Raw genomic sequence first — 72089 nt, 5'->3', positions numbered from 1 at the left:
AACTCTTGTAATACTCATATCATCAAGAATAGATCAAGCAGGACATAGGGTTTTACCTGCATCAAGAGGGCCCGAACCTGGGTAAAACATCGTGTCCCTTGCCTCCTATTACCATCTGCCTTAGACGCACAGTTCGGGACCCCCTACCCGAGATCCGCCGGTTTTGACACCGACACCACTATTTTTGATTTCAAGGATTTTAATTATGATAATTGCTATTTGACAGATTGTATTTTCTTGTTGCAATCCATGTTGAATTCTCCTCATTCTTATTATCAAAACAAAGCTTTTACTAAACATATCGTTGATGCTATGATGCAATCTTATGAAGAAAAGCTTAATTTGGAAGTTTATATTCCTAGAAAACTTTATGATGAGTGGGAACCTACTATTAAGATTAGGATTAAAGATTATGAATGCTATGCTTTGTGTGATTTGGGTGCTAGTGTTTCCACGATTCCGAAAACTTTATGTGATGTGTTAGGTTTCTATGAATTTGATGATTGTTTCTTAAATTTGCATCTTGTGGATTCCACTATTAAGAAACCAATGGGAAGAATTAATGATATTCTTATTGTTGCAAATATAAATTATGTGCCCGTAGATTTCATTATTCTTGATATAGATTGCAATCCTACAAGTCCTATTATTCTTGGTAGACCTTTCCTTAGAACGATTGGTGTAATTATTCATATGAAAGAAGGAAACATTAGATTTCAATTTCCATTAAGGAAAGGCATGGAACACTTTCCAAGAAAGAAAATCAAATTTCATTATGAATCTATTACGTGAGCCACTTATGGATTGCATGCCAAAGATGATAATACTTAGATCTATTCATGTTTTTATGCCTAGCTAGGGGCGATAAACAATAGCGCTTGTTGGGAGGCAACCCAATTTTATTTTTGTTCTTTCTCTTTAGGTCCTGTTTTTCTTTGAATAAATCACCTAGCCTTTGGTTAGATGTATTTTTTGTGTTTTAATTAGTGTTTGTGCCAAGTAAGACCTTTGGGATAGCTTACGATAATAGTTGATTTGATCCTGCAGAAAAACAGAAACTTTCGCGCCCAGGAATACTGATTCTTTTTGAAGAGGATTAATAACAAAATTATCTAGGACTCCCTTATTTCTCATAATTTTTGGAGTTATTAAAGTATTCGAAATCTTTAAATTGCTACAGATTGTTCTGTTTTTGATAGATTCTGTTTTTCGCATGTTGTTTGCTTATTTTGATGCATCTGTGGCTAGTATCGGGGGCTATGGTCCATGGAAAAGTTGGAATACAGTAGATATTACACCAATATAAATAAATAATGAGTTCACAACAGTACCAAAAGTGGTGATTTATTTTGTTATACTAACGGAGCTTACGAGATTTTCTGTTGGAGTTTTGTGTTGTGAAGTTTTCAAGTTTTGGGTAAAGATTTGATGGACTATGGAATAAGGAGTGGCAAGAGCCTAATCTTGGGGATTCCCTAGGCACCCAAGGAAATATTCAAGGATGTCAAAAGGCCTAAGCTTGGGGATGCCCCAGGAAAGCAACCACTCTTTCATCTTCGTCTACCGGTAACTTTACTTGAGGCTATATTTGTATTCACCACATGATATGTGTTTTGCTTTGAGAGTTTTGTATGATTTGAGTCTTTGCTTTTTATTTTTCCACAATCATCCTTGCTATACATATCTTTTGAGAGAGACACACATGAATCGTGATTTATTAGAATGCTCTATGTGCTTCACTTATATTTTTTGAGCTAGGCAAATCTGCTCTAGTGCTTCACTTATATCATTCTAGAGCACGGTGGTGGTTTTTTATAGAAATTGATGAACTCTAGTACTTCACTTATATTATTTTGAGAGTCTCTAAACTGCATGGTAATTTGCTTTGGTTATAAAATTAGTCCTAATATGATAGGCATCCAAGAGGGATATAATAAAAACTTTGATATAAAGTGCATTGAATACTATGAGAAGTTTGATTTCTTATGATTGTTTTGAGAAATACTTGTGTTAAAGATTATGAGTCCCAAAGCATGCATGTATGGTGAACCGTTATGTGATGAAGTTGGAGCATGATTTGTTTTTTGATTGTCTTCCTTATGAGTGGCGGTCGGGGACGAGCGATGGTCTTTTCCTACCAGTCTATCCCCCTAGGAGCATGCGCGTAGTACTTTGTTTCGATGACTAATAGATTTTTACAATAAGTATGTGAGTTCTTTATGACTAATGTTGAGTCCATGGATTATATGCACTCTCACCTTTCCGCCATTGCTAGCCTCTCTAGTACCACGCAAATTTCGCCGGTACCATAAACCCACCACATATCCTTCCTCAAAACAGCCACCATACCTACCTATTATGGCATTTACATAGCCATTCCGAGATATATTGCCATCCAACTTTCCACCATTCCGTTTATTATGACACGCTTCATCATTGTCATATTGCTTTGCATGATCACGTAGTTGACATGGTATTTGTGGCAAAGCCACCGTTCATCATTTTTTATACTTGTCGCTCTTGATTCATTGCACATCTTGGTACACCGTCGGAGGCATTCACATAGAGTCATATTTCGTTCTAAGTATCGAGTTGTAATTGTTGAGTTGTAAGTAAATAAAAGTGTGATGATCTTCATTATTAGAGCATTGTCCCATGTGAGGAAAGGATGATTGAGATTATGATTCCCCCACAAGTCAGGATGAGACTCCGGATGAAAAATAAAATAAAATAAAGAGATGGCCCAAAAAAGAGAGAAAAAGAGAGAAGGGACAATGTTACTATCCTTTTTGCCACACTTGTGCTTCAAAGAAGCACCATGATCTTTGTCGGTGTCAAAACTGGCGGGTCTCGGATAGGGGGTCCCGAACTGTGTGTCTAAGGCGGATGGTAACAGGAGGCAGGGGACACGATGTTTTACCCAGGTTCGGGCCCTCTTGATGAAGGTAAAACCTTACGTCCTGCTTGATTTATTCTTGATGATATGGGTATTACAAGAGTTGATCTACCACGATATTGTAGAGGCTAAAACCCTAGAAGCTAGCCTATGGTATAATTGTATGTTGTGATTGTTGTCCTACGGATTAAAATCCTTCGGTTTATATAAACACCAGAGAGGGTTAGGGTTACACAAGGTCGGTTACAAAGGAGGAGATATCCATATCCGTATTGCCTAGCTTGCCTTCCACGCCAAGTAGAGTCCCATCCGGACACGAGACGAAGTGTTCAATCTTGTATCTTCATAGTCTAACAATCCGGCCAATGGAGATAGTCCGGCTGTCTGGAAACCCCCTAATCCAGCACTGCCTCAGTAGCCCCTGAACCAGGCATCAATGATGATGAGTCCGGCGTGCAGTATTGTCTTGGGCATTGCAAGGCGGGTTCCTTCTCCGAATACATCACAGAAGAATTTGAATAAGAGGATAGTGTCCGGCCCTGCAAAATAAGTTCCACATTCCACCGTACAGAGAATAATATTTTCACAGATCTAATTTGCTGGCTTGTTTTGGCAGCATGACGTCATGCCATGGCCCGGTGCTTATTTGAACCGTTTTTCCTCAACCAGCTCCGCGCATAACGCGAGGCGGTTTCTTGAAACGTCTTGTCAAAGCAGAGATCGTGTTCCCACAATTACAGGATTCTCATTAATACGGTCATGGGTAACCCAACCGTGTCTAGGACTCCTAGATTATAGGCAATCCAAACGGCTACAGAGAGGACGCTTGATATTCACCCTCTTTATAAAGGGACAAGGCTTTTACTTTTTCCCTCCCGTGCTCAATCGAATCATTCCCCCGCCTCGAGTTCTAACACCCGAAGCCCAGGTCAGGTGCTCCGAACCTTCAATCATGTCCGGTTCTAGCCTTCAAGGCCGATGGATGCTGTAACGCCCCGGACACACCCGCCGGTGGTCGTTACTCCTGGCGGGATCTAGACTGGCCCCACAGATCAATACTAGTCTTTTCTGCGCACTTTGTCCTCACTCGTGCGCACCCGGGAGCAACTTACCGGTCGGTCACCCATCCTGACACTACTCCAAGCTAAGCACGCTTAACTTTGGAGTTCTGTCCGAATGGGATCCCAAAAAAGAAGGAATTCCTTATTGATATGAGTAGTCTATCGTCCCTAATAAGCCAGGCCATCACATACACCCCCACTCAGAGGAACCGACGCCCTCGTCGGGCCACAGGAACGTTCCCTCTTGGCACATACGTTTGTGCATCCAGTCCGGTACATGTACCATGCCGTGTGCCACGACAGGTCACAAATGTCATGAACAACATGACCGCGCACCTTTCCACAAACATCCGTGTAACCACGAGGGTCGGCTCTGTTACCAACTTGTAACGCCCCGGACACACCCGCCGGTGGTCGTTACTCCAGGCGGTATCTAGACTGGCCCCACAGATCAATACTAGTCTTTTCTGTGCACTTTGTCCTCACTCGTGCGCACCCGGGAGCAACTTCCCGATCGGTCACCCATCCTGACACTACTCCAAGCTGAGCATGCTTAACTTTGGAGTTCTGTCCGAATGGGCTCCCGAAAAAGAAGGAATTCCTTATTGATATGAGTAGTCTATCATCCCTAATAATCCAGGCCATCACAGATGCCCTCCTCCGTGACGGAAGAGGACATCAAGAAGTTGAGGGAGGCCAGATACCTGACCGCCGAGGTTTCGCATCGGCTTCCTGCTCGAGGGCAGGTCGTCCCTACTCCCGAACCTAATGAGAACGTCATGTTTGTCTCCCACTTCCTCTGAGGCCTAGGCCTCACTCTGGATCCCTTCGTCAGGGGTTTGATGTTCTATTACGGGCTAGATTTCCATGATTTAGCTTCGGACTCCTTTCTCCACATCACGACATTTATTGTCGTGTGTGAGGCCTTCCTCCGCATTACCCCTCACTTCGGCTTGTGGCTCAAGACCTTTGAAGTGAGGCCGAAGATGATCGAGGGGCAACATGTAGCATGCGGAGGTGAATCAATAGGCAAGATGGCAGGAGCTCCATGGCCGAAAGGTTCCTTTCTGGAGGTGTCCGAATTATGGCAACGGGAGTGGTTTTACGTCTCAACTCCCAGAAGTGCCAAGTGGGCGGCTTTTCCCCCGTTTTCCGCTCGGGCCCCCCACCATGACTAATGTCATGGATTAGCAGAGGTCTGAGCTAGGGTCCAGCCAAGGAAGTGCCTATACTGCAAAGCCGCATTCGAGATCTCTTCGAGGGAGATTTTAATTTGGTCGTGGTAATACAAATTATGCTGGTTCGTCAAGTCCAGCCTTGCAAACGTCGGCCCCTTCGCTTGTGGGAGTTCAACCCAGAAGGAACGCATGCCATTCAAAGTTTCCTTAGCCTGACGCATGAGGAGATGTACAAGTCATTCTTCGGACCTCAAATAGAGTGTCCGGATGCTACTGAGGACGTGGGCCTGAGCAGTAACCGCATGGCCAAACAAGTAAGAAATCCTCTAGCCGAACACACCGCCTTTTATTCATCATGAAGTTATTTCTTAGAGATCGCTCTTTGACCAGGACTGGCTAACAAAGGCGAAGCTGATTCGGTGTTCGGCCCCCCTCCCTGAGGGTTTGGAAAAACTGGTATTGGAAAAGATGCTCGAGCTCGCACCTTGCCCGGAGCCCTCGAAGGAAGATACAGGGGGAATAATATGGGCGGAAGTGGGCCCCCATCGTTGCCATTTCCAACCGAGGGAATGAGCGCCTCCTTAAAGGAGGATAACCGGGGGAGGAAGAGGACTGCTTCTGAGGATCCGGAAGCTGAGGCCTCCAAACGAGAGAAGAAGTCTCCAATAGAGGGTCCTGCCTCGGGGGGTGCTCTTGCCGCACAAAATCCACGGGGGGATCAGCACTCCAACGAGTCGTAAGTGATCCAAAAATACTTTAATAGTGAAGGTATACTATCTTTCTTCTGAGAAAATAACCGCCGCATATATCTTGCAGTTCGGGTATTAGCCCTTCTCAGCTGAGCTTGTCTTCAGGAGATCTTCTTCTGGAGATGATGGAGAGCGAAACGCCTCCCCCAGACTCCTCCGCTCAAGAAGCGGGCGACCCCGAAGTGTCATCATGGAGGGCCTCTCCGGATCCGGTGAGGCAAGAAGATAATCCCATAGATTCCCGAAGTCCCCAGCGTCCGGCTCCCGAAGAGAGCAAACGAAAGAGTCCAGCACTGTCTGGTATGCGGTCGGACGTTCTGAGGGAGCTGTTAGGGCGAGCGTCCATCTCAGAAGAACACCGTACGCTGATGGGTACGGGGATGGAGAGAATTTTGTCCACCGAAAGCGGATTACATGAAGCCTTTATGAGTCTACTGACAGGCTTTGAGGTACGTGAAATAATATGTGATAGTACCACACATGTTAGGTGTGCCCTATGTAGATAGTAGCCCCTGATACTCTGGTTGTCATCGAGAACGGCGGTGAACAGAGGATCATAGTCCCAGGCAATAACCAGACTGCCTTTATGTGCAGGTGGTGGAAGCTCCGGTGGCTAGCCGGACTAGTGAGTTTGCCGAATTAAAACAACAACTGGATGCGGCAGACACCGACATCGATCTTGTTAATAAGCAGCTTGATGAATCACAGGGTAAGTAATGTTTTCTGGTGAATGTGACACAATAAGAGTAGCATGATGCCAGTATCTTTAATATGTTGTGACTGCAGACGGAGCTGCCACCGTGGAGACCCTTTGGGCGGAACTCGCCCGAGCCAAGGAACAAGCGAGGGTTCGTAATGCGGCTGCTTTGAAGGTGGCCGAAGAGTTAAGAGCCGAGAAGGCTGCCCATTGTGAAAGCAAAGAAAAGATGGCCAAGATGGCCATAGAATTAAAAGGCATTGCCGACCGTTGCCAGTTCCTTGAAGAAGAAAACTGAGTGAAGGCAGCGGACCTTGAGAAGGCCACTATGGCGACCAAAGACAGTTGCTCTGCTATGAGGGTGAAGAACGAGGAGCTGCGTGAAGTCGGGGATATTGCGGCTGGGAAGCCCTTTCTGCTGCAGAGGAAGTTTAGAGATCCGCGATATGCCCCTCTGGATCGGCTATGGAGTTCGGCAGACGCATATATGGACTTGGCAGCGAGCGCTGTCGATGCGGTCGAATACTTCCAAGATCAATCAGATCGTGAGGTGGACAAGCTATTCTGGTCGCAATTCAACGTTCCAAAGCGTCCGCTTCCCTTGACTGATCAGCTAACCGAATGGGCCGAACTTAATAGGTTGTCCGGACTCGCCATGAGGTCTGTTGTAGATCATTTGTGGCCGGAGAAGCCGAAGCCGAACAGCTATTTCAGCTTAGTGCAGCAGTTCCTTGGTGCGGTGCCGCGCATCAACGCGATGAAGAGGTCGGCGTGCATAGAAGGCTCGCGGATGGCCTTTGCCCGTGTCAAGGCATACTGGGCGGAGATGGATGCTACCACTGTTGTGGCGCAAGGTTCGGCCATAGGCCGAGTAGCTGTCGAGCACTATTTTGAAGAAGTTCTTGAGGGTGCTCGTTTGATAGAGTCCCAGTGCTCGAAGAATATTTTGTTCGAATGACATGTATTCCCATTGTAAACACAATGTTTTAATGAAATATAGTAAGGCTGTATTTATACTTTTGCCAGAAAGTAGTGTGATGCCTCCTGTGCGGCCGTTTGTGTATATATGTATATAACCTGAAAGATTGCAGTCGTCGGCTTCAACCCCCACGCATATATTGCGGAGGTGCTCGCAAAAAACATGTGTTCACACTTAACCCAACGTCTTGGTCCTATTAAGGAGGTGATAGCGCAGCGAACGAGGCAACCGGACTATAATGCTTTAACACTTTCACTTAGCCATAGGAGTTTGACAGTGGGGCTACTATATAGCCCCTGGTGGCTCCGCACTCTCCCGATCTCGGGGTGCGTACATGCCTGGCCGGAAAATGGCCCTTCGTTAAGGCGGAGGAATTCTAACATTCCGATAGGTCATCGAGTGGTTGACCAGTCTCACGCTATATCATGATAGTCAGTTTTCGGCTTTCTCTACTAAGGTGCTCGTCCGGGTGAACCAGGGCACAATCGCAGTAGTTCTCCTGGTGCTGCCTTAGCCAATAAAGCGGAACGTAAGGCACCAAAACACAGGATCCGGGCAAACCCAACATTTGAGCAAAGACAATGATTCGGAGCTGATGCATATAAGGCCAAACTCGTGATGCCGAACACTCCCTAAGGTATTCGGTCTTTATGGTATAAACTGGGCCTAAATAGTGCCCTTTGTAAGAAGCCCCTTGTGTCCAGGTACGTGCATTATTCTAACGTGGCCACATGCCAAGACGTCAGCATCCTTCTCAATTGTATTGAGAATTCAAGGGATGTGTATCAACAAGAAATAGTAAAAAAGGTTTACGCAGGGTCTTAATCAAAAGAGAATCCTTGGAACGGGCCCCTGCTGCACGTCTGCGCCTGTGTCTCCATTGTGCCGTATCCTGGACGGGTGTAGCACGATGATCATCTGTAAAAGAGAGGAACTTAGGTGAAAAAGTTGTCGTGCAAAAAGATAGTTTTTAAAGAAACCATGTAGAACTAAAATTGAGTAGAAAGTGCCACTTGTGTGCGCGCGTTGAGCCACTTGTATTTGTAATAGGGGTGTGGCCATCAATCCGGTACAAATTACATATAGCAGCGCCGGACTCGTCTAACCGCGTCCGTGGTCTTGACGACCTATCAAATGCTTTAGTTGGTGAGGCCGTTTTTAGTGTGCGGCTGCCAAGGCAGTCGCATTCTCTTCGGTGCGCAAAGATCGCTTAATACTTCCATTCACTGTAATGATGCTGCGTGGACCGGGCATCTTGAGCGTCAGGGAAGCGTAATGTGGTATTTCATTAAAGCGAGCAAAAGCTTTGCATCCAAGTAGTGCTTGATAGCCACTTTGGAACGGAGCGATGTGGAAGGTTAAATGTTCGCTGCGGAAGTTATCGGGGAAGCCGAATATAACCTTTAGTAGCAGGGAGCCCGTGCAATGAGCCCCTGGGCCTGGCGTTACTCCTTTAAAGGTGGTATTGCTATGGAAAATCTTCGTTGGGTCTATCCCCATTTCGCGGATTGTATCCTGGTATATCAGGTTGAGACTGCTGCCACCATCCATCAGAACTCGTGTGAAGTGGTATCCGTCGATTATTGGGTCTAATACCAGGGCAACCCATCCTGCATGCTGGATACTTGCTGAGTAATCACGATGGTCGAAAGTGATCGGTTGAGACGACAAGTGGCAGGACTCTGTGGTGGTATGCCTTTGGGCATATTTTTCTGGGAGTGCCGTTTTGTTTCTCCCCTTGATCATGTGTAACACATTTACCGTTTTGACTTCTGGTGGAAATTTCTTTTGTTCCCCAGTGTCTTGCTTGAGAGGCTCATCCTCGTCTTCGCTTGGTGTATTCTCCCCCTTGTGTACGGCGTTGAGCTTGCCGGACTGCTTGAAGACCCAACATTCTCTGTGAGTATGATTAGCTGGTTTACCACGGGTGCTATGGATCTGACATATTTGGTCCAGAATTTTGTTTAGGCTGGACAGTTCGTCTCTGGTGCCTTTAGAGGGCGGCTTTTGCTGACCTGGCCGAGAGCTTTTGAATCCAGCGTTTACTGTCGTGCTCTTCGTGTTGTCTTCTTTATTCCGACGTTTGTTATTGTTGTTGCGCCATGATTTCCCGTTTCATCTCTAACTTCAGATGTACTGGGGTCACTGGTGCTGCATCTGGCTAGCCAGCTGTCCTCACCCGCGCAAAAGCGGGTCATGAGGCTTGTTAATGCTGCCATTGTTCTCGGCTTTTCTTCGCCGAGGTGTCTGGCAAGCCATTCGTCACGGACGCTATGCTTAAAAGCTTCCAACACTTCATCGTCCAGATAGTCGACAATTTGGTTCTTTTTAGTAAGAAACCTGTTCCAAAGCTTTCGGGCTGACTCTCCGGCCTGTTGAGTTATATGACTCAAATCATCCGCGTCCAGAGGTCGGACATAAGTCCCTTGAAAATTTGCCCGAAAAGCATCTTCGAACTCTTCCTAGCTTCCAATGGAGTTTTCGGGGAGGATTTTAAACCACTGATGAGCTGGCCCTTTGAGCTTGAGGGGTAAGTACTTGATGGCGTGGAGATCATCTCCTCGAGCCATATGGATATGGAGGATATAGTCCTCAATCCAGACCCCAGGGTCTGTTGTTCCGTCGTATGCCTCTATGTTTACGGGTTTGAATCCCTCTGGAAATTCATGGTCCAGCACCTCATCGGTGAAACATAGGGGGTGTGCGGCACCCCTGTATCTGGGTGTACCGTGTTGTTGGGATGTTTGTTGTGTTACATCGTATGCTGGGGCGCGCTTGCATGGTCCATAGATGGATCTGGTTGCGTCGTCCTTTCGGTGCGAGCCATCGCGTGGATCGCGTATTGGCTTGTGAGTGGCGTTGTTTGCCGCTCTATGTTGGCCGTGAGGTCGTCTATCCGGCCAGGTGGCTGTTTTGATTTTCGATTGTGGGGGGTCTGAGGCCTCCTCATCGAGTTCAGGTAGCAACTTCCGCTTTGGGTAGCTCTTGGTGGGGCGATTGTCGCTGTACTTCGCTGCTGTGTTGAGTACTTTACTCCATCTGATTTGGAAGTGTCTTGCACAGCCTTGAGCCTTTGCTTCTGCTTTTTCAGACTCCTTGCGGTGGCAACAAGCCTTTGACGGGCATTCTGCTGCTTCGGGTGCCTGTCCGGTGTTATGTCGTCCGGACTATTATCTTTGATAGAATTGGTTTGTTCGGTTTGATTCTCTGTATTGCCGTGGTCCGGCAGTGGTTCGCCCTACTCCAACGCTGGGTTTGTATGATCGTTATTTCTGCCGAGGCAGGATTTGGGGCGGCGCTTGCGCCGCCGCTTTGACTACTTCTCGAGGGAACAAGCCTTCGGTGCATCCTTCTATTCCTCGTCGTCATCTTCTTTTGGTGTGTCTATGTCATATGATGAGGTGGACGTCCAGCGCCCTGTGGGCGGTGGTTCCTCTTCGCCTCCCGCATCGTCGTCCATACCGTCGATGCCTTCGGAGTCGAAGTCAAGCATGTCGGTTGAGTCATCGACAGTGGCTATTAAGTGGGTGGTGGGTGGGCTCGAATTTCTTCGTCATCCGCGTCCCAATCCTGTTGGCCATAATCCGGCCAGGGCTCTCCTGACAAAGAGAGAGACCTTAGTGAATTTAGACTGTCACCGAAGGGCGAGTGCTGAAAGATATCCGCGGTGGTGAATTCCATGATCGGTGCGCAATCGGATTCGATTGGTAGGGGCACAGATGGTTCGGAGTCCGGAAAAGAGTCCGACACCTTGGAGTCACGGGTTGCGCAGAGGGTTAGGCAGGTGTTTGGCTCGATCTCCATTGAGACTGCAGCCCCTGAGGCGGTGTCTCCGAGCTAAGGGTCGGAGCTGATGCGGGCGCGGCCTCTGGGGTACTATTCGGCGGTAGAGCTAGGTCATACCCATCGAGACAGTGCGGCGCGCCCAGCTATGGCTCGAATCGGTCGAAGATCAAGTCTCCGCAGATGTCGACCGTGTAGTTCAAACTTCCAAATCTGACCTGACGGCCAGGGGCGTAGCTTTGAATCTGCTCCAGATGGCCAAGCGAATTAGCTCGTAGTGCAAAGCTGCCGAATACGAAGATCTGCCCGGGGAGAAAAGTCTCACCCTGCACCGCATCGCTATCGATGAAAGTAGGAGCCATCAAGCCTAACGGCGACGACATAGAGGAACTCTCAATGAAAGCACCAATGTCGGTGTCAAAACCAGCGGATCTCGGGTAGGGGGTCCCGAACTGTGCGTCTAAGGCGGATGGTAATAGGAGGCAGGGGACATGATGTTTTACCCAGGTTCGGGCCCTCTTGATGGAGGTAAAACCCTACGTCCTGCTTGATTTATTCTTGATGATATGGGTATTACAAGAGTTGATCTACCACGAGATCATAGAGGCTAAAACCCTAGAAGCTAGCCTATGGTATGATTGTATGTTGTGATTGTTGTCCTACGGACTAAAACCCTTCGGTTTATATAGACACCGGAGAGGGTTAAGGTAACACAAGGTCGGTTAGAAAGGAGGAGATATCCATATACGTATTGCCTAGCTTGCCTTCCACGCCAAGTAGAGTCCCATCCGGACATGAGACGAAGTCTTCAATCTTGTATCTTCATAGTCTAACAGTCCGGCCAATGGAGATAGTCCGGCTGTCCGGAGACCCCCTAATCCAGGACTCGCTCAATCTTCATGATAGAGAGTCTCCTATGATATCACTTTCATATAGTAGTGGGGATTTTTCATTATAGAACTTGGCTTGTATATTCCAATGATGGGCTTCCTCAAATTGCCCTAGTTCTTCGTGAGCAAGCGAGTTGGATGCACACCCTCTTAGTTTCTTTTTGAGCTTTCATAAACTTATAGCTCTAGTGCATCCATTGAATTGCAATCCTTACTCACTCACATTGAAATCTATTAATGGGCATCTCCATAGCCCGTTGATAGGCCTAATTGATGTGAGACTATCTCCTTCTTTCTTGTCTTCTCCACAACCACCGTCTATTCCAGCTATAGTGCTATGTCCATGGCTCACGCTCATGTATTGCATGAAAGCTGAAAAGGTGACAGAACATCAAAAGTATGAAACAATTGCTTGGCTTGTCATCGGGGTTGTGCATGATTTAAATATTTTCGGTGATTAAGATGGAGCGTAGCCAGACTATATGATTTTGTAGGGATAAGCTTTCCTTGGCCATGTTAGGGATGGCAATTTTATCCATGGATCTGGATACCCATGGATACCCAACCCAGTTGGGCAAGGGTATGGAGCGCATTTCTGCCCATGGGTCTGTGGATATGGATACCCACGAACAGCCGGGTTGGGCACGGTTATAGTTTGTGCTCCATGGATATCCAATGGATACCCGTATGACATGTGAGGCCATATGCCAGTGATAGTAGAAAGAGTGAATCAATGGGAAATGGCAGGCAATATGCAACTGGTGCCATAAGCTATATGCTGCAGAATCAACCTCTGGTATGTCATACTTAAGGACTCATCGTATTACTTGTTGCCTACTTATCCATGTAGCTTATGCTGTCATTTTGTGAGTGAATGACAATGAACTAATTTGATCTTTGGGAAGGCTTCATGCTGACTTTTCTATGCCCATGGAGCTCCATGGGTATGTGGGTATCCAGCGGGTTTGGGCGTGGGCACAAGTTGTGCCCATGGATAATTTGGTGGATGGGCATAGGGTAGGAAGATGGGTCATGGGTTGGATTTGGACCAGCTCCACCCGCCCCAAACCCGACCCATTGCCATCCCTGGGCCATGTTATTTTGAGAAGACATAATTATTTTGTTAGTATGCTTGAAGTATTATTGTTTTTATGTCAATATTAAACTTTTGATTTGAATCTTACGGATTTGAACATTCATGCCACAATAAAGAGAATTACATGGATAAATATGTTAGGTAGCATTCCACATCAAAAATTCTGCTTTTATCATTTACATACTCGACGACGAGCAGGAATTAAGCTTGGGGATGCTTGATTCGTCTCCAAGGTATCTATAATTTTTTATTGTTCCATGCTATTATATTATCTGTTTTGGAAGTTTTATATGCATTAATATGCTAATTTATATGATTTTGGGGACTAACCTATTAACCTAGAGCCTGGTGCCAGTTTTTGTTTTTTTCCTTATTTTAGAGTTTCGCAAGAAAGGAATACCAAACGGAGTCCAAATGGAATAAAACTTTCGCCATGATTTTTCTTGGACCAGAAGACACCCAGGAGACTTGGAGTACAAATCAGAGGAGCCTTGAGGCGGCCACAAGGGTGGAGGGCGCGCCCCCTGACCTTGTGGGCCCCTTGTAGCTCCCCTGACCTAATTCTTTCGCCTATATATATACTCTTATACCCCAAAAACATCCAAGGGAGCCATGAAACCACTTTTCCACCGCCCCAACCTTCTGTACGTGTGAGATCCCATCTTGGGGCCTTTTTTGACATCTGCCGGAGGGGGAATCGACCACGTAGGGCTTCTACATCAACACCATTGCCTATTCAATGAAGCGTGAGTAGTTTACTTCAGACCTACCGGTACATAGCTAGTAGCTAGATGGCTTCTTCTATCTCTTTGATTCTCAATACAAATTTCTCCTCGATGTTCTTGGTGATCTATTCAATGTAATACTCTTTTGCGGTGTGTTTGCCGAGATCCGATGAATTGTGGATTTATGATCAGCTAATCTATGAATATTATTTGAATCTCCTCTGAATTCTTATATGCATGATTTTATATCTTTGCAAGTCTCTTCAAACTATCGATTTGGTTTGGCCAACTAGATTGGTTTTTCTTGCAATGGGAGAAGTGCTTAGCTTTGGGTTCAATCTTGAGGTGTCCTTTCCTAGTGACAATAGGGGAAGCAAGGAACGTATTGTATTGTTGCCATCGAGGATAACAAGATGGGTTTTTCATCATATTGCTTGAGTTAATCCCGCTACATCATGTCATCTTGCTTAATGCGTTACTCTGTTCTTATGAACTTAATAGTCTAGATGCAGGCAGGAGTCGGTCGATGTGTGGAGTAATAGTAGTAGATGCAGAATTGTTTTGATCTACTTGACACGGACATGTTGCCTATATTCATGATCCTTCCCTTAGATATCGTCATAACTTTGCACTTTTCTATCAATTGCTCGACAGTAATTTGTTCACCCACCATAATAATTTCTATCTTGAGAGAAGCCACTACTGAAACATATTGCCCCTCGGTCTATTTTCCATCATATAAGTTTCTGATCTACAATTCTAGTTTACTATTTACTTTCCTTTGCAATCTTTACTTTCCGTTCCATAAACCTAAAATACCACAAATATTACTTTACTATTTATCCATCTCTATCGGATCTCACTTTGCGAATAACCGTGAAGGGATTGACAACCCATTTGTCGTTGGTTGCAAGTTGGTGTTTGTTTGTGCAGGTATTCGGTGGCTTGTTGTGTAGTCTCCTACTGGATTGATACCTTGGTTCTCAAAACTGAGGGAGATACTTACGCTCCTTTGCTGCATCACCATTTCCTCTTCAACGGAAAAACCAACGCAAGCTCAAGAGGTAGCATGCAGCAAGGTGTCCCAATCCTTTTCGTAGCAAAGGATAAGCCTGGAGAAACTGTTATATAAAGCAAAGCGCTCCCGAGGAAACATGGGAATTGTTGTCAAGTTAGTTTTCATCATGCTCATATGATTCGTGTTTGTTACTTTGATAATTTGATATGTGGGTGGACCGGTGCTTGGGTGCTGCCCTTCCTTGGAAAATCCTCCCACTTATGATTAACCCCTCTCGCAAGCATCCACGACTACGAAAGAAGAATTAAGATAAATCCAACCATAGCATGAAGCATATGGACCCAAATCAGCCCCTTACGAAGCAACACATAAACTAGGGTTTAAGCTTCTGTCACTCTAGCAACCCATCATCTACTTATTACTTTCCAATTGAAAGGATAGATATAGTTGACTAGAGGGGGGTGAATAGGCAACTAACAATTTTTCAGCTTTTCTTTACCAATCTAAACTTTGCATCAAAGTAGGTTGTCTAGATATGCAACTAGGTGAGCAACCTATAAGATGCAACAACAATAAGCACACAATCAAGCAAGGGATAAACCACAATAAGTTTGCACAAGTAAAGGTAAGAGACAACGAAGAGTGGAACCGGTGGAGATGAGGATGTGTTACCGAAGTTCCTTCCCTTTGAGAGGAAGTATGTCTTCGTTGGAGCGGTGTGGAGGCACAATGCTCCCCAAGAAGCCACTAGGGCCACCATATTCTCCACACGCCCTCACACGATGCGAGAAGCCGTGATTCCACTATTGGTGCCCTTGAAGGCGGCGACCAAACCTTTACAAACAAGCATGAGGCTCTCTCCACAACCGAATTGGAGGCTCCCAACGAAACCAAGGAGCTTCACCACAATGGAATGTGGCTCCGAGGTGACCTCACCCATCTAGGGTGCTCAAACACCCAAGAGTAACAAAATCCACACAAGAAAGTATGGGGGAATCAAATATCCTTTGGTGGAAATGTAGATCTAGATATCCTCCTTCTTTCCCTAGCAAATCAACAAGTTTGAGTGGCTAGAGAGAGAGACCAGGCAAGAGATCTTGAATGACATTAATGGTGGAGAGAGAGAGGCAAGAGGTGAATGTGGTAGGTGGAAGAACCACCCTTATATAGCAAACCCTAAAATCCAACCGTTATTGTGAATACAGCACTGCAGCAGTACAACTGGAACTCACAGAAATACTACAGAAACCCTACCAAGTGGTACAAATGGACAGACAAGCGGTAGTACCGGTTGTGAAGAACAACCGGAACAACCGCTCAGCCACCGCTCAACCACCGCTATGAAACAGAAGCGAGACACCCCTGTGAGCAGTGATTGAGCGGTAGTGCACCGGTGCAACCGCCTGGCCCTAGAACCTTGGGTGGCTAAGTCCTAAGCGGTACGACCGCTTAGGGCACCGGTGGTACCGGTGTGCGGAGAACACTAGGAACAACTGGGCCACCACCGCCCGAATACCGCATCAAAGCAGAACCGAGGCCGGTTGTTGAGCGGTACCTGGCCCATACAACCGCCAATGACACCGCAGTCATGTTTTAAGCACGGTGGCGGTACTACCGCCCAGGGGCAGCGGTACAACTGCTTGGTCATGACTGGGCAGTTCAACCCCGGGGTATCACCCCTGGGGTGGTGGTTGGGTAAGTGCCAAGAGACAGCGGTACTACTTGTACTGCTCGAACAAGCGGTACAACCGCTGGGAGTACACAACAACAGTTGAAAAAGAAAGGGAGCTCTCCCTCACACAAAACAAGGAAGGCAAAGGTGGGTGAGGAAGAAGTGTAGGTGCAATGATTCACCCAATTCCTTCCGATGTGGATTCCCTCTTAATAGCATGGTTTCCTATGACCAAAGAGATAAACACGTAAACAAACACCGTCTTCGATCTTTTCCTTCTAGAGGGAATAGCTAATCGATGCAAGCCTAATCACCGAGAGCCTGAAGCACTTAGCACAAGGTTATTCCAACAAAGGGTTGTCATCATCATCCAAAACACAAAGTAGGGAAATGACCTTACAATCTCCTCCTTTTTGGTGGATAATGACAATAACACAATTTGCAAGAAAGAGTTCTAGAAAATATAGACGGGACTCCCCCTAGATGTGTGCACTAATTTGAAATTGTTTTTTGAATGCGAAGGCACACATTAGGAGCAAGTATCCCCCCTAGATTTTATAGACCCACCACTCCTACTAGACATGCGAAGATAAGCAATAAGCGCATAATAAGAGAGAAACAACTTTAACGGATAAACGACAATAATGATAAATAGAGTAGCACATGTCTCACACCCTGCAAGTCGAGATAAGTAGCAAGGTCCACACACTAAAGTCCAACACGAAGCAAGAAAAACACAAACCCAAGCAAAGACAATCCCATGCAAAACCCGAGACTTAATAGAACTCTCTCCCCCTTTGGCATCAAGACACCAAAAAGGAAAAGAGTGAAGCTAGCGCCCCAGAGCTCAGTAGTCCTCCTCTGACTCCTCGGTCGCATCTAGATCCTCATCATCGTCCCTAGCAGCGTCGTCCATGATATCATCATCAGCAGCAAAGTAGGTAGAAGGCTGGCAAGGAGCCTCATCATTAGACCATGTGTTGTGCACAGAGATCCACCGTTCCTCAGGGGTGATGCTCTTCTCAGAACCACTCTGGAGAGGCATGTTGAGGTGCTTCACCATAGCAATCTGACGATGCCTGGCATGCTTCTCATTGACATGAGCCTCATACATCTTCTTCTAAATGTCATTCTAGAGGCAGAAAGTCTTCTTCACTTTAGCCGTGAGCTTGGTCACCCATGAAGGCTTGGCCCCTGGCCCCATCTCAAAGTCCTCATCCTCTGAAGTGGCATAGACATCCTCGGGGTCATTAGCCGGAAAGCGAGGCTCGGCATGCTTCTTCTTGAGTTGCTTGACCTCATGCACGGTGAGGTTATCTGGGGAAGTGAGAAGCCCTCCAGGGCAGCGAACATCCCAAACTGCATTCAGAAAGCGCATGACAAAAGGAGCATAAATGGGGACATTTCTGTAGATGACCATGCTATACATCTCGTGCCACAACCAGCTGGACACATCAAAGGTAGCACTAGACCCCACATTAGTCATCATAGCAACAAGCAAGTCAACTAGGTACCCATAGACCTCATCCTGATTGCAAACCTTGGGCAAAAGCACATTGCAAAACACCCGATGTATGATGTCATAGACCTTCTCAAGATCCTTGGATTCTCCAATAATGCCTCGCCCACAAATGTACAAAGGAGCAAGTTTCTCCTTAGGCATAGAATGGGGATGGTCGTGATGATGAATACCACCATCCCCTTGAGACCGGTGTCCTCATACCCAATGGCGTTGTAGAAAACCCTCCAAGGTACTTGAAAGAGCTCATCACGGCACATGAACGAGAGAGTGCATGCATCATCTTCTCCAAAGTGAACGGTGGCATAAAACTGATGAATGAGCTGAACATCAAAGTCACAGTTGAAAGACATGAGCTTGACCAAATCAAACTCTTCACAAAGAGCCAAGGCCTCCCCAAAATAGTCCAAGTTGCTCCTCAAGTGATCAAGATCAATAGTCCATTACTTGGCATACCTATTCTTGTTATGCTCAAAGAATTCATGAACAATCTACACTTGCATCTCATTCCAGAACTGAACGGTGGTCCAACGAGGCGCAATGGGAACCTCGTATGGATTTTTGGTCCAGAAGGCTTCCCAAACCTTGGCTTTCCATCGGTGCAGGGGCATGACCACATGTTGCTTGGCAGCGGCAGACTTCTCACGGCGAGTAGTCTTGGTGGGAACCACAACTTCTTCTTCTCCATCAGAATCAACCGGGCGCTTGCATCTCCTCTCCCTCTTCTTTGTTTTGCTACGGGGAGAAGAACGAGAACCAGAGCCTCCTACACACACACGAGAAGAGCACAAGAAACCCAGCAAAGATGAGAGGATTGCACACACAAGAAGAGGAATATACTTGAATGCAAAACAGAGAAGACAGAACCGTGTTACGTGGTTCAGACCTCGCGGTTATACCGGTTCTACAACTGGTAGTACCGCTCCAGCATTTGTGCCGCCCCTTGAGGCAGTAGAACCGCTGGGAGAGCAACACTACCAGTTGTGGAAAGATGAGCCACGAGATATGAATCAAATAAACAAAATTCTATCGTCTAAGAAAGGCAAACAAGGCAGGAGGCATATATAGATCTCTTCCACCCAATAGTTTGAACAATAAACACAGAATGACAAGTAATGCCCAAGAAAAAGGGAAGGAAACCCTAGAAAGAAGAACACGGGGCATTACCGGCATACATGGGAAGAGATCGGGAAGGAGGGGGCCTCCACGGAGCAGATCCACGGAAAGCCCACGGAACCGGAGCACGACGAGCACCCCGGGGCAATGGTAATGGTGACTGGCGGCTAGGGCAGGAGATAGGAGGGAAGGGGAAGGGAAAAAGAAAACCCCTTCGGCCCCGACACTATATATAAGCCCGCAGACGCAAACGGCTGTACCACATCAAGGGGCGGTTGTACCACTTCCTGGTACGAGCCAGTGGTTGCGGGCAGTACTTCCGTTGCCTGGAAGGCAGCGGTAGTACCGCCTGGGACCAACCGGTAGTACCGGCCAGAAGCACAGCCTGGGGTCGAGCTGTGGAACTGCTCAGACACCCCTGGGAGTCCTCCTAGGATAGTACAAACTGAGTGCACCAGCGGTTGAACCGCTCGGGTCACCAGTTGTACCACCCAGTCAACATTAAGAAAACCAAGAACAATATGTGTGCAATTGGACTAGAGGTTTAAGATATGGAGAAGGGCTTGGGATGGAGAATGACATTGGAATATGGTGTGATGATCTCCAAGAGAGCAAGAAGCAACCAACAAGAAAAACCCCAACTTGGAGATCACAACACCTAGGGCCTAACACACGACTACACAAGAGCGAAAGAGACCCAAGGAAACCAACTCCAACTCCCCTTCAAAAGGAAGGGCGGTGGCCGAGGCCACCTATGTTTGAGTGTGAAGGTATGGCACCGCGAAGATTTTAACCTTGGGACCATGACCAAAACTCATCTTTAAAGCATAAGTGCCATAAAAATGGCTAATGTGAAAGATTTGATCAATTTATGCATAATGGGGGGGGGGGAAGAGTTCATTGGGATAACAATGCATCATGATGAGTATGGTGAGGTGTGCAAAGGTTCATGCCTACACCTAGAACAAGACATCATGATGAGTATGGTGCGGTGTGCAAAGGTTCAAGCCACATTGCTTGAGTCAATGATATTTAGCTCATGCCTTAACTCGCGAAATCTTGCTTCATCCAATGGCTTCGTGAAGATATCTGCAAGGTTATCATGAGTGTTGACATAGTTGAGCTCGATCTCCCCTCGCCTAATATGATCCCGGATGAAATGGTTCCGAATCTCAATATGCTTCGTCTTGAAGTGTTGCACCGGGTTGAGAGAAATCTTGATGGCACTTTCATTGTCACACCAAGGAGGCACATTGTCACAAATGACACCGTAATCCTTTAAAGTTTTCCTCATCCATAGAAGTTGTGCACAACAACTACTGGTGGCCACATACTCTGCTTCAGTGGACGACAGAGACACACAACTTTGCTTTCTAGAAGACCAACTTACCAAAGAGCAACCAAGAAATTGGCACCCTCCAGACATTGACTTCCTATCCACTTTGTCTCCCCCACAATCTGAGTCCGAAAATCCCACAAGGTTGAAGTTTGCTCCTCTTGGGTACCATAAGCCAAAGTTTGGGGATGAGACAAATAACGAAAGATTCGCTTGACCGCCACATAGTGGTTTTCCTTAGGTGTGGCTTGAAACCATGCACAAATTCCCACACTCAACATGATATCCGGTCTAGATGCACAAAGGTAAAGCAAGGAGCCAATCATGAAGTGATATACCTTTTGATCCACCGCTTTACCATTGGGATCTATGTCAAGTTGGCATTTGACGGGCATTGGAGTGGAAGCCGGCTTGACATCACTTAGCTTGAATCTCTTGAGCATGTCTTGAGTATATTTGGCTTGGTTGATGAAGGTTCCTTCTTTTCTTTGCTTGATTTCGAACCCGAGAAAGAACTTCAACTCTCCCATCATGGAAATCTTGAACTTTGAGGTCATGAGAGAGGCAAATTCCTCATTGAAAGTTTTGCTAGGGGAACCAAAGATAGTATCATCAACATATAGTTGGCATACAAGAAGCTCCCCTTTGACCTTCTTAGTAAAAAAGAGTGGGGTCAATTTTCCCAGTTTCAAACCCACGATCTTGCATCAATTTGGTAAGGTGCTCATACCACGCACGTGGGGTTTGTTTAAGGCCATATAGTGCCTTATCGAGTTGGTACACATGATCGGGGAAATAGGGATCCTCGAACCCTGAGGGTTGTTTAACATACACCAACTCATTAATAGGGCCATTGAGAAAAGCACTCTTCACATCCATTTGTTGCAACTTGAAGTTATGATGAGAAGCATAAGCAATCAACAAATGAATAGATTAAAGGCGAGCAACGGGAGCAAAGGTTTCACCGTAGTCGATACCCTCGACTTGGGAGTAGCCTTGTGCTACCAAGCGAGCCTTGTTGCAAACGATAATTCCATGATCATCTTTCTTGTTCTTGAATATCCACTTGGTTCCAATGACATTATGGTTCCCGGTTGGCCTTGGCACCAATCTCCACACCTTGTTGTGCTCGAAGTTGTTGAGTTCTTCATGCATGGCATTGAGCCAATCCGGATCCTAGAGCACCTCATAAACCTTTTGAGGTTCACACAAGAAACAAACACGTGATGTTCAAAATAGTTTGCTAATTTTCTACGAGTGCTTACCCCCTTTCTTAAGCTTCCAAGCATGCTTTTCATGAGATGATCTTTGGTAGTGAGCTTTTATGCAATCTTGGCGGCACGACGCTCCAATTCCTCCTCAGGAGTAAGTTGAGGGGCGGTAGCTTGATTGCCTTGAGCGTCGTCTTGAGATTGTCCTTGATCTTGAGCTTGCTCTTGACCTTGAACTTGCTCGGGGGTGAGAACTTGACTTTGGGTATCACTTGGTGGTTCACCGCCATCTTCAGGTTGATCTTCCCCTTGATCTTGTTCATTTGGTTGAGGGCCTTCACTTTGTTCTTCGGAAGTGTGTGGGTCGTGAGTTCGTGATGGTTCCACTTGAGTGGAACATTGTCCTTTTCCTTCGGCCACAAGGGGTTCCTCAATGGGTAGGATATAACCAACACCCATTCTTATTATAGCTTGGGGAGGAATTTCATCACCTACATCACAAGTACCACTTTGCTCCACTTGGGAGCCGTTATTCTCATCAAACTCTACATTAAATGTCTCCTCAATAAGTCATGTGGACTTATTGAGGACACGTTAAGCATGAGAGTTTGTAGCATAACCAACAAATATGCCCTCATGAGCTCTAGCCTCAAATTTAGACAACCGAACACCTTTCTTGAGAATGAAACACTTACACCCGAACACCCGGAAGTACTTGAGGTTGGGCTTGTTACCGGTGAGTATCTCATATGGAGTCTTGTTCAAGCCTTTGTGGAGGGAGAGCCGATTGGATGCATGACACGCGGTGTTAATGGCTTCGGCCCAAAAGTTGTATGGAGATTTGAACTCCGCCATAATGGTCCTTGCCGCATCCATCAACGCCCGGTTCTTCCTCTCCGCTACACCATTTTGTTGATGGGTATAGGGTGCGGAATATTGGTGCTTGATCCCCTCATCACTAAGAAACTCATCCAAGGTGTAGTTCTTGAACTCGGTGCCATTGTCAGTTCTTATCGTCAAGATATTTGCATTGTGTTGGCGTTGACCTTCATCCACAATCACCAAGCAATACTTTCTACCCCCAAGACTATCAAAGGATCGAGGTCCAAAGAGATCCAAGTGAAGGAGCTCCAAGGGCCTCTTCGATTAAATGATAGTCGTGGGAGGGTGAGCCTTCTCATGTAGCTTTCCTTCTATAAAAGCACTGCAAGCACGATCTTTGGCAAAGCTAACATTCGTTAGTCCACGGACATGGTCCCCCTTGAGAACACTTTGCAAAGATATCATATTGACATGGGCTAAACGGCGATGCCAAAGCCATCCCATGTCAACTTTAGCCATTAGGCATGTCGCGGTCTTAGTGGGTCGCTCCGAGAAGTTAATCACATAGAGACCGTTCTCGACATGCCCCACAAAGGCTACTTTAAGAGTCTTGCTCCACAAGAGGGCCATGGTATCAATATCAAAGAAGGTGGCAAATCCCATGAGTGCAAGTTGGTGAATGGAAAGTAAATTGTATACAAGGGACTCAACAATCATGACTTTCTCGATCGTGAGATCATGAGAAATGACAACCTTGCCGAGGGAGTCCTGGATTAGGGGTGTCCGGGTAGCCGGACTATACCTTCAGCCGGACTCCAGGACTATGAAGATACAAGATTGAAGACTTAGTCCCGTGTCCGGATGGGACTTTCCTTGGCGTGGAAGTCAAGCTTGGCGATGCGGATATTCAAGATATCCTACCATTGTAACCGAATTTGTGTAACCCTAACCCTCTCCGGTGTCTATATAAACCGGAGGGTTTTAGTCCGTAGGACAACTTCATCATACAACAATCATACCATAGGCTAGCTTCTAGGGTTTAGCCTCCTTGATCTCGTGGTAGATCTACTCTTGTACTACCCATATCATCAATATTAATCAAGCAGGACATAGGGTTTTACCTCCATCAAGAGGGCCTGAACCTGGGTAAAACATCGTGTTCCTTGCCTCCTGTTACCATCCGGCCTAGACGCACAGTTCGGGACCCCCTACCCGAGATCCGCCGGTTTTGACACCGACACATGCCAAGACCAAATACCTTAGAGGATGAGGCATCACCCCACTCGACATTGGTGGGCATAGATGAAATCTTGTGCACGTCCACCACCAAGTCATTGCTTCCGGTCATATGATTTGTGGCTCCACTATCGAGCAACCATGACCCCCCTCCAGAAGCAAACACCTACAAGAGATCAATGCTTGGTTTTAGGTACCCATTTTGTAATGGGTCCCTTGATGTTAGCAACAAGGGTCTTAGGAACCCAAATAGACCATTCAATGTACTCATAAGGAGAACCAACAAGTTTAGCATAAGCATGTCCATCACTAGCACGGCATAACACATAAGATGGGTTAAAGTCGTCGGCTTTTTGGAAGGAGTGGCATTGCCCTTCTTGACCCCACTACCCTTCTCATTGTTATTCTTCTCCTTAGAAGCCCCCTCTCCCTCCTTCACAAAAGTTTGCTTGAGAGGAGGAGGTCGTTTGGCCTTATCATTCTTCTTCTTGTTCTTGGACTTGGCAGCGAACCCAATTCCATCCTTGCCCACAACTTCCTTTTGATTGCTCAAAAGGTCGTTGAGGTTCTTCTCACCTTGTATGCAAGACACAAGGCCTTTCCCAAGTTGCTCCTTAAACTTTTCATTCTCCTCCACAAGATGCACATGCTCACAACACGGGTTAGTAGCATTTGTATTATCAATTAAAACCATATGAGGAAAAGTGGTTTTTTCCTTATTTAGCTTCACTTGGAGTTGATCGTGCGACTCTTTGAGACTAGCATGAGTACCCTTCAACGCTTTGTGAGCCTTGTCAAGTATATCAAACTCCTCCTTGAGTCTAGCAAGACCAACCCCAAGTTTGGCCTTCTCGGAATTGAGCACACGAGACACAACAAGAGCATGATCAAGATCTTTCTTTAGTTTAGCATGATCATCATTGTGCGACTCCTCAAGAGCAAAACGATGACCACGCTCTTCCTCAAGAGCATTAGAGAGATCCTATATCTCATCGGCATAGTCACTATGATATGTCTCCAATGTATCTACAATTTTTGATTGTTCCATGCAATTATATTATCCATCTAGGATGTTTTATATGCATTTATATGCTATTTTATATGATTTTTGGGACTAACGTATTAACCTAGAGCCTAGTGCCAGTTTCTATTTTTTCCTTGTTTTTGAGTTTTACAGAAAAGGAATACCAAACGGAGTCCAATTGACGTGCCAATTTTTGATGATTTTTATGGACCAAAAGAAGCCCCTGGAGTAAAAGAGTTGGGCCAAAAGAGTCCCAGGCCGTCCATGAGGGTGGGGGCACGTCCTACCCCCTCGGGCGCGCCGCCCTATCTCGTGGACAACTCGGGGAACCCCTGACTTGTTCCCGATGAAAAAAATTCCTATGAATACAGAAACCTCTAGAAAATAACCTAGATCGGGAGTTCCGCCGCCGCAAGCCTCTGTAGCCACCAAAAATCAATCGGGACCCTGTTCCGGCACCCTGCCAGAGGGGGAATCCCTCTCCGGTGGCCATCTTCATCATCCCGGTGCTCTCCATGATGAGGAGCGAGTAGTTCACCCTCGGGGCTGAGGGTATGTACCAGTAGCTATGTGTTTGATCTCTCTCTCTCTCTCTCTCGTGTTCTTTATTCGGCACGATCTTGATGTATCGCGAGCTTTTCTATTATAGTTGGATCTTATGATGTTTCTCCCCCTCTACTCTCTTGTAATGGATTGACTTTTCCCTTTGAAGTTATCTTATTGGATTGAGTCTTTAAGGATTTGAGGACACTTGATGTATGTCTTGCATGTGCTTATCTGTGGTGACAACGGGATATTCACATGATCCACTTGATGTATGTTTTGGTGATCAACTTGCGAGTTCCATGACCTCGTGAACTTATGCATAGGGGTTGGCACACATTTTCATCTTGACTGTCCGGTAGAAACTTTGGGGCACTCTTTGAAGTTCTTTGTGTTGGTTGAATAGATGAATCTGAGATTGTGTGATGCATATCGTATAATCATACCCACGGATACTTGAGGTGACATTGGAGTATCTAGTTGACAGTAGGGTTTTGGTTGATTTGTGTCTTAAGGTGTTATTCTAGTATGAACTCTAGGATAGATTGAACGGAAAGAATAGCTTCATGTTATTTTACTACAGACTCTTGAATAGATCGATCAGAGGATAACTTTGAGGTGGTTTCGTACCCTACAATAATCTCTTCATTTGTTCTCCACTATTAGTGACTTTGGAGTGTCTCTTTTTTGCATGTTGAGGGATAGTTATATGATCCAATTATGTTATTATTGTTGAGAGAACTTGCACTAGTGAAAGTATGAACCTTAGGCCTTGTTTAAACGCATTGCAATACCGTTTTCGCTCACTTTTATCATGAGTTACCTTGCTGTTTTTATATTTTCAGATTACAAAAACCTATATCTACCATCCATATTGCCCTTGTATTACCATCTCTTCGCCGAACTAGTGCACCTATACAATTTACCATTGTACTGGGTGTGTTGGGGACACAAGAGATTCTTTGTTATTTGGTTGTAGGGTTGCTTGAGCTAGGCCATCTTCATCCTACGCCTCCCACTGATTGATAAACCTTAGGTCATACACTTGAGGGAAATTTGCTACTGTCCTACAAACCTCTGCACTTGGAATCCCAACAACGTGTACGAGAAGAAAGTTGCACAGTAGACATCCAGCTCTTTTCTGGCGCCATTGCTGGGGAGGTTAGCGCTTGAAGGTATATCTTTAGATCTTGCAATCGAATCTTTTTGTTTCTTGTTTTATCACTAGTTTAGTCTATAAACAAAAATTACAAGAAAATGGAATGGAGTGTTCCTCATATGCTTCGTCTTTTTAATATCTTTCATGAAAATAAGGATTTCGATAATTGTGGCAAAATGCTAGAAGAAGAGTGCATTAAAATGTTTGTAACTAAATCTTTGAATGATGAGCATGATTGCAATGTTGTTAGTACGAACTCTTTGAATATCCATAGTACTAATGATGATTGCACTAGTCATGATGAAAATGTCTCTTATAAGCATGTCAATTTTTGTGGAGTGCATAGGGTTTGCAAGTACACACTAAATAAGGAAGATAGATTTTGCAAGAGGCATAAGTATTTAGAAACTAAATGGTTGCAAGAAAGGCTAGATGTTTGTGCTGAAAATTTAAATTTTCTTAGCCATCCTTGTGAACTTTGCAATGAACGTGGTCATTTAAATATCTAATGCAAATTGTTTCATGATGGAATCGTGTCCAAAAATTGTGATGACTTGATTTCCCTTGCGCATCATAATGAACTTAGTTTGCTTCTGGGTTATGAAGAAATGAAACGTATAACTAAGGATATTCCAGAATTTGCCCTTGATAAAGTTCTTGATTTTGATCTAGAGGAAATTTATATGTATTGTGCGGTGAATTGCCTTGAAAATACTTACATTTCCAATTACATAAAGACAAGAAAACAAATAGAAGATGAAGAGAATACTAATGAAAGGGAAGAGACTTCCCAATATCCTCCTATTATTTCTTATGATGAATCAGGTAACGAGGAGGAGCCTTCTATTCAACCAATCTCATTAATAAGGAGCTCTGAAAAGAGGATTAAACCCACACATGATGTGAAGAAGAGAAAGCAAAGATGGAGAAGCAAAGGTAAAAGGGTATCCCTCCCAAATGATGTTGCTTCTATTACTCATTGTGATGATGATAATTGTTATACTATTGGTGTTATCCATACTATTAATGATGAGAGTGATTATGCTTATGATATGAAAAGGCCCAAGCTTGGGGATGCTATGTTTGATGAGAATGACATGTTTGAGAATGTATTTGCTGCAATTAATGTTTGTCCCAAGCTTGGGGATGCTATGTTTAATGAAGATGACATTTTTAGTCTCCCAAGTTTTGATGAGCAAATTCATTATGATGATAGCACGCCTCCTATTTATGATGATTATTGTGATGATACTTATGCTATAAAAAGTAGTTATGATTATATTTATAAAACTTGTCATGATTATGATTACCCTTTTTCTGAACATTACTCTTTTAATGTGGAAACAATTTATAGTATCCGAGTTTCTTATGATACTCCCACTATTCTGAATGAGAAGAATTTTGCTTATGTGGAGAGTAGTAAAATTTCTATGCTTGTAGATCGTGAAAAGTATGCTTTATGTGATGGTTATATTGTTGAATTCATTCATGATGCTATTGAAAATTATTATGAGGGAGGAATATATGCTTGTAGGAATTGCAATAATATCAAGTTTCCTCTCTATGTGCTTAAAGTTTAAAAGTTATGCATAGGAAGTGGATTAGACTTAAATGTGCTATTCATATTCTTCATGATGCTCTCTTTATGTTTCAATTCTTATGTGAGTATCATTGAAATCATCATGCCTAGCTAGGGGCATTAAACGATAGCGCTTGTTGGGAGGCAACCCAATTTTATTTTTGCTCTTTGCTTTTTGTTTCTATTTAGTAATAAATAATTCATCTAGCTTCTGTTATGATTGTGTTTTTTATGTTTTAATTAGTGTTTGTGCCAAGTAAAGCCTTTAGGATCTTCTTGGATGATTGTTATTTGATCTTGCTGTAAAAAAACAGAAAGTATGCGCTCATGAGAATAATTTTTGTTTTTTAACAGGGAGCGATAAAATACCAATTCTACTTGCAGTAGATTAATAAAAAAATCCTAGGACTTCCTAATTTCTCAGGATTTTTGGAGTTACAGAAGTATTCAAAACCTACAGATTACTATAGACTGTTCTGTTTTTGACAGATTATGTTTTCTATGTGTTGTTTGCTTACTTTGATGAATCTATGAGTAGTGTCGGAGGGTATGAACCATATAGAAGTTGGAATACAATATATATTACATCAATATGAATTTAGAATGAGTTCACAATAGTACCAAAAGTGGTGATTTATTTTCTTATACTAACGGAGCTTACAAGTTTTCTGTTGAGTTTTGTGTTGTGAAATTTTCAATTTTTGGGTAAAGATTCGATGGACTACGGAATAAGGAGTGGCAAGAGCCTAAGCTTGGGGATGACCAAGGCACCCCAAGGTAATATTCAAGGACAACCAAGAGCCTAAGCTTGGGGATGCCCCGGAAGGCATCCCCTCTTTCGTCTTCGTTCATCGGTAACTTTACTTGAGTCTATATTTTTACTCAATACATGATATGTGTTTTGCTTGGAGCGTCATTTTATTTTATTTTGCTTTTCTTGCTGTTTGAATATTATCCCAAGATCTGAAATTCTTAAATGTTAGAGAGTCTTCACATAGTTGCATAATTATTCGACTACTCATTGATCTTCACGTATATCTTTCAGAGTAGTTTGTCATTTGCTCTAGTGCTTCACTTATATCCTTTTAGAGCATGGCGGTGGTTTTATTTTCAAGAAGTAGATGAACTATCATGCTTCACATATATTATTTTGATAGTCTTTAGAACAGCATGGTAGTTTGCTTTAGTTATGAATCTAGTCCTAATATGATGGGCATCCAAGTTGGATATAATAAAAACTTTCATATAGAGTGCATTGAATACTATGAGAAGTTTGATACTTGATAATTGTTTTGAGATATAAAGATGGTGATATTAGAGTCATGCTAGTTGAATAATTGTGAATTTGAGTAATACTTGTGTTAAGGTTTGTGAATCCCGTAGCATGCACGTATGGTGAACCGTTATGTAACGAAGTTGGAGCATGACATATTTTTTGATTGTCTTATGACTGGCGGTCAGGGATGAGCGATGGTCTTTTCCTACCTATCTATCCACCTAGGAGCATGTGTGTAGTACTTTGTTTCGATAGCTAATAAACTTTTGCAATAAGTATGTGAGTTCTTTATGACTAATGTTCTGTCCATGGATTATACGCACTCTCATCCTTCCACCATTGCTAGCCTCTCTAGTACCGCACAACATTCGCTGGTACCATAAACCCACCATATACCTTCCTCAAAAGAGCCACCATACATACCTATTATGGCATTTCCATAGCCATTCCGAGATATATTACCATGCAACTTTCCACCATTTTGTTTATTATGACACGCTTCATCATTGTCATATTGCTTTGCATGATCATGTAGTTGACATTGTATTTGTGGCAAAGCCACCGATCATAATTCTTTCATACATGTCACTCTTGATTCATTGCACATTCTGGTACACCACCGGAGGCATTCATATAGAGTCATATTTTGTTCTAAGTATCGAGTTGTAATCCTTGAGTTGTAAGTAATAAAAGTGTGATGATCTTCATTATTAGAGCATTGTCCCATGTGAGGAAATAAAAAAAAGGATAAAGGCCAAAAAAAGGAGAAGGCCCAAAAAAAACAAAAAATGATGAGAGAAAAAGAGAGAAGGGGCAATGCTACTATCCTTTTACCACACTTGTGCTTCAAAGTAGCACCATGATCTTCATTTTAGAGAGTCTTATTTTGGCACTTTCATATACTAGTGGGAATTTTTCATTATAGAACTTGGCTTGTATATTCCAATGATGGGCTTCCTCAAAATGCCCTAGGTCGTCGTGACCAAGCAAGTTGGATGCACACCCACTTAGTTTCTTTAGTTGAGCTTTCATATATTTATAGCTCTAGTGCATCTGTTGCATGACAATCCCTACTCCTTTCATTGACATCAATTGATGGGCATCTCCATAGCTCGTTGATTAGCCGCGTCAATGTGAGACTTTCTCATTTTTTGTCTTCTCACACAACCTCCATCATCATATTCTATTCCACCCATAGTGCTATGTCCATGGCTTGCGCTCATATATTGCGTTAAAGTTGAAAGAGTTTGAAAAGGCTAAGTATGAAACAATTGCTTGGCTTGTCATCGGGGTTGTGCATGATGGGAGCATTTTGTGTGACGAAAATGAAGCATGGCCAAACTATATGATTTTGTAGGGATGAGCTTTCTTTGGCTATGTTATTTTGGGAAGACATAATTGCTTGGTTAGTGTGCTTGAAGTATTACTGTTTTTATGTCAATATTAAACTTTTATCTTGAATCTTATGGATCTAAATATTCTTGCCACAATAGAGAAGATTACATTGATGAATATGTTAGGTAGCATTCCACATCAAAAATTCTGTTTTTATCATTTACCTACTTGAGGACGAGCAGGAATTAAGCTTGTGGATGCTTGATACGTCTCCAACGTATCTATAATTTTTGATTGTTCCATGCTATTATATTTTCCATCTAGGATGTTTTATATGCATTTATATGCTATTTTATATGATTCTTTGGACTAACGTATTAACCTAGAGCCGAGTGCCAGTTTCTGTTTTTCCTTGTTTTGAGTTTTACAGAAAAGGAATACCAACGGAGTCCAATTGACGTGCCAATTTCTGATGATTTTTTATGGACCACAAGAAGCCCCTGGAGTAAAAGAGTTGGGCCAGAAGAGTTTCGGGCCGTCCACGAGGGTGGGGAGGCGCCCTATCTCGTGGATGACTCGGGGACCCCCTGACTTGTTCCCGATGCCAAAAATTCCTATAAATACAGAAACCTCCAGAAAATAACCTAGATCGGGAGTTTCGCCGCCACAAGCTGTTCCGGCACCCTGTCGGAGGGGGAATCCCTCTCCGGTGGCCATCTTCGTCATCCCAGCGCTCTCCATGACGAGGAGGGAGTAGTTCACCCTCAGGGCTGAGGGTATGTACCAGTAGCTATGTGTTTGATCTCTCTCTCTCTCTCATGTTCTTGATTCGGCACGATCTTGATGTATCGTGAGCTTTGCTATTATAGTTGGATCTTATGATGTTTCTCCCCCTCTACTCTCTTGTAATGGATTGTGTTTTCCTTTGAAGTTATCTTATTGGATTGAGTCTTTAAGGGTTTGAGGACACTTGATGTATGTCTTGCATGTGCTTATCTGTGGTGACAATGGGATATTCACATGATCCACTTGATGTATGTTTTGGTGATCAACTTGCGAGTTTCGTGACCTCGTGAACTTATGCATAGGGGTTGGCACACGTTTTCGTCTTCAATCTCCGGGAGAAACTTTGGGGCACTCTTTGAAGTTCTTTGTGTTGGTTGAATAGATGAATCTGAGATTGTGTGATACATATCGTATAATCATACCCACAGATACTTGAGGTGACATTGTATTATCTAGGTGACATTAGGGTTTTGGTTGATTTGTGTCTTAAGGTGTTATTCTAGTACGAAGTCTAGGATATATTGAATGGAAAGAATAGCTTCGTGTTATTTTACTACGGACTCTTGAATAGATCGATCAGAAAGGATAACTTTGAGGTGGTTTCGTACCCTACAATAATCTCTTCGTTTGTTCTCCTCTATTAGTGACTTTGGAGTGACTCTTTGTTGCATGTTGAGGGATAGTTATATGATCCAATTATGTTATTATTGTTGAGAGAACTTGCACTAGTGATAGTATGAACCTTAGGCCTTATTTCAACGCATTGCAATACCATTTTCGCTCACTTTTATCATTAGTTACCTTGCTGCTTTTATATTTTCAGATTACAAAAACCCTATATCGACCATCCATATTGCCCTTGTATCACCATCTCTTCGTCGAACTAGTGCACCTATGCAATTTACCATTGTACTGGGTGTGTTGGGGACACAAGAGACTCTTTGTTATTTGGTTGCAGGGTTGCTTGAGAGAGACCATCTTCATCCTATGCCCCCAACGGATTGATAAACCTTAGGTCATCGACTTGAGGGAAATTTGCTACTGTCCTACAAACCTCTGCACTTGGAGGCCTAACAACGTCTACAAGAAAAAGGTTGCGTAGTAGACATCACATGACTATGCCCCTCCATCTTAGAGATGGTGTCTTCGTGAGCCTCGATCATGTCATTGGCTTCACCAAGTTGTTCCAAGAGAGCAGCAAAGTGCTTCTTGGATTTACCTTTAAGCTTACTCATAAAAGACTCGAATTCATTTTCTTCCTCATTGGACCCCTCACTTTCATTAATGCAATCCGTCAAAGAGGGATTAGTGGTGATGGTGAATTTGATGTTGGGGGTTTCCTTGTTGGTGGCTTTGGCCATGAGGCACTTGGCGGTGATGTTCTCATTGGGTGAGTTGAAGAGGGACACTTGAGGAGTTGTTGCAATGGCAACGGAGGCCATGGCAACCGTCTCACAGTTTTCATCATCATCATCATCATCATCATCATTGTATTCTTCTTGTGCCACTAACCCCTTGGGAGGAGTTTTCATGGTGAAGTTGTTCTTGTTGGGGAAGGACTTGGCCTTGTCTTTTTGAATAAGCTTGCCACCATTGTCCTCCCTCTTCTCATATGGGAACTCCGCAACAAAGTGGCTCACATTGCCATAATTATAGCATTTCCTCACACATTGCTTGCCCTTGGTGCCATTTGAGTTGTTCTTGTTGAAGTTTGGCCTTGAGTTCTTCTTGCTCCGAAATTGCCTTGAAGCTAGAGCCATGTGCTCATGATAAGCATATTTCGTATCTTCGGGGTTACTCTCCTCTTCTTCCTCTTCTTCCACGCTTGCCATGGCCTTCAAGGCATGTTTGGGCTTCTTCGTGCGTTGAGAACACAACACCGCATTGTCGGCAGTCTTGTCCAAGATCCTCAATGCCACAAACTCATCCAACAGTTCACTTGAGGACAAGGTGTGGAAGTCTGGCCTTTGACAGATGACGGAGGACATGGCCTTATGGTAAGGCATCATGGCCTTGAGAACTTACACTTGATCTAATTGTCATCTGTATCCTTGCTCCCATGATCTTGGAGTAAGACCGCGAGAGTGGTTAATCTCTAGTGAAGCTCGCGAGGCTCTTCATCTTCATTCATTGCAAACTCGTCGGATTCATCTTGCACCACTTCATAGTTGGAGCATTGAATGCTTGCACTTCCCTTGTAAAGGGAAACAATGTGTTGTCATGCTTCCTTGGCCACGGTGAATGGGCAGATATATGCAATATCTTCAGGAGGGATGGCCTCTTGGAGAATGCAAAGAGCGGACTCGTTGAATTGATGATCTGCGGCTTCTCTAGGCGTGAAGTTGCTCGGGTCATGTGGATAGAAACCTTGCTCAATAATTCTCTAAAGGTTAGGAGAACTATGATTTAAATGACGTTTAAAGCGATAGACCCAAGAGGCAAAATCCTCATTTTTCACAAGCTTAGGAGGAGAGCCAACATGATTCAAATGAGTCGATGGAACCGGTCCTCCATAAGTAAGAGGTGGTTCAACATGTGCAAAGATGTCGTTTCAACTTTTACCACTAGACAAAGGCACTTTATCACTAGTAGCTCCCCCCTTGTCGGAGTTAGCATTAGTCACCTTGTTGGTGGGATTGACCACTTCCAATGGTGAAGTGGATAATTTAATACCATCAAGAAAATTCTTAAGCATGCCTTTCACCTCGGCCATCATGGAGGTTTTCAATGTGTCCAAGTCCACATTGAACTCCTCACGTGAGACCGAGGTTCCCCCATCGGCCGTAGACGAGGACGGAATCACACCGGGGTTCTCCTCCTCACTGTCTATGGTGTCAACCATGCTCTTCGAACGGCAAAGTCCTTAATAAAGAGACGAGGCTCTGATACCAATTGAAAGGATCGATATAGTTGACTAGAGGGGGTGAATAGGCAACTAACAATTTTTCAGCTTTTCTTTACCAATCTAAACTTTGCATCAAAGTAGGTTGTCTAGATATGCAACTAGGTGAGCAACCTATAAGATGCAACAACAATAAGCACACAATCAAGCAGGAGATACACCACAATAAGTTTGCACAAGTAAAGGTAAGAGATAACCAAGAGTGGAACCGGTGGAGACGAGGATGTGTTACCGAAGTTCCTTCCCTTTGAGAGGAAGTACGTCTCCGTTGGAGCAGTGTGGAGCCACAATGCTCCCCAAGAAGCCACTAGGGCCACTATATTATCCTCACGCCCTCACACAATGCGAGAAGTCGTGATTCCACTATTGGTGCCCTTAAAGGCGGCAACCGAACCTTTACAAACAAGGATGGGGCTCTCTCCACAACCGGATTGGAGGCTCCCAACGAAACCACGGAGCTTCACCACAATGGAATGTGGATCCGAGGTGACCTTAACTCTCTAGGGTGCTCAAGCACCCAAGAGTAATAAAATACACACAAGAAAGTATGGGGGAATCAAATATCCTTTGTTGGAAGTGTAGATCTAGATCTCCTCCTTCTTTCCCTAGCAAATCAACAAGTTTGAGTTGCTAGAGAGAGAGATCGGGCAAGAGAGCTTGAATGGCATTATTGGTGGAGAGAGAGACAAGAGGTGAATGTGGTAGGTGGAAGAACCACCCTTATATAGCAAACCCTAAAATCCAACCGTTACTGTGAAAAGAGCACTACAGCGATACAACCGCTCCTAGTCCCGGTACAATCGGAACTCACAAAAATACTGTAGAAACCCTATCAAGCGGTACAATCGGACAGGCAAGCGGTAGTATGGTTGTGAGGAACAACTGGAACAACCGCTCAACCACCGCTATAAAATAGAAGCGAGACACCCCTGTGAGCAGTGATTGAGCGGTAGTGCACCGGTGCAACCGCCTGGCCCAGGAACCTTGGGTGGCTAAGTCCTAAACGGTACAACCGCTTAGGGCACCGGTGGTACCAGTGTGCGGAGCGCAGCTGGAACAGCTGGGCCACCACCGCCCAATTACCGCATCAAAACATAATCGAGGCCGGTTGTTGACGATACCTGGCCGGTACAACCGCCAATGACACCGCAGTCATGTTTTAAGCATGGTGGCGGTACTATCGCCTGGGGGCAGCGGTACAACCACTTGGTCATGACTGGGCAGTTCAACCCCAGGGTATCACCCCTAGGGTGGTGGTTGGGTAAGTGCCAAGAGCCAGGGGTACAACTGCTCGAACGAGCGGTACAACCACTGGGAGTACACTAGAACAGTTGAAAAAGAAAGGGAGCTCTCTTTCTCACACAAAACAAGGAAGGCAAAGGTGGGTGAGAAAGAAGTGTACGTGCAATGATTCACCCAATTCCTTCCGATGTGAATTCCCTCTTAATAGTATGGGTTTCCTACGACCAAAGAGATAAACACGTAGAAAAACACCGTCTTCGATCTTTTCCTTCCGGAGAGAATCGCTAATCGATGCAAGCCTAATCACCAATAGCCTGAAGCACTTAGCACAAAGTTAGACCAACAAAGGGTTGTCATCATCATCCAAAACACAAAGTAGGGAAATGACCTTACACCAATGCCTTCCCCTAGGACCAAATAATGGTGAAGTGTCATGTAGTCGACATTCACATAACACCACTAGAGGATAGACAACATAAATCTCATCAAAATATCGAACGAATACCAAATTCACATGATTACTTATAACTAGACTTCTCACATGTCCTCAGGAACAATCGTAACTACTCACAAAGCATATTCATGTTCATAATCATAGGAGTATTAATTATCATTAAGGATCTGAACATATGATCTTCCACCGAATAAACCAACTAGCATCAACTACAAGGAGTAATCAATACTACTAGCAACCCATAGATACGAATCTGAGGTTTTGAGACAAAGATCGGATACAAGAGATGAACTAGTGTTTGAGAGGAGATGGTGCTGGTGAAGATGTTGATGGAGATTGACCCCCTCTCGATGAGAGGATCGTTGGTGATAATGATGGCTTCGATTTCCCCCTCCGGAAGGGAAGTTTACCTGGCAGAGCAGCTCCACCGAAGCCCTAGATTGGCTCTACCCAGGTTCTTCCTTGAGACGTTGTCACTTCGTCCCGAAAGCTTCCTTATGATTTTTTTCCATGTCATAACACACCATATAGCAGAAGATGGGTGTCGGGGGCCTGCCAGGTGGCCCACAAGACTGGAGGGCACCCCCAGGGGGGTAGGGTGTGCCGTCCACCCTTGTGGATGGCAGGTGGCCCCCTCTGGTACTTTCTTCACCCAATATTTTTTATATATTCCAAAAATATTCTCCGTGAAGTTTCATGACTTTTGGAGCTGTGCAGAATAGGTCTCTAATATTTGCTCCTTCTCCAGCCCAGAATTCCAGCTGCCGACATTCTCCCTCTTCATATAAACCTTATAAAATAAGAGAGAAAAGGCATAAGTATTGTGATATAATGTGTAATAACAGCCCATAAAGCAATAAATATTGATATAAAAGCATGATGCAAAATGGACGTATCAACATGAAACAATCAAAAATTATAGATACATCGGAGACGTATAACAGCTCCAAATATTTCTCATTCAGCCACTGTCATGGTTCTAAGTCTGACAGTAGAATATGGGGGTAGGGATGGAGAGGCAAGATCTTAGCTATGGAGGAGTTGTACACACAAGGTTTACGAGTTCAGGCCCTTCTTGGAGGAAGTAACATCCCTACGTCTCGGAGCCTGGAGGCGGTCGACTGGATTATACGTGTGTGAGTTACAGGGGGTGCGAACCCTTGTCCCAGAGGAGGGGGGTGGCTTATATAGAGTGCGCCAGGACCCCAGCTCCCCTCCGTTACGTAGGGTTCAATATACATTAAGAGGAGGCATTACAGATAACGCATGTATTAAAGTGCTACAAATGAGCATTAAGTATGCGAATGAATGCTTGATCGTTGCTGCGCGGAGTGGCTTTAGGTCTTCTGATATGTCGAGTGGTTTGGTGGTTGAGTGACCTGAGTAAGAGAGGTCTCTGAGTGACTGATCGGGCCCACGCGTCAGCCACTCTGAAGTAGGCCTTTAAAAGCGGCGAAGCTGAGGCATTCGCACCGTGCGTGCTCATTCCCCTTCTTCTTCCTCTCGCGTCTCCACCTCTCCTAGCACGACCACTCTCGACACCGTTGTCCTGCCGCCATGGGGAAGGACAAAACAGCGGCTTTAGAGCGTGCGAAGAAGGCGACGGGGCCGGCGAAGAACAAGAAGTTGAATCGGGGATCTTCATCGCGCTCGGGACTGCCGTCAGGTTGGATCCCGGGAGACTGGATCTAATCTTCGCTCCGGCAAGAGGACTTGGATAATTTGGCCGAGTTAGGGCTGATCGCCCATGAGTCCGCGCGCCTGTCGGAGGGGGGAGTCGGAGCCGCAACCGCAACCGGGTGAGTGTGTCTTGCTCGCCACCCATGTCGACCGTGGTTTCTCGCTTCCACCACATCCTTTCTTTCGGGGCTTCTTAAACTTTTTCGGTGCCCAACTCCATCACTTTACTCCCAATACCATCACGTACCTTCCTGCGTTCGTCTCTATGTGTGAGAATTTTTTGGGGTGCCGACTGCACTGGAGCCTCTTCAAACACATCTTACCATCCGATCCCAAACCGGGAAGAAAGCGAACTTGAAAGACGAGAAAACCCATGTTATCCAGATGTGCGGGGGCCTGGGCATTCAGAAGAGGAAGAGGAGCTCTTTTCCTCCAATGTCTCTTCCTGAATCGGTCAGGGGCTGGCAGTCGACCTGGTTCTACTGCCAGGATATCGCGACCCCAGGCCAGTCGACCAGACTTCCCCCTTTTTATTTTGATCGTGTCCAAACTCCATCTTCCTTGCAAGTGACCGCTGCTCGAGGTGTTCCTCAGTCGGCGGATCCAACCCCTCCAAGCTCGCGATCATTCTATGTGGATGTACTCCGGGGCTGGTGACACCGCTCCGGTTCATCCGAAGGAAGTGGAGGCCAAAACCGTGGCCGACTAGCTGATGGGCATTACTGGGAACAAAGACAACCCCAGGGGTGCCAGGAGAGTCGACACTTTCAGCGACAGCAACCTGCCAGACAAGGTCTGGTCGTCATAACTGAATTTTTGAACATATTTTCCGACTGATTGAGGTTCCGACTGACTTATGATCGGTTCCTTGTTTTGCAGATCTACATGGAGATGTATTCGATGCCCAATGGTGAACAAGCCCTGGAGCAAGACCAAGAGGGCGGGGACAGCGCCGAGGAGAGCGGCGAGTGGGAGTCCCCAGCTGATGGTGAAGATGATGAGAGTGACGAGTCTGACGATGAGGAGGTGGCCGACCCGCCGCCTCGCTCCGAACGTTGATCCAAGCAGCGGCACGACCTCGTGAGCAGACGTGGAAAAGTTGTGGCGTTGAGTGCTCCATCTCACAAGCGCGCTCGGTCTCCGACTCCAGAGTTGACTGAGACGGTCCCCAAGCAGCCCAAAGCTAATCCTTCGAAGGCTCAAAAGACCTTGCCCAGGATCAAGATGGACGTCCCTGTTGCCTCTGGGTAAATGTTCTTCTCATATTTTCTCGTTCTGATCGGTTTTCTTGTTCTGACCGAGCGGATGATGAACTAGTATAGCCCGACCTCGGCTGCGACTGATATGGATGTTGACAAGACCCCTGCCGATGAGGAAGCTGATGACGTTGTCACCTCCAAAGCCAGTAAGTTTGCCCGACTCGAAGTTTGTTTGGTCGACTGGATTATTGGTCAGTTGTCTTTATGGCTCTCTCTGTTTATTGCAGTTCCACGAGACATTATTGTGCTCCCAGATGATGAAGAGGAAGTACCGCTGAGAGGAAGGAGGAGGAAGGACAAGGAGCCGGGCAGGAAGGTGAGCGAAGCCCAAGTTCTTCCGTCGACTGGGACGCCTGCGGCGACGGTCGAGCGGTCGACAGGCCCGGCTCGAACCAACGTCACCTTCGCTGTTCCTCTGTGGACTGATTGTCCCTCGGGATCAGCTGCTCAGGCTCCTACTGCGCCGATGTCACTCCATGCTTCAGATCCGGCGGCTGCTTTGATTGCTCTACCTCCATCACTTTTTGCTGCATATCAAACTCCGGACGATCCACCGGCTGCTGCCAAAGAAGCTCTTCTTCAACTGAACCTTGTGATGGGGCAGCTGAAGGTGGTGCATGAGGCCAGTCAGGTGGCCTTCAACGCCGGAGCTGCCATGCAAACCAATGTCCAGGTTAGATGATTTTTTGATCGACCGTTTTTTTGTCTGACCACCCACTGGAGTGTGGCTGTTCGGAAATAGTATATCTCTTTGTGTCAGTTCGAACTGATTCTTTGCACTAGTGGGGGCATGCTAAGTGCACCCACTGGGTGTAGTCCCCGAGACCGTAGTTGACTGTGGGCAGTCGACTGTGGTCTGAGAATTTGGATCTGTCTTTTTTTTGAAAGCTAGTCGACCATTGACTGTGGTCTGAAAATCAGTGGGGGCACGCTAAGTGCACCCACTGGGTGTAGTCCCCAAGACTGCCGTTGAATGTTTGATTCGGCGGTAGTCTTAGAATAATCATCTCTTTTTATCTCTGTTGACTGATATGGCTGTGACTGCAGAAATCTTGTGATCTTGGGGCTCAACTTTCTGACATGAACAAACAACAAATCAGCCTCAACCTTGATCTGGAACTGGCCAAGAAGAACCTCAAGACCGCTCGTGATGAAGTAGCTGCCATGGGAGGTAACCAATTAACCGCTTCATATCCCAACACTGGCACTTTTCCTTTCCATCTTTGAACCGAGTGGCTTCACTCGAGCAGATGTATGTAGTGAAAACCGCCAACTCCAAGCTCGCCTGAAGAATGTTATTTCTTTAGAGAAAATGAAGGAAGCTTTGGAGAAGAAGGATCTGGATCTTGCCGCAACACAGAAGGAGGCGCGCGAGAAGACAGCGCTTGCTGACAAGAAGCTTGCTTCAGTCGGCAAGTTAGAAGAAGAAAACTCCAAGCTGAAGACTGTTGTATCTGACGCCAATCAGGAGGTCGAACGACTGAAGAGGAACAAAGAGAAGTTGACCGATGAACTTGGAAGCCTCAAGGCCAAGAATGGCGAGCTAGAGTCTTATCTGGGCCAACTTGCTGTGAAGCTAGTCTTGAAACTTGAAGTATTGACTAATCCGTCTTATTTCTGTCGACTGACAAGTCTAATAGCGCCGTCAAATCATAATTCTCTCGATCATGCAAAACTTTGCCAAGACTTTGAAGCGGAAACCGGGAGGGTCGAGACGGGTCTCGATCCCATCAACTGTCCAGTCAAAGATGATGTCGCGATGAACATGCTGCGGTTGGAGTCTCGCATGGACAGCGTGGTTGCTTATCTGGCACGTTTGAAAGCTGCAATGACTCGGGTTGATGCTGGTCTTTGGCCTCAGGCCGAGCTGTCTCGAGACCTCGAGTCTTTGATGGATCGACTGAATCAAATCCCTGAACGCGTGCGAGAGTGGAAGAAGTCATCTGCTCGTTGTGGTGCTGACGTTGCTCTGTCTCTGGTTCGAGTGCACTGCAAGGATGTCAAAGAAGACAAGCTGGCGGAGCTCAAGGTTGCTAACACAAGGAAGCATATGTTTCAATCTTTCATGGACACCTTCCTTCACGGGGCCACTCGCATTGCAGACAGCATTGACCTCGACAGTTTCAGCGACCCAGCCAGTCCTTCTCTTGATGCATGACCAAAAAACATTATGCTCCACTTTTATTTGCCTCGGAATGCCGAGTGATTGTGTAACCGTTAAACTTCTTCGGGCTTGATGCTCGAATATTTTTGATCTGCCGTCTGGGACCTTGGGGTTTATCCGAACTTGGTTTATTTCTGAATATGCCGGTGTTTGCTTTCAACTGGAATTTGTTTTTTGCTCGGAATATTATTTGTGCTTGGAACGCAGCTCTGAGGTGGAGAATACTTAGGCGAGTACTTGGACTGCAGCTAAGCCTCCGAGTGGGAGGATCGCTCACCACTCGGTAGGATTTTTAAAACTTAGGCGAGTACTTGGACTGCAGCTAAGCCTCCGAGTGGGAGGATCACTCACCACTCGGTAGGATTTTTAAAACTTAGGCGAGTACTTGGACTGCAGCTAAGCCTCCGAGTGGGAGGATCGCTCACCACTCGGTAGGATTTTTAAAACTTAGGCGAGTACTTGGACTGCAGCTAAGCCTCCGAGTGGGAGGATCGCTCACCACTCGGTAGGATAGCGTGATAAGCGCTCTGGAAATCTACAACTTCAAACGTCAACTTTTCTTTGCGGTAATTTTTGGAATCACCTAAAACCACATCAAGAGCAATTTGGCCGAGTGACTCAGCCTTCTTTCCAGGAATGACTCCATGGAAGCTCATGTTGCTGGTACTGAGTCTGGACATCGGAATGCCCATCCCTTTCAACATCTCTACATACAGTATATTCAGGCCACTACCTCCATCCATCAAAACCTTGGTCAGTCGAGTGCCTTCAACAATTGGGTCGACCACCAAAGCTTGCCTCCCAGGGGTGGCTATGTGCGTTGGGTGATCGGACTGGTCGAATGTGATGGCAGTTTGAGACCATTTCAAATAACTGGGTGTTGCCAGAGCAACCATATTCACTTCTCGGTTGATAACTTTCAATCGACTTTTGCTTTCAACATCAGCAAAAATCATCAGGGTAGAATTGACCTGGGGATACCCATCATCACTATCTTCCTTGTCCTCAACTTTGTCCGACTCCTTTTCCTTATCTTTGGGCTGTTTCCCTTGGAACTGCTGGATCAAGAGCCGACACTGTCGAGTGGTATGCTTCGGATAAATGAGTTTACCCTCTTCATCTTTCTTCGTGTGGATGTGACATGGCAGATCCAACACATCATTTCCGTCTTGGTCTTTCACCTTCTTGGGGTTCCAAGGCCCTTTGGGCTTCCCCTTGAACTTTCCTTGAGTCATGGCCAAGGCTTCTCCATGAGCAGCTGGCTCGGCTTTCCGCTTCTGCTTCCGACTGGAGTTCCCTCCTCCGGTTTCGTGGGCGACTGACTTGTGCTTGCCACTCCGGAGCCAATCCTCTTCTTCACCATTGGCATACTTGGTGGCAATCTCCATCATTCGACCCAGAGACATGTCTTCGGTTCAACTGAATTTCAGGTTCAGTTCTCTGTACTTAACGCCTTCATTGAAGGCACAGACTTCTTGGTGATCAGATATGTTCTCTACTGTGTGATGCAATGTAATCCATCTCTGGATGTAGGCCCTCAAAGTTTCATTCGGCTTCTGCACGCAAGATTGCAGCTTTGTCAACCCTGCTGGTTGCTTGCAAGTTCCTTCAAATGTTCTGACAAACACTCGGGCAAGATCTTCCCAAGTGTAAATGCTGCTGGGCGCTAACTGATTTAGCCATGCTCTGGCCGAGCCTTCCAACATAAGAGGCAGGTGTTTCATTGCCACTTCATCGTTACCGCCGCCAATCTGAACAGCCACTCGGTAATCCTCAAGCCAAGTATCAGGCTTGAACTCACCAGTGAACTTACTGACTCCAGTCGCCAACCTGAAGTTGGGAGGGATCACCACGGCTCTGATGGCTCTACTAAAGCACTCCGGTCCTGAGACGTGTACTCTGCTACTGGTGGGTACATCTCTGTCTCGACCTTCTCAGTGGGCTCTGTTCCTGTCGACCAAACCCTAAACAAGAACAGATCTCGCATCAAAGCCTGGCTCCCTAGGGTCGACTGGAATCCTTCGCCCAACACTGTGAGGGCGTCTGTCATCCTGCTGTCGAGGCATGTATGATCCACTCCTTGGGGGAGGGGTGGGTACTCGACGTCGATCATCCCGATCGAGTCGGTGATCATACTGCTCACGGTTCCTATTCTGATCGCGCCGGTCTCCACGTCCCTCACGCCTCGGGGGTGATCTTGGGCTGTGGGCCGACTGGACTGTATCAGTAGCGACGGATCTGTTGTGGATCCTATTTCGCGACTGTGACACAGCTGAATTCTGATCTCCTGCCGCCCGGAGCAACGCTCTGGTCTGCAACAAGCCTCTGCCAGCCTCTGACTGAGAAGGCTGAATCGACTCTGCTATACGGGCTGCAGCTGCTAAATTCTGAATCGGAGTTCGATATACCTGAGTCGGTGGCGGAAAGAGCTGACGTCGACTGGATGTTGGAATCCGTTGTCGCGCACGCTCGTCGAGTGCTCGCTGGAGGTTCTCCAGTCGAGTGCACTCAGCCAAGTTGGCCAAGCGCGCGTCCTCTAAGACACGGGCCTCGGGGGTTTCTCCAACGATAGGAGTGTGCAGTGCATCCATGTTCCGGCGGCGAAGTTCTTCTCTCTGCAGAGAAGTAAGGGGCTCGGGGAGATACTCTTCATGAGTATGCAACGGACCGCCTCCACCATCGCCTCCATCGGTGCAGGGAAAGCCGCGAGGACTGCGTGGTTCATCGACCATCAGAACCTCTGCCGCTGGATCACTGCTGTCGCACTCTGATGCAGTCTCTATGGAGCCAGTCGATAGGTCGAACAGGCCGTAGAGAGATTCGTCGGGCTCGATCGCCGCGACTTGGGGGTGGCTGACTGGCGAGCCACCGCGTGTCTCGCCCACCGCTGAAGTCTCGACCGACCGGAGCACTTGCGCCGGCGGGAAACAGGGAGGGAGGACGACACAGGGGCCAACCGATACTGGGTCGACGGCTGCCGCAAGAGGACGCCACGGACGCACACGCGAAAGTGCGTTGCCCCGCGGACAGGGAGGGCGTCGACGTCGAGCGGAGCCTCCTGAAGCCAAGCGGAGTCGTCGGCGATGAACGTGAGCGTGCCGAGACGGATCTCACGGCCCTCCACCAAAACTCCGCCTGAAACCATGATGAAGGGGATCGGAAAAATCGCAACTTCTCCAACAAGACGCTAGGACACCGGCCCCAAGGTGGGCGCCAACTGTCGTGGTTCTAAGTCTGACAGTAGAATATGGGGGTAGGGATGGAGAGGCAAGATCTTAGCTATTGAGGAGTTGTACACACAAGGTTTACGAGTTCAGGCCCTTCTCGGAGGAAGTAACAGCACTACGTCTCAGAGCCCGGAGGCGGTCGACTGGATTATACGTGTGTGAGTTACAGGGGGTGCGAACCCTTGTCCCAGATGAGGGGGTGGCTTATATAGAGTGCGCCAGGACCCCAGCTCCCCTCCGTTACGTAGGGTTCAATATACATTAAGAGGAGGTGTTACAGATAACGCATGTATTGAAGTGCTACAAATGAGCATTAAGTATGCGAATGAATGCTTGACCGTTGCTGCGCGGAGTGGCTTTAGGTCTTCTGATATGTCGAGTGGTTTGGTGGTCGAGTGACCTGAGTAAGATAGGTCTCCGAGTGATTGATAGGTCGAGTGGACTTCGCTTCGACACCTTTGTTGGTCCTCTGCTTCTGATTCTTGAACTCCTTAGTTCTTAGGACAAGACTTTAGGTGGGCGTATAGGTCAGGCCTATTACCCTACCCTAGGTCTGTGTCTACATCAGCCACAACCCAAACAAATAGGGCCTGCTTTGGTTGATCTCAGTAGGAAGGTTGAATTTAGTATTGTTCAAGAAGGGTGAATGAAGTGGCTCATTAGCCAACTAACATTTTTTCGTGAAATGTTGACCTCTTTTGTATCGCTCAAACCCGTTCTTACCCAAACTTGTGGATGATGTAATTGTTGCTTGATGATTAATAGAACTAGCTATGGTGGTCTTTCCTCAAAATATTATAACAACTAATAATAATACAATATATCTACTATATCACTGTCGGTGTCAAAACCGGCGGATCGGGTAGCGGGTCCCGAACTGTGCGTCTAAGGTCGATGGTAACATGAGACAGGGGAAACAATGTTTTACCCAGGTTCGGGCCCTCTCTATGGAGGTAATACCCTACGTCTTGCTTGATTGATCTTAATGAATATGAGTATTACAAGAGTTGATCTACCACGAGATCGTAATGGCTAAACCCTAGAGGTCTAGCATGTATGCCGATGATGATGTCTCAACTCCGGACTAAGTCCTCCGATTTATATAGACACCGGGAGGATCTAAGGTTACACAAGGTCGGTTACAAAGAAAGGAATCTACACGTTTAGTCGCCAAGCATGCCTTCCATGCCAAGGAGAGTCCCATCCGGACACGGGTATAGTCTTCGGTCTTCGTATCTTCACAGCCCATTAGTTCGGCCTATGGCTAATAGGCCGCATGCCCGTGGACCCCTTAGTCCAGGACTCCCTCAGTAGCCCCTGAACCTGGCTTCAATGACAAGATATCCGATGCGTAGGCCTGTATTCTGTATTGCAAGGCGGGTTCCTCCTCCCGAACTCCAAAAATAGTCTTCAGACATATCGACGTGTCCGGACCTGTAACACACACCACACACAATTGCAGAGAGAATATAATTTTACACAAGTCCAATCTGCTGACCACTTTTCGTAACATGACATGACATCTATCCGGTCATAATTTTGAGCCGTTTTTGTCTGCCGCTCCACGTTTCAAGACGCGGTTTCCATTGGCACGTCTTGTCAAAGCAGAGATTGTGTCCCCTTATTACAAGATTGTCATCAATACGGGCGTGGGTAACCCAACCGTTTCGTTTACACAGCCCTTGGGAATAGGCGAGTTTTAAGGCGAGTAGGAAGGCGTTTGACATTCACAGCCTTTATAAGGGGATAAGGATTCGCCCTCACTCACCCTTGCCTTCTCCTTCCTCTGCCCATCCATTCTTGAGCTCCAGCACCTAAGCTCTAGCTTCCCCCGCCGGAGAAAGCACTCCAACCATGTCCGAATCCGGAGCTGGTGGAAAGTGGATGGCCTCCTCTGTTAAGAAGAAAGACATCAAGGATCTCCGAGAGGCCGGATACCTGGCCAAGGAGATCGTTCACCATCTCCCGGCCGAGGGACAAATCGTCCCTACCCCAGAGCCCCATGAGAGGGTTGTGTTTCTCACACATTTCGTCTGCGGGCTGGGATTCCCTCTCCACCCGTTTGTCCGCGGACTGATGTTTTACTACGGGTTGGAATTTCATGAGCTATCCCCCAATTTCATCTTCAACATCTCGACATTTATAGCCATTTGCGAGGCCTTTCTCCATATCCCACCTCACTTTGGCCTATCGCCGAAGACCTTCAATGTAAAGCCGAAGGTGGTGAGAGGCCAACAAGCAGAGTGCGGAGGTGCCATGGTGGGCAAGATGCCCAACATCACATGGCCCGAATGCTCCTTTGTGGAGACAGTGAAGGGGTGGCAGTCGGGGTGGTTCTACATCACCGAGCCACGCGACACCAACTGGGCGGCGGCCCCTGAATTTCAATCCGGAGCTCCGCTGCGGCTCATCTCCTGGCAAGAGAAGGGCATAACCTGGGGTTCTTCAAACGAGCTAACTGGGCTCCAGACGTGCGTTCAAAACATGATAACCAAGAGAATAAAACTTTTCAATGTGATCCAGGTTATGCTCATTCACCGGATCCTTCCGTGCCAACGCCGGACTTGCTATCTGTGGGAGTTCGATCCGGCCAAGCACCAGACGCTGCTAGAGCTCTTCGGCACGACGCACGAAGACAGCTGGAAAGTGCTCTTCAAGGCCAGTGAGACACCACAGCCTACGACCGAGGATCGTGGGCTCAGCTTAAAGTGCCAGGCTAATTCGGTAAGTTCTTTCGTGTTTTCAAGGTATAGTGTCGGTGTCAAAACCGGAGGATCTCGGGTAGGGCGTCCCGAACTGTGCGTCTAGGCGGATGGTAACAGGAGACAAGGGACACAATGTTTTACCCAGGTTCGGGACCTCTTGATGGAGGTAAAACCCTACGTCCTGCTCGATTAATATTGATGATATGGATAGTACAAGAGTAGATCTACCACGAGATCAAGGAGGCTAAACCCTAGAAGCTAGCCTACGGTATGATTGTTGTATATATTGTATATCTATCGACTAGCCTGGCCTCGGTTTATATAATGCACCAGAGGCCTAGGATAACAAGAGTCCTAGCCGAATACGCCGGTGGGGAGAAGTCCTTGTCTTGATCACCAAGTCTTGTGGAATCTTCCTTGTATGCGGTAGCCGTCCGAACTGGCCCATGAGTATACGGCCACAGGGGTCCTCGACCCAATCTAATAGATTGGGAGATGACGTGGTGAGTACCCCCTAGTCCAGGACACCGTCAATAGCCCCCTGAACCGGTCTTCAAGTTAGGGACGCTCCTCGATTCTTCTGAACTGTTCTTCATCTTCGGTTGCCGGTCTTGAAAACTAGTTCAACAAATCTTCTTTATCTTCGATCTTGAGGATCGCCGAAATGCATTCGACGAGTTTACACGTCGGGTATCCGAGGAGCCCCTTTAGGTTTCCGGCCTTTATCAATGCCTTGTTTATTTTTATGCCACACCTCAGGTTTGAAGTTGTTCCCGGGAGGCAGGGTCCTCTTGGGTCCGAGCTCCAACGTCGGACTGCATTCTAGGTATCTTTTGCAGCCGAGCACCAACGCCGGACCGCTTCCCAGCTCTAGCGCCGGAATGTATCCGAGCTCCAACACCGGACTATGTATCCGAGCTCCAACGCCGGACTGTATATCCAAGCTCCAACGCCGAAATATATCTGAGCTCCAACGCCGGACTATGTCCAGGCTCCAATGCCGGACTATATCCAAGGTGTCATATCACCTTGGTTCAAAAAAGTTGAAGGAGTTTAGCCGAGCTTAATGCCGGAAATGCCCTCTATGGAGCTAGCCACTAGCGCCCGAGCTTTATGCCGGACTACTTCCGAGGTGGTGCACCACCTCAACTATGGGCCGATTTTTTGTCAATATTTTTTATTGGTGCAATTTATTCTCTGCCGAGATATATAGCCAGTAGCCCTCAAGGTGTGTATCGGTCTAAAACCCGAGATGCACATGAAGGATGACATAAGACCGCTGATCCCAGTAGCCGCTGAGACTCAGGTTGATTTGCAAAATCGGCCTGAGGATCAAGTCCTAGCTCGGCAGAATACTTCGGGACACAAAAGCGGCGTGCTCAGTCCTCAAGACTCAGGTTGGGTGCGGCCGACCCACCTGAGGATCAAAATCTCCTCGGAAACTATATTGCACATAAAATTTTCTGCATTGGACAAGCAATGCAGTAGCCCCCGAGACACTGGTCGGGTGGCAACACCAGATCAGGGGATCGATGTGCCCCTTTAATATTTGTAAATAATAAGCCTAAAGCCCAGTAGCCCCCGAGCCTTAATGCGGGCACGGGTGGCCGAATTAAGGATCAATATCCATAGTAAAATCACAAATTATGTGTAATGACTCTATGTATCCAAGTACTTTACGTCATTAATGCTTGGATCCGCATTGTACAAAACTTTGTTGACCGACCATCGGCTTCCAGCTCCTTGGCCAGTAGCCGAGGAGTGTTTGTCCTACTTATAAAGCCTTTATGAGGGCAAATATTTACGACAAACAAGGCAATCTGGCCACACAGTTTTATAAACAAAGGTACGCAGAGAGATATGTTATATTACTGTTTAACAGAAGAAATGTATTCCAAAGAAAATAGTCCCGCTATCGGTTCCTTTCTTTGGGTTGTCATGCTAAGCATGATCATGAAACCTCAGCTCGAATGTAAGAGGCAAAATATCGAGGATTTAGTTTGGGAGGCCAGTTAATAGCCCCCGGTAGTGTTCAGCGGCAGTCGAGGTCAAGCCGTAAACACTTCGGCCAATGTTATGAACGGCCTGTCATTTAACATAGTCATCGGATCGCTGACCAGTTTATGCTTATTGTGACAGTCAGTTTTCGGCTTTCTCCACTGAGGTGCTTAACCATGTGAGCTGGAAGCACAATCGCAGTGGTTCTCCCTTTGCACGCCTAGCCGAACAAAACAGAACGTAGGAAGCAAGTGCAGGAGCCGGGCAACCCAACTATTGACCGAAGACACAATTCGAAACCGATGCATATATAGCAATATATGAGAATGTTTTTGCCGAATCCCTAAAGGTGTCCGGCGTTGCACTGCGAGACTAATGCTGGAAAAGCACAAATAGTTTAAAAGTGACAAAAAGCTTGGAAAACCAAGAAATGTCAGTAAAAACATGACGTCCGAACAAGATCAAGTGTTCGGTGCCAATCCGAAAATTGGTCTTAGAAAAAAGAAGTGCTTCTGTCGTGCTTTAACATGATACATCCTATCTCAAGACTTCGAGCGGGTCAGCCTACGGCTTCAACCTCCCATCCCGAGGGCGGAGTACTTCTCATCAGGACAGTTTAGCAAACTAAACGCTAGCGGCTTTGAGAGAGAAATTAGGCTCCCCGTCTAGTGACCGCACACTCGTGTCAAAAAAAGGAGTGATAAATAATAATAATAGAACTTTGCAACGACTAAGAAGAAGAACACTTATTATAAAATGGCTCAAATAAACTTAAGAGCCCCCAAGTGACTTGGGTAGAAGAATGATTGCATGTACCAAAGTACTTATATCATATCTATGTTCAACCGAACTTTAAACGCGTCTTAACCGACCGTCGGCTTCTCCCTCTTTGGTTAAGGACCGAAAAGTGTTATGTACTCCATCGGTCGAGAATATCGATGGTGTTTCCAATAACCAGGCAATCAGGCCATAAGGCTGTAACAGACAAAGCGCGCTCAGGGAACTTATGCTATATTACTGCGAAGAGTAAGAAGCATCTTCGAAGAAAATAGTACCCCCACCGATACCTTTCTTCGGTGCTCATTGTTATTATGAGACTTGTGCAATAGATTTTTTGTACTCATGAGTTCCGTTGTGTGCCGACCATCATTGAATAACTATAAGGGCGCTAGCTTTCGGCTTCACCCAGTCTGAGGTCCAGCTCGGGTGACCCGATCGTGACAATCGCAGAGGTGCTCCCTTTACTCCCTAGCCGAACAATCAGGAACGTAGGGGTAAACATAGGAGCGAGGCAACCCAGCTTGCAAATCGCTTAAGTCAATGTGGTGCATATTGTGGCGTAATACACGAACAAGGAACGAAGCCGTACAAGTATAATCATATGCAACAGGAAAAGCTTCATAAAGGAAGCCTCCAAGTAAACGGGGTATTTGAATTTATTCGTCACAAACAAAGTTTGGACAAGGAAATTTTTTAGAAGCAAATTTTTTCCAAAAAAGTATAATGCTTGGTCGAACCGAACGCAAGTTAGAATTTAAAGCTTTGAGCATGAAAGCGACTCAGCTGGTTAATGTGTTTGGTATTGATGACGCGGTCCGAGCTTGATGCGGGGCAAGGTTCCATCCCTCAAGCCGGTCCCGAGGTGGCGGAGCGGAGAGCTTGACACACCGAAGTGGTGACATAGCACGATCAATGCAGACCGGCAGAGTGACGCCGAAGTCCCCGGATCATTTTCCTGTGCACAAAAAATAGTGCAAATCGGAGATAATAGTAATAATGATAATTAAAAAAAACCATTGCATAATAAATAATTTATGCAAAGTGAGTAATAAAAGAAATATGGCCTGGCGCCGAAGTCAAGTCGATGCAGGGCGTCGGCGTGATGTGGTAAAGGCGTGGCAAAGCCTGAATTCGCAGGTCGGTCCGAGCTCCGAGTGCGGCGTTCGCCGGACTATGTACGGAAACTGGCCGAACCACCATGCGACTGTCGTTAATGCAGCCACCATTTGATAGACCTGTGTACATATGACGGACAAACCAGAGTAATAATTCCTTGGGCAAAATGAACCCAAACAAGCAAAAAATACTGGGATTAATAGCACCTGGTTTATTTGTTGTAGCAATCGAAGGAAGTTGATTCCTAAAATTGGGACCCGCTCTGCACTCCCATTGCCTGATGGGCGATAAAACGACGGCATGGCAATACTGGTAAAGGTTGACTCGCCGAGGCAAAGCCCTCGGCCCAGCTAACCTGACAGAGCTGGTCGGATAGTGACGCCGAAGTGTCCGGAGTAGGTTGATGAAGAGATGGCGAAGCCCCCGGTCCAGCCAAGATGTCGAAGCCTCGATGTCAGCCGATGAGTCGAAGTAGGTCGGCATGATGGACACCTGCTTGAAGAAGCAATAGTGCGGCCCTGTCGATGCAGGTCGTGACGTGGTCGATGCCGGCTTGATGAAGCGACCGTGCGGCGATGCCGGTATGCCCGCTCCGTGTAATCCGTGGGGCGGCGATGTTGGTGATGATTTATCCTTCACGATGCTGGGTTCTCGTTCGGCTTGCCGAGATGATGATCCGAAGAAGTTGAGCTCGGCTCAACAAAGTGACGCCATGTCTAGCGCAGGTCGGCAGCCGTGGAGTAATATTGCCGGACTGGTTTGACACCAGCATTATGTTGAAGATCATGTTCAAAAGATCTTATAGTTAGTGGGATGTGTTCGGGAACAAAACACAATACCCCATACAAAACTTCCTTCAAAAGGGATGTCCGAAATCCTGTTCATAAAAAAGATGAACTCGGGTCGGATTCGTTTTCGCGCAGAAAACAGATCCGAAAAGTGATGCACTAATCGGCAGGTTCCCGGAGTTTGGATGGTCGGATAGAGCCGGAATTTTGAGAGGTGGTAGATATAGGAATTCTGCAGCCGATCAATGGTTGGATCTTCCAAAGGACGTCTGAGCTGGAAGTTGGACACCACGCCCTAAACCCATCCAAATTCCCGTCTAGATTTGACAGGGCTCCGGTATATCGTGGATTGCCAGAGATTCCTCCATCAGAACTCGACGAAATTTTCCAGGGTTGTTGTAGACTCAATTCCACACAATTCCACCAAAGCGATCGTCAAAGCGATACTCGAGGAGGTGGTGGTGGCAGATACGAGTTCGCTGTCCAAAAAAACAGCACGGTCGCTTGAGGGCAATGTTGACGTTGAGCCCCCGAGCTCCATAGATGATTCCTCCGTGATCTTGATAGAGATCGGAGTTGATGTTTGATGAAGACCCTCGTCCGGACATGGTGATCCGAACACGGGGCGCAATTCTTGGTCGAACCAAGGTGACCAGTCGAGCTGGTGATGAAGATGCCGAAGTCGCAGTTGATCTGCAGGCGAGCCATCGATCCTTTTGTCGATCACACAGCGGAACTCTCAATGAAAGCACCAATGTCGGTGTCAAAACCGGTGGATCTTGGGTAGGGGGTCCCGAACTGTGTGTCTAGGCGGATGGTAACAGGAGACAAGGGACACAATGTTTTTCCCAGGTTCGGGCCCTCTTGATGGAGGTAAAACCCTACGTCCTGCTCGATTAATATTGATGATATGGGTAGTACAAGAGTAGATCTACCACGAGATCAAGGAGGCTAAACCCTAGAAGCTATCCTACGGTATGATTGTTGTATATATTGTATATCTATCGACTAGCCTGGCCTCGGTTTATATAATGCACCGGAGGCCTAGGATAACAAGAGTCCTAGCCGAATACGCCGGTGGGGAGAAGTCCTTGTCTTGATCGCCAAGTCTTGTGGAATCTTTCTTATATGCAGTAGCCGTTCGAACTGGCCCATGAGTATACGGCCATGGGGTCCTCGGCCCAATCTAATAGATCGGGAGACACCGTGGTGAGTACCCCTTGTCCAGGACACCGTCATATAGCCTTTACTGACATATTCTGAGAAGGAGTCTAAGCCTTCATATCAACTTTTTTTAGGCCTGGATCGACATAGCGGGGAAGATTAACTGTCCGGCTCCGCTGCCCGAAGACCAAGAGACCCTGCTTCTAACGAAGATGCGGTTTCTGGTGCCTTATGTTGTGCCGGAGAAGAAGGCCAAGAAAACGACCAAGGGGCCTGGAGTGGCCTTCGCCGAAAAGGTGCTTCGGACGTGACGTCCAAAGACGGGACTCACTATTCGGCCGCCGAAGACGACGAGGAGGAGGAAGAAAGCGACTCCCCCCTAGGGGGGAAGGTAGAAAAGGGGGGCCTCCCCAAATTTGGAGGTGAAGGCTCCCAAGAGAGGGAAGGGCTCCCTTGCGGATGACTCCGCGTGGGATGTCGATAGCAGTCCGGAGCGGATGCCCCGGACAAAGCCTCGGGCCGCCTCATAAGTACCAAAAACCTTATGGACGTCTAAATGTCTGGCCTTTCCATTTTGTAATATTAATATGTTTAAATTACGCCATCACAGTCCGCCCTGCGACAGCTCCCTGCGATCCTTGACAGAGGGTTCGCTAGATTCAAAGGAGATGGCCAGCGCGTCACTGCCGCCCGCTGACTCCCCCAAGGCCAAGGACGACATGGAGGTGTTGTCCCAAAGGACTTTCCTGGGCCAGGGAGAGGCTCAAGAGGTGCCAGAAGGCGACGCTTCCGTCGCCAGACACCAGCAGGAGCCGATCCCCAGGGAGACTGGTGGTGAGGAGGGCCGTGTTCAGTCCGGCCCTCAGCCGAACTCGATTCCGGAGACCGATGCGGCTCTCAAATCCGGCACGCAACCTCCTTCAAAAGAAGGGGGTATGCGTATTCCGCCGGTGACCCATGTCCAACCCGGGGCACCAGATAATCTGCTGGAAGTGCTGCGAGGCGCTTCAATTGTGGATGAGCACCGTGTCCTTATGGGCACGGTAATCGAGAAGGTTCAGTCCGCCAAAAGCAGACTTACCGAAGCATGCGCTAACCTTTTAACAGGCTTTGAGGTAAGTAATGTAATTGTAGAAAGGATATCACAGTGTAGAGAGTAGCCCCTGATGCTCTGTTCGGTGTTCAGATAGAAAAAGGCGAATAGAGGATCAAAATAATTTTCGCAGGAGTCTAACATAAGATGTCTATGTGAATAAGCAGGCATCGCTGCTGGCTGCTGCCACTCATACTGCGGAGGTCTCCGGCCTGAAGCAGAGCCTGGAGCAGGCCGAAGAAGAGCTTGGCCTCATGAAGAAGCAGCTGGAGGACAACCAAGGTATGCAGTGACCTGCGCGTGAATTGAGGAAGGATGAGTGTTTCGTGCTGACTAAAGTGTCATGCGTTTTATTAGGGGCCACGACTGAGGTGGCGGCCCACAAGAAGGCGTTTGCCGAGGCTGAGGACAAAGCGGCCAAGGAGCGCGCCGCATGCGAGAAACACGAGGCCCGGGTCAGCGAGGTCCAGCAAGAGCTCTAGGACGCCGTCAAGAAGTATGAGTCCTTGGAGCATGATTCTAAGACACAAGCGTCCGAACTTGCGAAGGCCCTCCAGAGCACACAAGAGGCTCGAGCCAAGGCCCAGAGCGCCCTTCAAGAAATCTAGGCGGTCAAGAAGATCGCGGTGGGTAAGGCTTTCGTTATGCAAAGCAAGTCTGTGAAGGAAACGTTCCTTTTACTTACTCGGATTTGGAGCTCTCCAGGGGCGTTTACGGATTTGCCACGCAGCGTATCAGATGCTGCTGAGTTCTGTCGGGCCAAAGAAGGGAGTTCTATGGAGAAGTTGTTCTGGTCTCAATATCTTGGACCAGAACATCTGGTGCCCTTTAGCGACCAGCTGAAACAGCTGGTCGAGCTGCACAAAGCGGCCGAGCTAGCCATGAAGGACCTGATAGTCCGACTATGGCCTACCACGCCAATACCCAGCACTACTTCGGACTTGTGAAGCGGCTTGTTAGTGCATGCCCATAGCTTGAGGTCATAAAGCGATAGGTCTGTATTGAAGGTGCCCGGACGGCCTTTGCCCGTGTCAAGATGCACTGGATGAAGATGGATGCCAAGAAGCTGATGACCAAGGGGCCGCCTGAGGGCAAGGAGCACCGCCGTCCCGAGTTATATTTTGATGGTGTCTTGGAGGGATCCCACCTTGTGGCGGAGCAATGTGTGAAGGATGTTATATTCCCATGAAAATATTCGTATTATCCTATCCTGTAACATGAATCAACGATGTTGTGTAATATAATGCTTGTTTATGTTTTAATTTTTCCTCCTATGCGGCCGTGTTGTATGAAATCTGAGGGTTGGCCAGTCGTCGGCTTCTGCCCCCATGTAGGTAGTACGGGGGTGTTCGGGATGGAATCTAAACAATCTTGATCCAATTATATGGTCCTTGAAGGAGTTGTTTAGCGCAACGAACCAGGCAACCAGACTATGCGGCTTGAACGCCCTCACTTAGCCATAGGAGTTTTATAATAAAAACATGGTTGCAGCCCCTAGTATCTGAACTAGAGTGCTATAAGCATCTGATCGGGAAGTACCGATCCTTCGCGTAATGCGGAAGAAACCTCCAGCGATTTGTAACCTCTGAACAGCTGACCGGCTCTCGCCACATCATGACAGTCAGTTTTTGGTTTTCCCTACTGAGGTGCTCCTTTGGATAAACCAAGGCACAATCGTAGTAGTTCTCTCTTTACTACCTTAGACGATATAGCGGAACGTAAGGTAGCAAGCACAGGAGCCGGGCAACCCAACTATTGACCAAAGACATGATTCGGAGCCAATGCATATAATGCTAAATTCGGGGTGCCAAACTATACTTATAAAAAGTGTTCGGACTTTTGTTGCCATAATGTGGGGTGCTATGAAGCCCCTGGCAAACATTAAACGTACCAAAGTGTACGGGTGCTACCTGATAGGGTTATCCACAGGGGAGCTGAAAAAGAAAATAGAAAAGGTACAAAGGTAAAAAGCTGGGGTCCTAAAGCTCCAGCCACAAACTATTCTCATTGTAATTTAATTAGTACGTCAAGGCGCATTGATATAGGTAGTGTGATAAGCAAAAGGCTATTTGTAACGCCCTCGATGCGGCTATATCTCCTACGTGTCGAAGCACGACTTAGAGGCATAACCGCATTGAAAGCAATGTCGCAAGTAAGGTAATCTTCACAACAACCCATGTAAATAGATAATAAGGGGAAATGTACATAGTTGGCTTACACTCGCCACGTCACACAAAGTACATGAATAACATTACAATCATCCAATACACTCATGGTCCGACTACGGTACCAAAATAAAAGATCAACCCCAACATGCGACACGGTCCCGATCGCCCCAACTGGGCACCACTACTGATCATCAGGGAAAGACACATAGTAACGGCGTGAGTCTTCGTTGAACTCCCAGTTGAGCTCAAGCGCATCATCTGGTACGGAGTCATCGGGCCCTGCATCTGGTTTGGAAGTAATCTGTGAGCCACGGGGACTCAGCAATCTCGCACCCTCGCGATCAAGACTATTCAAGCTTATAGGTAAGACAAGGTAATATGTGGAGCTGCAGCAAGCGACTAGCATGTAAGGTGGCTAACCTGTTCGCAAAAGAGAGCGAGAAGAGAAGGCAAAGCACGAACAAAGAACTAAAGAACAACCTACTGTCGGTGTACTAGATTAGGGGTACCCTAGTACCCCGAACTTGTGCACGGGCAGTTGCAGCACCCCGAGGCTAAGACTTGCCGGGTGATCGCCAAGATCCCCCAAGGTTCCCTTGTAGCCATCCAAGAACAAAGTATTTAAGCTAAGGAGACAAGACCCCGGCAAGAGGAGCTTGCCGGGAAGGCCAACCAAGGCGCTCCAATGAACTTGCCGCGACGCGCCACGCGCTCCGACAAGGCAACAAGGCCCCGGCAAGAGGAGCTTGCCGGGAAGACAAACCAAGGTACCTCGAAGCCCGGTGAGCGACAAGCTTCCGGACCCGACAAGATAACAACAGCGGCAAGGCGCTTGCCACGGCAGGCGTCCACTCTGCGTCCATGCTCCAGCGCATCCACCAACGTGTCGCTCTGGGGGCCTCTCCGGGCGTGCGTGGCGGGAGGCTGTGCAGCCAGCGGTGCACAGTGGCATGCGAAGCTGACAAGATCGCCATCGTGGCGAACGGTGGCGCCCCTAACGGTCCTTTTCTGCACTGTTCGGGCGACTCAGACGGGCATTTAATGCCCTTGTCCCCTGCCGTCAGGGTTAGGTAGGGTGCATTGTACAAGCAACTGTATCAACTACCTCGCTTTTTACGTTTTTACCCTCCTCTGCGTTGCCACCTGTCGGTGACCCCTTTAGCGTATAAAAGGAGGCCCATGCGCAACGTAGAGGGGGTTCGGCTGATAGGTTCGAGGCCTCAGATAGTTTGCTTCGATCCATCCGTAGCCCAGGGAACATCACACTCTCGCTTTGGAGAGCAAGAACACCAGATAATACAACCAGACAAGCAGCAGTAGGAGTGTTATCTCTCCGGAGAGCTCCGAAGCTGGGTAAACTGCTCGTGTGCCTCGCCTCAATCTGCTCTTCGTGCGATCTCCGCCCCCGCCGAACCGAAAGGGGCCCGGTCCGCCGGCCCCATAGGTGTTCGAGGATCAGTTTCCCCGACATCTTTGGCGCGCCGGGTAGGGGGTCGACGAGATTGCGTGAACCTGATCCGGCGTTCACACGAGCTAGATCCTTATTCCCTTCATCAACATGCCACCGAAGAAGAAGACTTCGGCGGCAGCCGCTCCATCCACGTCACTTTCGCCACCATTGGAGCAAACGAGTGGTGGGATGGACGCTGGCGGAAGAAAGGACGTCGACGAGGAAGCACATGATGCCGCCAGGTCCAAGAACAAGGTTGCACAAACCTCGGCGACTGTACATGTTCCACGCCACTCTCAGGAGGCGCAAGATCAACAGCGTCATGGCGCTAGCAGTGCCATACGCATGATAGCCCAAGACCAAGCTGGTGGATCTCGGGCCGCTCAAGACCAGCATGCACGCCAGCGTGCTGGCACGAGTGGGGCGCGGTCGCCTGGACGGGATACTGCTCCTTCTAACATAGTTAGAAGTTCGAGCACGTCCCGCTCCTCGCGCCGTCCGCCACTGCCACCCACTACCCCAGCAGAAGCTTTGGCGCGAGCTCAACTTCTCCTAGATTACCCTCCGACGTCAGACAAGATCGACGAATGGAGAGCCACCACTCAGAGTCTCATCGGCTACGCCAACGGCGACACTCCACGGCGGCCGAGCGCGTCGCCGCCGCGGCAGGACCGCCGAACGCGAGCCAGTGGCGACAAAACGGGCGGAGGTGCAACTACCATGCAATCACCGCCTCGAAGGCCAAGATCGCCGACTCGTCGGATCCACCTCGACAGCGACTCCACTGCATCGTCGGATTCACGAGCTCGTCGTGATCAGCGCCAAGTTCTTCATGACCGACAACAAGAAGACGCTCGAACCCGCATCGAGCGTCGAAGAGAAGCGCGACGTCAATCCGACAAGCGCGCTGGGCCCTCTGTTGACATGCATGCGCCAGGGGAACCAGGCGATCTGCCGTACACGGTAGGTTGTCCTGCGTTCACTCGTGAGCTGCGGCAAGTCCAGTGGCCCAGTACAAAGAACTTCAAGCCAGACGTACCGGAGAAGTACGACGGCAAGACGCATCCGTCAGAATTCCTCGGCATCTACACTATTGCCGTGCAAGCTGCCGGGGGACGAGATGACAAGATCCTTGCCAACTACTTCCCGCTGGTGCTCAAGCCCAATGTCAGGTCCTGGCTCATGCACTTGCCGGACAACTCCAAATCCTCTTGGGCTGATCTGTGCCATCAGTTTGTCGGCGCCTTTACCGGCGGACACAAGCCTCATGGCCAGGAGAGTGATCTTCATTTGCTCGCCCAGAAGGAAGGAGAGCCCCTGCGCAAGTACATTCAGAGATTCAGCAGCGTGCAGCACAACATCCCAGACGTCCACCCTGCCGCGGTGATCAGCGCGTTCCATCAGAACGTGCGGAACCACAGGATGCGGGAGGAAATGGCGATGTGCAAGATCAGGGACGTCAGTGAGTTATATGCACTGGCCGACAAGTGCGCACGTGCTGAGGAAGGGAGGAGACTCCCCGGAGAAAATATAGGAGCAGGGGGATCTGACAGTGAAGATGCTGTCCTGACAAGGAAGCCAAAGCTGGTGACTCCAGCAAGGAGGTTGCCGCGGAGGTGGCGGTCGCCGACAAGCAGGACAGCACCAACAAGCAGTATTGCAAGATTCACCGCACCAAGGTCCATGATCTTCAGAACTGCAAGAGGGTCGAGCAGCTTGTTGAGCAACAGAAAGCTGAATACGAGCGGCGCGACAAGGAGAAGGCCCAAGAAGGAGCTGGTGGATCCGGCAAGAAACGTCCCGGCCGAGGAGGACGCCGCGGCAAGGCCAAGCAGCGGCAAGGAGACAGACCTCCTCGCGGCCGCGACAAGGATGAAGATGACGGCGACGATGAAGATATGGATGATGAGGAGACCGATGAGCAGGAGTTCCAGAAAGCTACAGAGGTCCTGTGCGTTGACGGTGGTGCTTCTCTGCATGCCTCGCACCGCCAGCTCAAGCAGTGGATGCGGGAGGTTAATGCAGCAGAACCACCCGTCGAGTCACGCAGGCCTCTGAAATGGTCCAGCATGCCTATCATCTTTGATATTGAGGACCACCCGGATCGCATAACTGCGGTCGGGTGCTTGCCGATGTTGGTCTCACCAACAATCCGCAACGTCAAGGTCACTAAGATGCTAGTTGACGGCGGGGCCGGCTTGAACCTGATCTCCTCCGCGGTGCTCCAGAAGCTCCAGATCCCCGACAGCGAGCTCGAAGAGACCGGCACATTTCAAGGAATTAACCCGGGAAGGAGCAAGCCAAAGGGAAAGATCATGTTGCCGGTAACATTTGGCAGTGAGCTGAACTTCAGGACTGAGAGGATCACGTTTGACGTTGCCGACATTCCATTACCTTATAATGGAATCTTGGGCCGTCCGGCACTCGCCTAGTTCATGGCAGCCTCTCACTATGCGTACAACATACTGAAAATGCCAGGCCCAATAAGTGTCATCTCTGTCCCTGGCGACAAGAAGGATGCTCTTATTTGTGCCGACAAGATCTACCGGGAAGCAGCAGCTGCAGCAGAACGAAGGACACTTGCCGCTGAAGCTCCCGGGGGGAAGAAGAAGACCAAGTCCGGCAAGAGCTCTGATGCCCACTCCGGCAAGCGCACCTCTTCAGAGTGCTGCGCTACCATTGAGGACGCACCATCGAGCTCCACCGGCAAATGCAAGAACGCGATGGCAGCTCCACCTCGACTAAGAAGGTGTCCGCTAAGGAGGATGGCACTGGTGGTACCTTCACCATTAGCGCCACTCTTGACCCCAAATAGGAAAGCGCGCTCGTTGCTTTCCTGCGGGTGAATGTCGACGTGTTTGCGTGGCAACCGTCTGATATCCCCGGTGTTCCCAGGAAAGTGATTGAGCACCACCTTGCCGTCTGTCCTCATGCGCGGCCCGTCAAGCAGAGAGTCAGGAAGCAGGCAGTAGAGCGCCAAGAATTTATCGCAGAAGAAATCAAGAAGTTGGAAGCAGCAGGCCTTGTCAGAGGAGTACTCCATCCCACGTGGTTGGCTAATCCTATTGTTGTGCGCAAGGCTAATGGGAAATGGAGACTTTGTATGGACTTCACTGATGTTAATAAAGCTTGTCCCAAAGACCCATTTCCCTTGCCGCGTATTGACCAGATTGTTGACTCCACAGCCAGATGTGATTTGCTTTCATTTCTTGATGCATACTCAGGGTATCATCAGATCTTCATGGCAGAAGAAGATGAAGAGAAAACCGCATTTATCACCCCGTGTGGCACATACTGCTTCGTACGGATGCCTTTCGGTTTGAAGAATGCTGGTTCAACATTCGCAAGGGTAGTTCACCATGCTTTTGAGCCACAAATACACAGAAATGTGGAAGCTTACATGGATGACATAGTGGTCAAGAGCAAGGACAAAGCGACCTTGATTCAAGATTTAGATGAGACATTTGCAAAGCTGCGCAAGATCAACCTCAAGCTTAACCCCGAGAAGTGCGTGTTTGGAGTCCCTTCCGGCAAGATTCTCGGGTTCTTCGTGTCTCAGCGGGGAATTGAAGCCAATCCCGACAAGATCAAAGCCATCGAGCAGATCGAAGCACCAAAGCGCGTCAAGGATGTACAAAGGCTTGCCGGCTGCGTGGCTGCTCTCGGCAGGTTTATCTCTAGATCTGCTGAGCGCGCCCTGCCATTTTTCAAAATTTTGAAAAAGGCAGGTCCAATGAAATGGACTCCGGAAGCAGAGGCTGCGCTGCAGGACTTGAAGAGATACCTGTCCTCCACTCCAACGCTTGTCGCGCCTAAGCCGCAAGAGAAGTTGCTGCTGTATATAGCAGCAACCAATCAAGTGGTTAGTGCTGCGTTAGTGGCGGAGAGGGAGGCAGATGATGAGCCAGCAACCACGGCAGATCCATCCAGCGACAAGCAGGGGGCTTCGTCGACAAGCTCTGGCCCCGACAAACATGAGTTTGCGCAGGAGCATGATAAGATGCCAAGGAGAATGGTGCAGCGCCCAGTTTACTTTGTCAGTTCCCTTCTGCAGGGGGCTAGATCAAGATACTCTGGTGTGCAAAAGTTGCTTTTCGGCCTCCTCATGGCCTCGAGAAAGCTGCACCATTACTTCCAAGCACATGAGATCACAGTCGTCACTCGCTTTCCGCTGAAGAGGATACTGCAAAATCCAGAAGCAACAAGCAGGATTGTCGAGTGGGCGCTGGAACTGTCAAGCTTTGGCCTCAAGTTTGAGAGCACCTCAACTATCCAAAGCAGAGCATTGGCAGAGTTCATAGCAGAGTGGACGCCAACCCCAGATGAAGAAATTTCAGAAACGAGCATCCCCGTCAAAGAAGCAAGCAAAGAGTGGCTGATTTACTTCGATGGAGCCTTCTCGCTGCAAGGCGCCGGCGCAGGTGTGCTGCTTGTCGCACCCACCGGAGAGCACCTCAAGTACATAGTCCAGATGCACTTTCCCAAAGAGCAAGCAACCAACAATACTGCAGAGTATGAAGGATTGCTTGCCGGTCTCAGAATCGCAGCAGACCTTGGGATTAAGAAGCTCATTGTCAGGGGTGACTCACAGCTTGTCGTCCGACAAGTGAACAAGAACTACCAGAGTCCGTTGATGGAAGCGTATGTCGATGAAGTGAGGAAGCTAGAGGAGCGCTTTGACGGCCTACAAATGGAGCATATCCCAAGAGCTCAGAATGATATTGCTGATGGCTTGTCAAAGTGCGCCACACTAAAGTTACCTGTGGAACCAGGGATCTTTGTGCTTAAGTTGACTCAACCATCCGTAACACCATCAACTGGACAAAGCAAAAAGAGGAAGTTGGTTTCTGGTGACTACTTTTCGGCAGAGCTCCCCGAAGCCGCCGCCAAGAAAGTCCCCAAGATCAACACCAAGGATGCTGAGGAGCAGTCTGCTCCGGCAAGCCTAATGGTTTGTTCCGTTGAAGCAGACGCTCCCGACAAGTTTTGCTCCGGCAAGCTTGCCAGGGAACATCAAGCTCCGGCAGGGCCGCAAGTCCCTGCCGTAGAAGCAGACGTTCCCGCAGCAGAAGATGTGCCTTTAGTCCTTGTTGTCGAGCCACAGGCTCTAGCATGGGCACAGCAGATTGTCCGTTTCCTTCAGACAGGAGAACTTCCTGAAGAGCAAGAAGAAGCGGAAAGAGTAGCCCGGCAGTCAAGTATGTACCAGTTTGTCGATAGCATACTGTACAGAAGAAGACTCAACGGTGTGAAATTGAAGTGTATTCGCCGGGAAGATGGACAAAAGCTGTTGGCAGAGATACATGGAGGCATATGTGGCCACCACATAGGCGCAAGAGCACTTGCCGGCAAAGCTTTCCGGCAAGGTTTCTTTTGGCCGACAGCCCTCTAGGATGCAACTGCACAAGTAACCAAGTGTGAAGTGTGCCAGTTCCACTCCAAACAGATACATCAGCCAGCTCAAGCTCTCCAGACGATCCCTTTATCCTGGCCATTTTCGGTCTGGGGGCTCGATATCCTCGGCCCCTTCCCCCGAGCCGTCGGGGGCTTTGAGTACTTGTACGTCGCAATCGACAAGTTCACAAAGTGGCCGGAAGTGCAGCCAGTGAGGAAGGTGACAGCACAGTCAGCAGTCAAGTTCTTCAGGTCAATTGTTTGCCGTTTCGGGATCCCTAACAGGATCATCACCGACAACGGTACGCAATTCACGAGCCGCACCTTCATGCAGTACGTCCAAGACCTTGGCGCCAAGGTCTGCTTCGCTTCTATTGCTCATCCGAGAAGCAACGGTCAAGCAGAGAGGGAAAATGCTGAAGTGCTGCGCGGGCTCAAGACCAGAACTTTCGACAGGCTGCACAGGTGCGGAAGGAACTGGATCGAGGAGCTGCCAGTGGTTCTTTGGTCGATCAGAACGACGCCAAATCGAGCCACTGGCCAGACACCTTTCGCTCTAGTCTATGGAGCAGAGGCAGTTCTCCCCATGGAACTCGTATACGGATCACCTCGAGTGCTCATTTATGATGAGCTTGAGCAAGAACAGCTGCGGCAAGACGACGCGCTGCTCCTTGAGGAAGATCGTCTTCAGGCTGTTGTATGAGCTGCTCGATACCAGCAAGCTTTGCGCTGCTATCATAGCCGCAAAGTTAAAGCCAGAAGCTTCAAGGAAGGCGACCTTGTTCTTCGGCGCGTTCAGTCCGCCAAGAATTCCAACAAGTTGACGCCGAAGTGGGAAGGCCCTTATCGGGTGAGACGAGTCACAAGGCCTGGCGCTGTCCGCCTTGAGACCGAGGATGGCATTCTTGTGAGCAACTCCTGGAACATAGAACATCTTCGTAAGTTTTTCCCATAAGGCGCGGTTGCCGGAACCCGTTCCGACAACCACCTTTTGTACAAGTCTTGCCGTTGTTGCATGCAATCCTTTGTACAAAGCCGGGCGCAGAACCAGTGCATAAGTAAAACCCATGTGCTCCGCACAGCTTGTCCATTTCATGCGTTAGTTCCTTTCTTGCATGTGATTATCTGACACTTTGTGCAGCACTTACATCCGGTAAGCAGTAACGAGCCGAAGCGCTCCATATTATTATTTTCTCTTCTTTCTTTTTCTTTTAAAGGAAAAGAAGGTTCTCTCGCACACAAGTTTGCCGGGGGGAAGGAGAACATTGTGGTGTGGGCCAGGCGTCGTTCAAGCAAAGACTTGCCTTACCAGGAAGCAAATAACAGAAAAGCTAAGTTGCCAAAGTTTGAGCAATCACTTTTTAAAATTTTTGAGTTATCTTCCTCGAACGACCCTGCTTTGTATGGAAAACCTGTGCGCGGAGGAACCAACTCGTGGCTAGTTGCGCCCTTACTTTGTTTTGAGTCTGCTCAACAGCTTAAGCGCGCTGCATCTAGTCACGACAAGGTTTCTTGTCGGAAGCAGCGCCGCCAGCAGGCTGCTGAAGTTCCGCACTCAGCGCTCGCGGCTCGGGCGCCTGCGCCGACAAGTTCCCTAGAAGCGTAGGGTGAAAACATACAAAGGAAGGAATCTAGTAGAGGAAATAACATTGCAATTGATAACAGAAATAAAGTTATATTACAAAGATAACTTGTCGCAGCTCTAACAGACTGTTTTCATAACATGATTAGCAGCGACAAGGGAAAAGAAGAAATGGGCGGCCTAATCTACGCGCCCGCCCTCGACTCGCTTGATCTCGCTCACCTTGTCCACAATGGGTGCGACAAGGGCCTTGAGTGCGTCCAGATCGGCGTCAGGCGGCAAGGATTGGAGGACGTTGGTGAAGCTGAGGCCTGGGTTGCGGAAGGCCACCTTCATCAGCACCTTCTGGAGAACCCCAGCGCAGATTTTGCGTGACTCGTCGGCCAGCTGCTTCGGGATCCTCTCCCGGAGCCGCTGGAGTGTCGTCGCCACGCCCTTGAAGAATAGGCTGAGCTTGGCGCTGGGTTGAAGGCTCTCGTCGGAAGGATACCCAAAGTCATCCATCCCCAGCTGCGCCAGCTCCTCGTTGATGACGGCGGCAGTGTTCACCAGGCCCTCGGTCCAGTGCTCCACCGTGTCTCTGAACGAGTTCTGGGTGACTGCAATGCTCTCCAGCAGCGCCGCGTCAGCCTTGACCTTCTCCGCCAAGGTCTTCTCCCGCTCCTTGGTGGCCTCCAGCGTCTGCATCAGCGTGTCCAGCTTCAGCTCCAGGTCTGCTTTGGAATCCTTGGCAGCGCTGAGCTCCTTGCCCCTCTCGGCGAGAAGGCCTTGCAGTTCACCATGGGCGGCAGCATCCTTCTCGCGCTCATGCTTGAGCACGGCAATCTCCTCGCCGCTCTTCCCAATATCGGCCTCCAGCCGCGCCACCTTCTCCTCTAGCTCCTTATTGGCGGCCTCTGCAGTTGCCGCGGCATCCTTTGCCTCCTTGAGCGCCCCGCCAAGTGCTCGCTCGCGCTCGGCGAGCTCTTCCTCGTAGCTGTCGAGGTGTGCCTTCCGCTGCACTAGCTCGCCTTCTCACGCGGACTGCTTCTCGGCAGCCAGCCTTTGTTCCTTTTCAGCCTCGGCCTTCTCGAGAAGAAAGGCCGTGCGCTCTTCGTCGACTTGCTCCCGCTCCTACGCCAGGGACCGGAGAGCTTCTTGATTTTGGCTCCGGAGCTCTTCCACGCGCTTCTCCATGTCAACTCCCGCCTTCGCGACAAGCGCTTCCCGAGAAGCCAGCTTGGCTTGCCGGGTGCGGTAGAGTGAAAGCAGCTTCCGCAGCAGCTGCTCCTCCTCAGGCTCGCCACTGCTGCTGCCGGGCGCGTCAACCAATGACAGTCCGGAAGAGGCGAGCACCTCCCCGTCAAAAATCTCCCCCTCGACTGGCGCCCTGGAGCTCGACGCCCAGGGTAGCTTGATGAAGATGTTGTCACTGGCCTGCAAGTAGGTGTCGGGCTGGGGCTCCTCGGAGCCCGGCTCCGCGGAAGCGGCAGAGGGTTCGGCGGTCGGTGCAGCGCCCGGCGCTCCTGCGGCCTCAGGGTCGTCAGTACGATCGCCCGATCCCTCGCCGACTTCCGCAGCAGCAGCCCCGGCGGCCTCCTCGCCGGCGGTCTCATCAGCATCGGCACCTTCCTCGCCGGCGCCCTCTGTCTCCATTGGCTCAGCCGAAGATGGGTCTGAAGAACGAAGAAGGGAGGAAAATCAATCAAAAATCCAAGGAAACAAAAACAGAAGAAGCAGAACCCAAGGGAAAGTTTTTGGGCAAGTGGATTACCTGCACCAAGATCTTCAGTTGCGGCCTCGGTCGCCGCAGGATCAGTAGTACCGTCCCTTGCCGGAAAGTCCTCCCTTGCCGGAGAGCGCTCCCTTGTCGGGGACTCCACCCTTGGCGGCGCAGTCGAAGCAGGTGGCACTTCGGGATCGGCCTCCGGGCGCTCCAGATGAGGCTGCTCTGCTCCTGCACCAGTCAACAAGCAAGATATCAACAAAGGAAAAAGCACTCAAGCGCGCCCGACAGCAGAAGGATAAACTGTGAACTTACGCTGGGGGCTGCGCTGGGGGCTGCTCCGAGGGGTGATTGCCGGGTCCGTCAAGGTGGTCTCGGACCCACCTCCTGCCGACGCGATGGGGTCATCCTCGATGACGATCACCGCGGCCTTGGCCCTCTTCGCCGCTCTCTGGGCCAGTGTTCTGAAAAGAAAGGAGTCCAGATTGGAGCAAGTCAGATACTAGATATAAATAACAAGATTGAAGGATTATAAGAGCACCAAAGGAACTCACTCTTCTTCCTCCTCGTCGGAGCTGAGCGCGGAAAGATCGAAGTCCGGCCCTCCTCCGGTGCGACGAGGTGGAGGAGTAGGATCCCTTGCCCGCTTGGCGGGGGCAGTGGCAGTGGCCCGGGAAGATCCCGCTCCAGTTGCCGCTGCTGCGTGAGGCGCTCCCGCGGCAATAGCGGGAAGAACGGGTACCCATTTGGAGCCGGCCTCGAAGCGGTAGCCGGGAGTACCCTCGTGCGCGGATGCGCACGCGTCTCCGTCGCCCAAAAGAGGTAGAAGTACTCCCTCAGCTCCTGCACGCCGAGCTGGGGGGTGAAGATCGCCCGCTCCTTATACAGCACCGCGAGCCGCTGCGCCTCGACCGACTTCACGCCCTTTCCCTTGTCGGCTTTCGGGGCCATGGCGGAGGTGGTGGAGAAGGTCGACGGCGTGGTGATGCTGGTGGCAATGGGGGGGGGCGGAGCGCTGCTCTCTCGGCTTCGAGAAGAAGGGGGGAGCGGCGGAGTTTGTGAAGAAGGAGTAGCAGCAACCAGCGAGGGGGAACGAACTGCCCCTGTTTCCTCTGCTTATAAAGAGGGACGGGGCGGACGTTTCGGCCTTCCGCTTAAACAACCACCCACGATCTCTCCCTCGATGCCGCATTCAACGCCTGCCGTTATGGGAGAGTGCGGTGGATACGGAACAAGATTTGGCGTGGCCCAGCCCGCGTCTGCCCGTGCCCTGTATTGGGCCTGGCCCAACAGCGCTCGACACCGTGTCTGGCCCAGGCCCGGGGGCTTCTGTCGGTGTACTAGATTAGGGGTACCCTAGTACCCCGAACTTGTGCACGGGCAGTTGCAGCACCCCGAGGCAAAGACTTGCCTGGTGATCGCCAAGATCCCCCAAGGTTCCCTTGTAGCCATTCAAGAACAAAGTATTTAGGCTAAGGAGACAAGACCCCGGCAAGAGGAGCTTGCCGGGAAGGCCAACCAAGGCGCTCCAGTGAACTTGCCACGATGCGCCACACGCTCCGACAAGGCAACAAGGCCCCGGCAAGAGGAGCTTGCCGGGAAGACAAACCAAGGTACCTCGAAGCCCGGTGAGCGACAAGCTTCAGGACCCGACAAGATAACAACAGCGGCAAGGCGCTTGCCGCGGCAGGCGGCCACTCTGCGTCCACGCTCCAGCGCATCCACCAACGTGTCGCTCTGGGGGCCTCTCCGGGCGTGCGTGGCGGGAGGCTGTGCAGCCAGCGGTGCGCAGTGGCATGCGAAGCTGACAAGATCGCCATCGTGGCGAACGGTGGCGCCCCTAACGGTCCTTTTCTGCACTGTTCGGGCGACTCAGACGGGCATTTAATGCCCTTGTCCCCTGCCGTCAGGGTTAGGTAGGGTGCACTATACAAGCAACTGTATCAACTACCTCTCTTTTTACGTTTTTACCCTCCTCTGCGTTGCCACCTGTCAGTGACCCCTTTAGCGTATAAAAGGAGGCCCATGCGCAACGTAGAGGGGGTTCGGCTGATAGGTTCGAGGCCTCAGATAGTTTGCTTCGATCCATCCGTAGCCCAGGGAACATCACACTCTCGCTTTGGAGAGCAAGAACACCAGATAATACAACCAGACAAGCAGCAGTAGGAGTGTTATCTCTCCGGAGAGCTCCGAAGCTGGGTAAACTGCTCGTGTGCCTCGCCTCGATCTGCTCTTCGTGCGATCTCCGCCCCCCGCCGAACCGAAAGGGGCCCGGTCCACCGGCCCCATAGGTGTTCGAGGATCAGTTTCCCCGACACCTACGTCAAACATTACTCCAACACCGTGTTCACTTCCTGGACTCCGCCGAGAAGGGACCATCACGGTAACTCACGCAGTTGATTCATTTTAATTAAGTTAAGGTTCAAGTTATCTACAACCGGACGTTAACAAATTCCCATCTGCCCATAACCGCGGGCACGGCTTTCAAAAGTTCAAATCCCTGCAGGGGAGTCCCAACTTAGCCCATCACAAGCTCTCACAGTCAACGAAGGATAAACCTTCTCCCGAGACATTCCGATCAGACTCGGTATCCCGGTTCTACAAGACAACTTCGACAAAGATAAAACAAGTCCAGCAACACCGCCCGAATGTGCCGACAAATCCCGATAGGAGCTGCACATATCTCGTTCTCAGGGCACACTCAGATAGGTCAAGCTACAAGTAAAACCAACCCTCAAGTTTCCCCGAGGTGGCCCCGCAGGCTGCCCAGTTCGGACCAACACTCAGAGGAGCACTGGCGTAGGGGGTGGGGGTCTAAAATAAGATGACCCTCGGGCTCCGGAAACCCAAGGGAAAAGAGGCTTGGTGGCAAATGGTAAAACCAAGGTTGGGCATTGCTGGAGGAGTTTTATTCAAGGCGAACTGTCAAGGGGTTCCCATTATCACCCAACCGCGTAAGGAACGCAAAATCCGGGAACATAACACCGATATGACGGAAACTAGGGCGGCAAGAGTGGAACAAAACACCGATATGGCTTGGCAATTTGGGAGGCATGATAAGCAAGTGGTAGGCATCGTAGCATAGGCGTAGCAAAAGAGCGAGCATCTAGCAAGCAAAGATAGAAGTGATTTTGAGGGTATGATCATCTTGCCTGCAAAGTTGTCAGAGTTGACTTGATCCTCGTCAGCAAACTCAACGGGCTCCTCGTTAGCGAACTCGTCTCCCGGCTCTACCCAAGCAAGACAAACAAGCAAAAGGAACACAATCAACCACGTGCAAAGCTCAAACAAATATGATGCAAACATGGTATGCTATGCGGGATGCGATATGGGATGCATATGCAAGATTTGACAAGGAATGATAGAACCTGGCCTCAACATGGAAATCCAAGAGTGCCACTGGAAAGGTGAGGTGATTTCGGTTGAAATCGATATAAAGATCACCGGAATCGGATGCACGGTTTGGAAATGGCAAGCAAATCAAATATGACACCGGTCTGCGATAAACAACAAGTAGCCATCTAAATGCATCAATATAATTATGCTACAACACTCAAACATGGCAACAAAATACATGGAAGGGATCCACTCATAATGCTTGACAAAAGATGAACACTGAGCTACAGCCAAGACATCCATTAACAGGTTCAAACAAGCATGGCAAAAATGCAAATGGTAAACAGGTTTCAGACTTAGCGAAATTAACACAAGCCTGGAATTTCAGATTAGGTAGCACACTTTGGAGCATGAAAACTATATGCTACAGGAACTTAACATGGCAAAACAAGGCATGTCATGAAGCTACTCAAAGCACTTAACAAAAGTCCCTTAGTGACCTTGAGCCAAAAGGGATCAGAAAATACAATTGCAAGCATGTGAACATGGCAAAAACATAATCAGATCTCAGACTTAGTGAAAAACTGGACCATGCAAATATGTTAACGAGTAGGCATGTTTACGAGCTCGATGCACTCACTACAGAGCATGGCATGACAAACTAAGCATACACCCATCAAGAATACATATCATAAAAGCTAGCCATGGCAAGAACAACAACATAGCATGCACGGATCAACAACAACATCCTCGGCAAAATCTCTAACAAGTAGACAATCTGCGAGGATTCACGAATAGCAAAAGTAGAGCTCGATTGACTCAAGGTAGGGTGCTCCATAATTGCAAACAAAGACATGGACGAATAGAGCACCACAATATTAACAAATCATCCTTACTGATCATCCTCAAAAGAGGCACGGATCACTAGGAAACAACATGAAGATATGGCATATTGATAAAAACAGATCAAGGGCTTAGTGAAATTCTAAGTCCCTGAAATCAGCATTAACGAATGCACTACTTTGCAAGCTTGTGCTAGTCACCACACACATTACAAAAATACATGGAAAACACCTCTGTAAAGATGGCATGGCATATAACAAAACTCATGTAGAACTCAGGAGCATATCATGCAGACATTAATCATGGCAAAAAGGACAAATAGCTATTTGGTGCAGCAGATCTGATAATTATCTCAAATAGCTCTCTTCCAACAGCATTTCGGGCATCGAGATGAGCTCAAATGAAAATTATGCAATGAGATGAAATGATGTACTCCCTGAGGCGAACATTTCAATATGGTACACACGCAAAACGGAGCTACGGATGCGGAGTTACGACATGACGAAAAACGCAAAATAACTAGGGTTTCAGGGAGAAAGTCAACCGATCCGAAATCTGGATCCAGATCTGGACGGGGTACTGTAGCAGCGCGGATGTCGAGGATCACCGGCCGGAGCTTCGAGGTCACCGGACTTGGGCCGAGGTCGCCGGAGGAAGGAGGAGCCGGATCCGGGAGGGTCGCCGGTGCAGCGGGGTGTCAGAGGAGCTCGCCGGGACGTGCGGTGGCGCGGCCGCAGCGTCGGTGCAGGCAATGCCCCGCCGGAGCGGCGAGGCCGGCAATGGCGTGCGGCCGCCAGAGAAGGGAGCTCGCCGGCGTGGGCGAACGGACGAGGCGGCACGGAGGCGCGCCTGGAGATGGGCTCGGGGGCCGGCTGCGCGCAGGGTCTGGCGGGGACACGTGGCAGGCGCGGGTTGGCGTGGAGGCGGCGGCGGATGCATCCGGTCCGCCCCGGATGTGTCCGGCGGCGTGGGGAGCGGAAGATTAGGGTTTGGGGAAGAAGAGACCCGGGATTTCGGAGGAGGGGCTATTTATAGAGGTAGGAGGAGCTAGGAAGCTCCAAATGAGGTGCGGTTTTCGGTCACACGATCGTGATCGAACACTCTAGATGATGGAGAGGGTTTTGGGCCAAATTGGAAGGGTGTTGGGCTGCAACACACACAAGGCCTTCTCGGTCCCTCGATTAACTGTTGGAGTATCAAACGAAGTTCAAATGGTACGAAACTTGACAGGCGGTCTACCGGTAGTAAACCAAGGCCGCTTGGCAAGTCTCGGTCCAATCCGGAAATGTTTAACCCTCACACACGAAAAGAAGGTAGAAAGGACCACCGGAGGAGATAGGAGCGCCGTAATGC

The sequence above is a fragment of the Triticum dicoccoides genome, chromosome 7A (genome assembly GCF_002162155.2).
Source record: "Triticum dicoccoides isolate Atlit2015 ecotype Zavitan chromosome 7A, WEW_v2.0, whole genome shotgun sequence".
NCBI lineage: Eukaryota > Viridiplantae > Streptophyta > Magnoliopsida > Poales > Poaceae > Triticum > Triticum dicoccoides.
Note: the sequence above shows the minus strand (reverse complement) of the source record.